The following is a 72,089-nucleotide window of genomic DNA, read 5'->3' as shown; positions in this document are numbered from 1 at the left end:
CTTAATGATATTTTTGAACTCATCAAAACTATTAGATTTTTCTCTCAGAAAAGTGACCCAGGTGAATCTAGAGTAATCACCAATGATTATTAAGAAATGTCTTTTACCTTCTAGAATTCTAACTTTAGTGAGACCTACAAGGTCCATGTGTAAAAGATCTAGGGGTTTTGAGGTGGCAAGAGTGGTTGTCTTTTTGTGGGTACTTCGAATTTGTTCACCAATTTGGCACTCCTTACAAACATCTCTTGTTTGTTTACCCAGCTTGGGTAATCCTCTGACTAAGCCTTTTGAGGCTTAATGAGACAAGTTCTTGTAATGAACATGACCAAGTCGTTGATGCCATAATTGGACTTCATCAACTTGAGCCACGTTGCTCACACAGGAGATGATGGTTTTTCTTGTGTTTTCGATAACATAACAATTATCATAAGTGCGCAGACTTCTCATACACACTCTCCTTCCAGTTTGGACTCTTGTGAGGATTAACTCATTGTCTTGATTCACTACTGTAGTGATATCGGACTTCTTAAGAACAACTTGAATAGTACTCAACCAATGATTATCAGAGATGGCGTAGATGATACCCGCATCTAGTAATTTCATCCCTTCACTCCGAACTACATCCTTCATGGCAGGATTTAGTCGTCTTTGAAGTTCTAAGGTAAGTTTAGCGAAATCCTCTAAACGATTGTGATGCATTACCACTGATGGACTAATTCCCTTAATGTCAATTATAGTCTAACCAATAGTTTCTTAATGTTCTCTAAGAGATTTTAACAACTTTTCTTCTTGGACTACACTAAGGTGGGAGGAAATGATCATGGAAAATTTTGATTCTTACTGTAGACACCTCAATTTGAACGGGCCACTTCTCGAAAGGGCCCAAAATATCGATTTTCCAAATAAATGGGCCAACGGGCCTTAAGGGCCCAATCATTGAAAATGAACATTTTTACCAAATCGAGGCCCCTAAGACCTCTCAATGGTTTAGGAGGCCACCAAAAGGACTCGGCCTACCTTACGACTTCCAACATTCACCGCTCCGCTTCCAAAATAAAAAACGTCAAATTTTCGATAAATTTCACCAACGGGCCTAAAAAGCCCGATTCGCCAACACGTGGCATTTTTGATCAAACTAAAATCTAAAAAAATTAAAAAATTAAAAATGTGAGACTTGGGATGCCTACCCCTCCTCTACTATCACCGCTCCGCCTCCGTAACCCAAAACCATTTCTAAAACCCAAGCCCAACACTACAAAGCCCACAAATCATTAACCATATCCAATTCATTATCCAACCCACAACCCTAACCCATAAACCACAACCCACATCAACCAATCACTCTTTTATCATCAAGAGATGACACATGTCATCACCCCATCTCACCTCCCTCACCCAACCACCTACCCATTAATTTGCTTTAAATCCCATCTACCCCACATCAACCCATCACCTTTTCTCTCAAATCAAACACATCTACCCACACCCCTAACCTATACCTCCCCTAATCTACTCTCATCATTCCCTACAAAACCTACATCTACAACCTAAACCTACACCATCCTCTCAAGTCAAACACTCAACCTCTCCCATCAACCTATCCCAACCCTTCATTTCCACCCACCTTAACACATGGCATCATCTCCCTCACCCTCCCAAAATATCATCAACCACCCATTTAAATCCTCCATGCTCTTAAATCAAATCACAACCACCATCTTAAATTCACCTCACCAAACACTCCACCCAAATGGGTTGGGTAGGATCCAAACCATTTGGGTCAAAACTCACCCATTTAACCCCCCTTACCTATATACCCTCCAATCTCTCTAAATTACACCCACTTCTCTCTCAAACTCATAACCATTCTACCCATTTTCTTCACTTCACCCCATTATATCCCTAAAATAACTCCTAAACATCTATAAATACCCTCCTCCTCTTCCCAAAAATGGCCCCCAACTTCTCATTACAAAACTTCTCCCCAACACTCTCTCTACTAACAACCATCATCAATTCTCACCAAGTTTACCAACTCTTTCACACAAATCTTCTACAAGTCTCACTAAAAACAAAGAAATCCCTACTCTCTCTAATCATCTCTTCCATTCTCATACTCTCATATTATACTAAGGACTCAAGAAGACTCAAGCAAGAAGAAGAAAAGAAGAACAAGATACAAGGTGGGTTTGAAGCACACCCCCCTCTCTTTCTCTAACCTTCTACTCTTTCCCTCTTCTAACCACCCCCTTCTTCTATTTTATTACCCCTTTTGATGATTGGGCCCCAAGGCTAAGGTTCATAAGGGTCATTTCCATTAATGAAATGACCCTATGATCAAGCCGAAAATGAATCCCTACTTAGGGAACATATGCACCCACGTGGCACATTTTTTCACCTTCTTTTAAAATAAAAAATGATCGAGTTATTTGAGGTTACCGCCACGTGGCGGGGAGGAAAGGGTGCCTAACACCTTCCCTTTTCTCCAACCGAGCCGCTTACCCAAATCTCGAGGTTTGACTACCCCTTATCCATTGTGAGTCACTAAAATGCCAAAAATCTCATCTTTTGGAAAATGTACCCCGGGTGACCATTCACACCCACTTCCAACTTGAATGGTGGCGACTCCAAATCATTGTAGATGTAGTCATCATAATGACGAAATCACGCGTCTACACTTACCAAAAAATAGAAGTCTTTAAAAGTACTTTGAATTCTAATTTGGGAAGGAACAAGAGAGAAAGTATAAATAAGAAGACTTTCGACTTTTGTGTGCCAACACATAGAGTGTATGGAACAAATTCCAATAAAGTGATGACTTCACTTATGGACTCGTTTATGTCAAAATCTTTATCAAAATGTGCCAACCATCTTTCTAAGGGATCAGAATACCCTAAATCTTGACACGTTCGATTAACTAGCACATTTATCATGTCCACTTCCTCCACATCATCATCAATATCATTTTCTTAGAAATTTTAGCAAATATTCAATTTGACTTTCATATCCCTAATACCAAAGTCATAATTCCATTTTTACAACAAATGACTATGTCAAAAGTTGCAAAAAATAGACATCTTAAGATTATAGGAACATAACTATACGAATTGATGACTAGCTCTGTATCTAAGAAGACATAGTAAACCCAGAAATAAAAATATTTGACTTTCACTATCACATCCTCAACTATACCCTTGGGGACCTTAATAGACCTATCAGCTAAACTCAATATGATATCGATGGGTTTCAAAATCCCCAAACCTAGTTGTTTATAAACCAAGTAAGGTAAAATGTTCACACTCACCCTTAAAGTCTTAGAGACATTCTTCAACCACTTGATTTCCAATATGAATGGAAATTGTTGGATATCCAAGATCTTTTAATTTCAATGCAACCATTTGCTAGATGAGAAACGAAACTTGGGCTACTATGATAGATTCCCGAAGAAATGGTATTTTCATAGTAGCATTTAAGAATATGATATTGATATGCACATTTTGAAAAAATTTGAGGACACCCTCAAATTGCTTACTCTTCTTATTGTCTCCAAGGTGATGGGGAGATGGAGCTTTTGGAATTGGTGGAATGATGGAAAGTTTTTCCAAATCTTTCTCCTTCTCTTTATGAGATTATACGATTTCTTCTACTTGAACTTTGTCCTTCTTTGAGACAATATCTTCATCGTCAATATGTTAGACCTTGTTGTCCACCTTCTTTCTTGACTTCAAGGTATGGATAACTTGGATGGAGTCTTGTGGAAATCCAAAATAGCTTCCTACCTCGTATTGACCCTTCGATCCATTGGAAACCATAGGTTGACCTCTTAGGAAAAGTTTGATTAGGAAATTGACATTTCTCTCTTCCTCCAAATTAAAGAGCTAACAGACCTAACTGAACTTCCATCTTAATTATGGACTGAGCAGTGACTTGATTAATCTAGGTTTGGTTTTAATTGGTTTGTTATTGAGTTTGAATAAGTTATTGCTGCTTCATCAACTCTGCTATCATAAATTCTAAGGATGACTATTGTTGGCCAAGTAGATTATAACAATCATAAAAGAACGTATTAGACCTAGATAGGTTGTCTATCTCTAGACAACTACTAACTAATTATAAATTGCACAATTAACCTTCCACTCGGTTCCATAAAATCAAGTTCAGATCATTTGGATCTCCATATCGGAGGTACGCACAATGCATAAGCAAGGGCACTTTTAAATCATCTTCCTTTCTTGAACAAACTAAGTCTATCCCCTCAAAGAGAAAGATCTTACTAGATGCCAAAGATGATAAAAAAACACAATCGGCACAACATGAAGTAGATTTCTCCTATTAAGTTCGTAGACCCTATAGTCAAGTCTAATTGATTTTAATTAATTTGATTGGATGACTAGTGAATTTGATTATCCTAATTAGAGTAAGGAATTGGTAATGACCTCCAATTCTTATCTTATGATGTCATGTCTAGGAAAGGGATGCTCTTTACTAACTTAATTAACTAATTCAAATGTGTGCAAAATGAAAAATAACAAACAAAGGCAAGGAGTAACCCACTAGCAATGAGAGATGTGGGTGGATCGAAATTACCTCCCGTACTAGATGGGGTGAAGACAAGTTGAGTTGACTTAGGCTACCAACTCCGATTTTGTTGTGCGAACCTAAGGAGCCATGACAGTATCGTCTAACTGTCGTCCTTTCTTAATCTATTACAATCCAAGCCCTCTTGGATAATTAATTAACTAATAAAATTTTTACAAAATTCCTAATACAAATGGATTTAAAATAGAAAAATAAATATCAAGGTAGAATGATTCATGGATCTAATGAATTAAACTTCAGATTTTTGTCCAAAAATTTTTCCAACCTAAAAAGTCGGAATTTTAGAAACTGAACAAAATAGAAAACTAAAAACAAAAACTAAACCTATTGTTATAATCCAGAGATAACCTAAGAAGTGTGTTAAAACCATAACACATAGATCTTTGAATTCAATATGACACAGTAAATAATGACTGCATTACATTGAAATCTAAGGATCTGTGTCTGAAATTTTCATATAGGTCTTAAATAATCTTTCTGGATTGTAATGAAGACACTGGTTTTGATTTTTTTGAAACTTTTTTGTATTGACAGAAAATAGAAACAGAAAAAAAAAAAGAAGAATTATAAAAATAACTTCAAACCAAACTTAGAACAACTACACATTTCCTTAGCAATAGCGCCAAAATTCTGATGTGTCGTTCCTTCAGAAATTGATATATGTTTATAACTTCCCTTGACTTGTAGGACAAGTAAGGGATCGAACCCAAGAAAAAGGGGTTGTTACCAAGTTAAGCAGAATGAAGTTAATCTAAGTAATTATTTTAAACTCTATTTTTGTGTTTTGTATAACAAAAATGCAAGGAAGAGAGGAATGTCATTAATAATTAGAGTAACTTAGGGCTAGCAATTAAAACCACATCAAAGTTTTATCCTTCCTTTAACTCAACTCCAAGTTTTATCCTTCCTTTAACTCAACTCCAAGTTTTATCCTTCCTTTAACTCAACTCCAAGGGCTTGGTGTGAACTCCTTGGGTTGGAAGATATAACATGAAGCTTGAATAACACAAAAGTTAGGACTACTTCACTCACTAATTTGTACAGTCATTACTACCAATTATCTAGATTAAGTATGTTTTATCTTGATCTTATCTAAGCATAAAACATCTAAGTTTTTAAGAGTTTGATTAATAGTAAAATAGGTTTTTTTTTACTTGACTTCAGGTACATCTATCGCTTTTGAAAACTCTTGGTTTTAAAAAAGTCCTAGATCTTCGACATAGGCCAGAAATAGTAACTTTGATGATGTATTTTTTTATTTTAGGTTTTGAAAGATTGTCTTTGTTGAATAATTCATAACAAATCAATGTTTGATAACTTTAAACTTTGATGATTATGGTGCTTTTGCCAAATGTGGAAAATACAAGTATCAACTAATTCTTAACATCTTTAGAGTCATCCCCAACATTGAGAATTTTGACTAAGCTATCTTCATCATATTTGTTAGAACATTGAGGGCTTTAAGATTTTTGTCGTTCATAATTTATACTCTTGCGAGTCAGGAGTTGTTTTTTTTTTCTCATTTTTGCCCCTGACGTCAGTTACGATTTCACCAGATCCGATTTTCACATTTTTGTGTATCGATGCCCTTTTTGGATTTTTATTAGGCCAATAGTTTTGATCTTTCCATAGACTGATTTTTTTTACTCACAACACTTTTATGGGTTTTCACTATGCCATTTCAATCTATGCTCACTTTATAGATTTTCACTTCGAATACGTTATCGGTTTCCCTATGCCCCTCGTGGCATGGTAACTCAAGTTGAACTGCGAGATCGAACATTCTACTCTTCTAATGGTATTTTTTTCTTGAGTAACAGATCTGGCCTCCCCTCTTGAGTGTTTCCAATGATTTTTCATAGTGCGATTACTCAAGTTGAGTTTCAAAATCAATGACTCTACACTTCAAGTTATTTTTTTTCAAATATTCGACCTGACATCCCCTTTCGGGTCCTCCAACGGCTTGAAATCCGAATTGAGTAGCATCATCAAATATACTTTAACCTTATTTCCCAATACATACTTCTACCATTACTAAGTTACCTTAAATCATTCCCTGATTTGAGGGACTTTAAGTAGGACAAAACGTAGGCTTAGGCTAGGGTTGTGAAAGGATAAAGAAATATTGAATATGAATTTATTGAGGGATAGAATGGATATGGGATTTTTCTATTTTTGTTAAAAATGTATGATCTACGTCTCCTCCTAGCGTTTCATGAACTTATTTAAGCAGGAGATTTGGGTCGAGTTTAAGACCAAACGTTTGAGATTTTTTTGTATTTCTAGCCGTTCACAATTTTTACTTATGCGGGATATGAGTTATTTATTCCCTTTTTTTGTTTTTGATTGCCATCCACAATTTATACTGATGCGGGCCAGGAGTATATTTTGGTTTTTTTTTTTAATGTTGGACTTTTTTTTTGTAACGATGACTTTCCTTGATCCTAGGTTAAAAAATGAACATGATGGCTCCAAAAAGGGTTAATTAAGGGTGGATAATTGTTCAGGTAGAAAGATGGTGTCTCTTCATTCAAGGTGTGACTTTAGGCATAGTATTTCTTGACGGTGTTAGCATTGATCGATTGTTGAAAGACTTCCCTATCAATTTCTATGAGGATTAGAGCTCCTCTGAATAATACCTTTTGAACGACGAATGACCCCTCATAATTTGGATGAAACTTTCCTCTTATATCTTCTTATATTGGTAGTATCTACTTCAAAACTGAGACTCTTGGTACAAATTCTCAAGGTCGAACCATCACAACCAATCACCAAGATCATCATAAGGGGACACATGTCATCACCTCAACCCACTTTCCTAATTCATCTACCAACCCCATCACCTTTCTCTAAAAAACTAACCTACCCACATCTCACTTATACCTATTGTAGATACTCAAATTTGACGGGCCCTTCAAAATGCCCTAAAATCCATAAAAATTTGAAAGGGCCCCAAAGCCCAAACCTTCAAGAATCTAGGTTATTTTCTCTTTTTCTTTCAATAAATGGCCTAAGGCCCTTCCCACGTGGCCCATTGACCAAAAACTCCTCACCCTTCCTCTACACTTCTCAACCCAACCCAACCATAGTCCAATTCCACTCAACCCATTATTATGCACACTCAACCCATTACCATACTTATTCAACCCACCACCCAAACAACATACCCAAGCCCAAAGATCACAACCCATCATTTAAGATCATCAAGATGGGACACATGTAATCACCTCAACTTACCTCCCTCATCCAACTACTTACCCCATCAGCTTTCTCTAAAAAAATCATCTACCCACATCTCAATCCATCACCCTTCTCTAACCTACCCTCATCATCTCTACAAAACCATTTTCATAAGTCAAACCCACACCCTTTTCTCCGATCAATTCATCTAAACACTCCATCTCCGCACCCTTTGGACAAATGTCACCACCTCTTTTATCCTCCCAAAATCTAACCACCTAGTCCCTTACACAACTCATTCTTTTAACCAAAACATACTCCATTCAACTCACCAAATACTCATCCAACAAACCACTCTCTTACACCCCCCCATTCTTTTAACCAAATACCACTCATTTCACCCTACCAAACACTCAACGCAAATAGGTTGAAGGATCCATCCCATTTGGGTCACAAAGAACCCATTTGCCTACTTCCACAAGTTCCTTTCCACCATTTTCAATTAACATACATCCCCTCTCCCAAATCTCAAACCATTATACTCCTTTTCATTAATCTACCCAATTCTACCCTTAAAAATAACTCTCAAAATCCTATAAAATCTTCTCATTCTCAACATAATGCCCCCTACAAGAAAAAGCTTAAACACCCCATGCAAAAAATATAAAATACTATTTTTCAATACTATACTCACTACTCACTCTTAATTCTCCCAACTTATCAATTCAACTCTATTCACTCTCAAGAAAATCAAGAAAAATCAAAGAAGACTCATCTTTTGAAGGTCAAAGAAAGTCAAGACAAGAACAAAGTGTGTTTTTGGATAAAAAGAAATAAATAATCCCTTTTCTCTCCCCTCCACTTCTCCTCTTCTACTTCTCCCATTCTTTTTACACGTGTGCACACACCGCAAATGTTGGAACCATAGAAGGGCCCTTTTATCAATAAGGAGGCCCACAACGGTTTGAACCAAAATCAAAATCCCTTACATTCGAGTGCATAAATCAAAATTTTTTATTTTTATTTTCTTTTTAAAATAGATCAAATCCGAGGTTACCACTAATGGTGGAGGGAATAGGATGCCTAACACCATCCCTACTCCCTAATATGGACCCCCTTACCTAGATCCAAGGTGGATCAATGGACCCTATCCATACGAAAGTCACTAAATGTCAAAACAATACTTTTTTCAAAAAATTACAACCCGGGTAACCATTCACACCATTTTACAAAAAAAATGGTGGTGACTCCAAAATCCAAAGTAGGAGAAATATTAAAAAATGAAAATCTCGTGTCCACAACTTGGCGACTCCATTGAGGAGTACACTAGTTGACCCGACCCTTTTTTTTATTCGATCATTGTTTCAAAATCAAAATTTTTATTTCCATTTATTTATTTATTTTATTTATCTACTAACGTTTGTTATGTTTTCTTTTTATTTTTCACTGTTATAGGAGAATGCATGTAATGTTTATTTACTTTATATATTTTTTATTTTTGGACGAATTACGTGTAAGGATGGATATATTTTTTTCCGCAAAAAATGCACATGCATGTGTGCTTTATAGTTCAATGCACAAATCACCCCCTTATTAAAATCTTAGCCCCGGATGTTGGTACTCTCAAGCCCTCGAGCTCATTATTTTGGGTGACGGGGAGGAGAACATCCACCCCATTCACCAACCTAAGATGTAAACACTTTAGTGTACATCGAGGTTTGAAGAATGGGTATCCGAGAAACCATTTATGAACCCGCATGCATCGAAGAACGATTACTAGACTTAAGACACTAAGGTTTTCAAAATCAAATGTGTATCCATCCCATGCTCATATGTGATGTAATTGTTAAAGCCCATGAAGGCAAGTTGTATAGATTTAGGCTATTTTTCTTTTATATTTCTTTGTATGTTCCCTTTGATAAATGGGGAACTCTGTTTTTTTCTTTATGTTTTGCATCATAAAAAAATGGTCCAAGCCAAAAAACAGAGGCAATGTCCCCCAAAATCTAGAAATTTGAGGACCAAAATAGGGTAGGGCCCAAAATAGAGATCAGGAGCAATTCTGAATAGTTAGAAAAGGTTCTAGTATGTGCTTCATGCACAGATATAAAAAATATGACTTAGTCTGTGCTTGATGTTTGGACTTGAGAATTTTTCTTAGGTCCGTACATACAGCACAAACTAGTGTGAAGACACCCAAAAAATTTTTTTATCGAAAATTAAGGTTTTGATCTGTATTCAAAGTACGAATTGGTATAAAAATACCCTGGTCCGTGCATTAAATACAAACTTAAAAAAAATTTGCTTATTTCGTCTGTTACATCAGTCTTAACAACTTTTCTCTTGGGTTTTATTTTATTTTTGTTAATTTTAAGACCTAAAATTGTTTAAATAGATCGTTTTTTTGTTTAGGGCCCACCACTCATCACCTATCGATCAAAGTTGATATCGTCCAACGTAACACACTATCGACCTCGGTCACATTCAAACTCACTATCATCCATTATCGTATCCAACTCAAACCAAGTCCACGACCCATATTCATTTCGAACTGGGTCTACGACCTATATCCAATCTAGATTGGGTTTACGACCTGTATCTAACTCAAGTTGGGTCCACGACCAATATCCAATCCAAATTGGGTCCATGACTCGTATCCAACTCAAATCAAATTCATGACCCATATCAATTTCAAATGGATCTACGACCCATACCCAATATAGATTGGGTCCACGACCCGTATCCAACTCAAACCAAGTCTACGACCCATATTCGATCTAGATTGGGTCTACGACCTGTATTCAACTCAAATTGGGTCCACAACCCATATCCATTTCGAACTAAGTCCACGACTTATATCTAATCCAGATTGGGTCCACGACCCATTTCCATCTCAAATCGGATCCATGACCTGTATCTAACTCAAATAGGGTCAACAACCCATATCTATTTCGAATCGAGTCCACGATTCAAATCCGACCCAAACTAGGTCCATGATCTAAACTCGACCCAAATCAGGTTCGCGATCTACATTTGACTCAAATCGAGTTCTTCCTCCGATTTTAACCATGTCCATGGTCTATAGGTGATTCATAATGATCAATTATCGACCGATCAATCCAAATGAATCCAATTATTTTCCAATAATTTAGATTTGAAAAAGAAAAAAATTTTAAAATTTTAAAAAATTAATAATAAAAAAAGAATTTTAAAGCATCAATTGCAATTCTTGATCAAAGCCGGTGCCTAGGAACGATCTTACCCTGTTGATACGAAGGGAATCGATTACATCTATTCAAAAATATAAGGTGACTTAAGAGTGCCCTTACTAAAGTATTGTGTGCCACCTCTTCCCTAGGAATCTGATGGGCCGATCTTGATTTCAAATAACTAAATTGAGGTTAAGAAAAAAGTATTTTTCCAACTCGACTCATTTGCAGTAATATATTTTTACAAAATATTATACCAACTCCGTATTTATACCAATTCTATGTTGATGTGATCTTTTTTTTCAAATTTTACCAACTCCGTGTTGATGCTAGCTCTATGTTGATGTAATCTTTTTTTCAAATTATACCAATTCTGTGTTAATGCTAGCTTCGTATTGATGTAATCCTCTTTTTCAAAATGTTTATTAACTCTGTGTCGATGTCAACTCTATGGTAATGTAATTCTTTTTCAAATTTTGCCAACTCCGCGTTGATGTCAGTTCGGTGCTGATGTAATCTTTTTTTCAAATTTTACCAACTCCGTGTTAATATTAGCAATGTGATCTTTTTCAAAAAAATTTATAACTTCGTGTTGATGCTCACTCCATGCTGATGTAATTTTCTTTTTCAAAATGTTTTACCAACTTCGTGTTAATGCCAGCTTTGTGCTGATGTAATTATTTTTCAAATTTTTCCAACTCCACGTTGATGCCAGTTTTGTGTTGATGTAATCTTTTTTCAAATTATACCAGCTCCGTGCTGATGTAATCCTTTTTTTTTTTAATATTTTGCCAACTCTGTGTTGACAATAGTTTTATGTTGATGTAATCATCTTTTTCAAAATATTTTATCAACTCCATGTTGATGTTAGCTCCGTGCTGATGTAATCTTGTTTTCAAATTATACCAACTCCATGTTAATGCCAACTCTATGTTGATGTAATTCTTTTTCAAAATATAATTATACTAACTCTGTGTTGATGCCAGCTCCGTACTAATATAATCCTTTTTTCAAATTATACCAACTTCATGTTGATACCAGTCCCGTGCTGATGTAACATTGTTTAAAAAAAACATAATCCACCTCTGTGTTGATGCTAGTTCCGTGATGATGCCAAATCCGCATTGATGCTAATCCTATGCTGATGCCAACCCCGTGCTAATGTAACATTATTTTCAAAAAACATGTAATCCAACTTTGTGTCGATGCTAACTCCGTGCTGATGCCAGTTTCGTGCTGATGTAACATTATTTTAAAAAAATCCATAATCCGATCCCGTGTTAATGCCAACTCCACGCTGATGCTAACTCCATGCTAATGCCTGCCTTACGCTAATGTAACTTGCTCTTTCAAGAGCACGTAATCCAACTCTGTGTTGATGCCAACTCCACGTTGATGTCAGTCTCATGCTGATGTAACATTATCCGGTTCTATGCCGATGTCAACTCCACGTTGATGCTGACTCCCTATTGATGCCAGCTCCGTGCTAATGTAACCCACAATTTCAAAATACCCAATTCAGCTTTGTGCCAATGCCAACTCCATATTGATGCCAACTCTGCGTTGATGCCAGCTCCATGCTGATCCCACATTTGTGCTGATGAACCGCACTTTCAATTTTTTAACTAAAAGAAAAAAAAAATTTGGGTGCCATCCCTAATAATTACCGAACCTAATAAAACATTATGCATTTTTGTAAATAGTATACTACCACTTGGATTTTTGCATTTACAAGTGGCCAAGCAAAAGAAGTACAAACAACCATATGAGCCTATGTATTTCCTACGATTTTCAGTCAACATGAGTATTTTTGAAACATCACAATCTACAACAACTGAAGTTACAGATATCGATTCAAAGACTATTGAAAACCATGGAATGACAAAAAAAAAATGTTAAGTGTCGTGTTGGCCAATGCCAAATTCATACAAGCCCAGACAGCACCACACCAAGCATTGGAATCAAATCATGATCTCCCAAAGTAACTGCCACAAGGGCAACAAACCACTCTACCACCGACAATGCCAGGATATTAAGGACCCCCACTCTGCATTCCATGGAATCGACCACCTCCTATGGTCATTCAAGATGACCAGTATGATTACAAGGTTACAGAGGCCAAGAACATGACAGATGAGAAGATGGCCCAACAAATTGAGTATCTCCAAGAAGAAATGAAGAGGATCAAAGGCATCAACACCTTGGATGGGATTTGATTTAAAGACCTTTGTTTTTATCCCAATGCACAACTGCCAACCAAATTTAAATGCCCAGAATTCGAAAAGTATAATGGGATAGGGTGTCCTCTGTCACATCCAAAGTTATATTGCGGGTCAATGTGCCAATACGGCGAGGATGACAGATTACTGGTATAGTTGTTTCAAATGAGCTTGATTGGGCCAACCCTTAAATGGTTCTCGGGACTAGACCATACACTCATCAAAAATTGGTAAGACCTGGCCGAGATGTTTTGGTACAACTATCGATTCAATACGGACGTGGGGTTGGATCGGAATGATATGGCAAAAATGACATGAAAACCTAGAGATACAATGAAGGAGTATACTCAAAAATGGCAATAGTCAACTTCACAAGTAAGGCCAACAATGACTGAAAAAGAAATGAACACCGTGTTTATCTCAACAGTAAGGCACACATTTACACTCACTTGGTAGAACACATTACAAGCACATTTTCAAACTTAGTGCAAGTGACAAATAAGGTCGAGGATGGGATCTGAACCGGCTTAATCTTTGATTTTACAAACTTTGAGGCATGAGCATGTTGATCTACTCAAACTAAGTCAAAAGGTAAAAAAATATATGCATTTCCTTCTTAAGAATATTTAACAGACATTCGTCCTTAGGAAGAGTACTAATTTAGAATGCCCATCTTTAAAAAAAACACACAAAAATCCAAAATTTTCAAAAAAACAAAAAAAAAGGGTTGCATTTCTTCTTGGGAATATTTATCGGACTTTCGTCCTTAGAAAGGGTATTAATTTAGAAGGTCTATTTTATAAAAAAAAAAATTATTACAAAAAAAATATTATTTTTTAAAAAATCAAAATATTTCAAAAACGTATCTCAATTATTAGCTTCAAGACTACAAAGAATTTGGAATTAATGAACGACATGAAAGTCAAGTCAAATTTTGAAAAGTCAAACTCAATTTGATTAGAAGATTAAAGATGACCCCAAAAACCTAAAGATTATCGTCATACTCTTTTCAACCCATTTTGAATACTCCTAGCCTGCAAGAGTATAAACTGTGAATGGCAAAATAATAAAAAAAATTTATTTCAACTGGGCACTCCCCATATTTCTTAGCTTCACGACGATCAAAAATCCCATTTAGCTACCAAAAGCCTTCATTTCAAAAGCATCAAGTCCGATTCAACCAACCACTTCTACTTTAATGTTCAATCTCAAATAGAAGTCACAACTTGAAAAGAAAATCATGTCAACGATGTACTATTTTTTTTCTCCTTGGAAATTTTCCTTATAAGACTTATTGAAGAAAAAAATGAAGAATATATGTGTCAAATCAGGGGCAAGCCTAAACGAACGATCCTAAGGATCCCTGGGAAAAATATTGAAAATAATCAACAAATGAATAACAACATCAAAAAAATACCGAAAAAAAAGAGCAGGTCAACGAAAGTCCAACAAAATAGTTCGGACTGTGTAAAAGGAGAAAATTCTAGTCCAATTACAAAGGATTAGCCACCGTCAAGGATACGAATATACAAAAGTTCTATCTCTTGAGTCGACAAACATTAAGTGACACCAAAATATGTTCTTTAAAAATCAAATCTCGAAATGATGAAAGGCCTTCCTTCTACTACCCTAACGTATCTATCGCTAGTTAACCCACTCGAGCTTTCATTATCCTTTAATTACCTAGAACCGAGGCATGCAACCCCACACTGGGGCAATTTTGAAAAAAAAAAGAGGATATCATTTTAAAAAAATGATCTCGTTCAAAGTGACTTGGATCAAACTTAATGAAGTATAGTTAAAAACATCAATCATCCCAAAATCCATCAATTCCAAGATTTCAAATGAGCTCTGCACCACGAACCGGGGAATTAATAAGGAAAATCCTATTAGACCCCATGCTTGGATAGCCATTTTCCATCAATCATCTAATTTCATCAAATTCAAGATTTCAAACAAGCCCTATGTCACGAAATCAAAGAATTCAATTAGGTTAAACCCTGTCAGACCCCGTGCTTAAGCAGTCACCTTGTAAATCTACCATCCTATTTGATGTTTTCAAACGTGCGTAAATGAGTTCTTTCTAATTCACGCAAAAATGAGATGTAGTTTCATTTTCACGAGAAAAAAAAAAGAATAAAAGGCAAGCCTCTTGTTCAACCTATCTATTATATCGAGCCTATATCATTTCTTTATGAACCTCAACCTTATCCATGTTACATCCTAAAATTAAGTCATCTCTAATCGAGAAATGATTTGGAAAGAACACTTTTACAACAAATGTTTGTTGGCGATGAAATAATAATTATTCCTGAGAAATTTACAAGAAGTGTATTGTAATTTGAAAAAGGCACAGTGAAAACCTACAAAGGTGTTGGGAGTAAGAAAAAAAATCGAATCATGGCAAGATCAAATACTATAGGCACTATGAAAACCTGAAAGGGCATCGATGCACAGAAAATTATGGAGTCGGACTTGGTGAAAATTGTAATGGGCACCATGGGCATGAATGGCAAAAAAAATATTACCTATATCCCTCAATCATTCCATCTTGAAAATGTTTGAAGTCTGAGTAATCATCGATTTATCAATATCTCGAACAGATTCTGAAATCTACCATTAATAACTAATCATCGTACAATCCTTTATTTCATCATCAAATACCATACAGTCATTTTCTATCCTTTTGTCAATATTCGATGGTGGGGTTAACTCTAAAAGATTTTAAAAAGAATTAAGGAAAACTACTATCTATTTGACAAACATACGCTAGTCAGTATTCAACAATGTCGAATTCTTAATCTAGTCATTTTACTCATACTAAAAAGATAGTTTTTAAAAATTAAAAATAAATAAATAAAACAAAGAGTTTTCTACATGCATCATGCCAAACTAGTATTTTGGGCCTATAACGAAAAGTTCAATTTATTTCTTAACAACAAGGTATCGAATTACTCAAGGCCAATAATTATCAAAATATTTTCTTAACATATTGCTCCTTTGCAATAGCCTAAACTGCATTATGCTCCTTTACAAGAACCTAAACTGCATTACACTCCTTAGTAAAAGTCTAAAACTACTTACTACTCCTTTGTAATAGCATAAACTACATGGTATTCCTCAATAAAAGCCTAAACTGTATGATGCTCCCCGGTTTAAAATACATGTTGTTCCTTAGTAAGAGTTTAAACTACATGTTGCTCCTTATCATATGAGTAAAAACTACACGATATTTTAATTCTTTTAAAAAATGAAACAAAAAAAGAAAATTGAGTTAGAAAATTTTTTATCTCTTTTCGATTTCATAGGTTCGTCATTTAAAGTAAAAGACGTTAAATCATTCTCGTCGAAACATACTTAGATTGCAAATCTCATATCCACTTTTCATAATCTGTTCAATCTCTATCAGACTCTTAGCTTGAGAAACTGTCTTATTTATAGCAGATTCCATCCCTGTCAGACTCAAAGCATGGGAGGATTATGTTTCTTTTTTTTCCAACCATTACAATCAAAGAGTGTTACAGTGAATTTGAAAGACTATTCTATATAGACCTATTAAAAGATCATCACAAACCCCTTAGTTCTTCCAAATTTTTTTTTATTATTTGAACATATTTCATTAAAACAAACACAAAAAACAAAACATAAAAAACATTTTTGCAAAAGCCAAATTCAAATTGCCCAAGACTCATTAGAAACCCCCTATTTTAAAGTTTTTTCACCAAACTATCACAAATTCGAGACCTCACATGAGCTCCGTACCACGAAGTTGAGGAATTTAAAAGGCTCACCCTGTTAGACCCCGTGCTTGGGTAGCCACTTCTTGTCATCAAATTCGTCAAACTAAATCGATGTTTTTAAATCTTGTTTGAGAAAAATCCTCGAGCCCGTACAAATAAGAGTTTCATTTATTCTTTGCACATAATTCCTACATAAAAGGGCAAGTGTAGACATCCAAATTTGACAAGCCCTCCATGTAAAACGCCCCAAAATCCATAAAACATGGAATGGGCCCTAAAGCCCAAACCTTCAAGAATCTAAGCTATTTTCTTTCTTTCTTACAATAAATGGCCTAAGGCCCTTCCCACGTGGCCCATGGATCAAAAACTCCTCACCCTTCCTCTACACTTCTCAACCATAACCTAATTCCACTCAACCCATTACTACCCACTCAACCCACTACCTGAGCTCATTAGATTTAAAATTCATTACCATACCTATTCAACCCACCACCCAAACAACATACCCAAGCCCAATTCTCAACCCTTAAAAATAACTCCCAAAATCCTATAAAATAACTCTTTTTCATTAGTCTACCCAATTATACCCCTAAAAATAACTCTCAAAATGCTATAAAATCCCTCTCATTCTCAACACAATCTCCCCTACAAAAAAAAAAGCTTAAATCTCCCATGCAAAAAATACAAAAAAACTCTATCTCAATACTCTACTCACTACTCACTCTCAATTCTCCCAACTTATCAATTCAACCATAAACTCACTCTCAAGAAAATCAAGAAAAATCAAAGAAGACTCATCTTTTGAAGGTCAAAAAAGTCAAGACAAGAATAAGGTAAGTCTTGGGACAAAAGAAACAAATAATCCCCTTTCTCTCCACTTCACTTTCCCTTTTTTACTTCTCTCATTCTCCCTACACGTGTGCACACACCATAGAAGGACTCTTTTATCAATAAGGAGGCCCACAACAGTTTGAACCAAAATCAAAGTCCCTCATACTTAAGGGAACAAATTAGATTTTTTGATTTTTTTTTTCAAAATAGACTAAATTCAAGGTTACCACTAATGGAGGAGGGAGTAGAGTGTCTAACACCTTCCTTACTTCCTAATATGGACTCTCTTACCTAGATCCAAGGTGAATCAATGGACCCTATCCATACGAGAGTCATTAAATGCAAAAATAATACGTTTTTCAAAAAATTGCAACCCGGGTGACCATTCACACCTTTTTATAAAAAGAATGGTGGCGATTCCAAAACCCAAAGTGGAAGAGATATTCGAAAATAAAAAATTTGTGCCCACATCTATGTCATAACCTACCCCCATCAATCTTTTCAAATCCCTCATCACAAGCCACCCCCGCACCACTTTTCCCTAATTAATTCACCTAACACACACCCCCAACACCTTTTGGACACATGTCACCATATTTTCCACCCTCCCAAAAAATAAACAACCACTCTTTTATACACCTCATTCTTCTAAGTAAAACCCATCCCATTCAACTAACCTAACACTCAACCGAAATAAATTGAAAGATTCAACCATTTGAATCATAAATAACCCATTTACACCTCCTTTCACAAATATTTTTCCACCACCTTCAATTTACACACACCCCTCTCACAAACCTCATACCATTATATATCTTTTCACTCTTTCATCCTATTTTACCCCTAAAAGTTATATCCAAAATCTTATTAAACTCTTTCCTTCTCAACACAATCCCCAAAGAAAAAAAAGCGTGAACCTTTCACCCCCAAGATTTGAACTCTCTTACTAAGTCCCAACTCCCTCAATTCTCAACTCTCCCCATCTCTTACAATCATCATACTCATATTTACCAAGTCCTAAAAGTTTCACACCTTTAACATATTAAGGCTCATCCAGTGGAGATCAGGAAAAAAGATCAAAAAAAAAAAAACAAGGTATGGACAAAGAGAAAAAAAATTATTCCCCCTTTTCTCCCCTCCAACATTCTTTTTTTTTAATTCTCTCTTATCTTTCTTTTATTTTTATTTTCATCTTTTTACTAGAACAATCCTAAAATGTAATGGATACTCTCCCCTACCTCTGATAGATTAGGCTCTAGCTCGATCGAAAGGGTAGGAGTTGAAAAATCCTTTTCAAAATATTAAAAAAAAAAAAAAAAACCCCTACACTAGTATACACATTAAAAAAAAGGTTTTGAGACTAAGGCTTTGGGCCTTTTCCCTATGAAAATGGGCCCTTAATTAAAAAATCTACATTTTTAAGGATTTACCAAAGATATGGACTTTAGAAAGGCCCCTTCCTCAAAAGGAAATCCTTAATGGTTCAAATCAAAATTAAAGTTTCTTACACTCGAGGACACAAATTGGACCTTACCTAGATCTAGGATGGAGCAATGGACCTTATCCATACAAGAGTTACTATTAAACGATTTTTTACAAAATCACTTTCTAAGTGCCTATTCACACCCTTTTTCAAAAAATAATGGTGATTCCAAACCCAAGTAGGAGAGATCTTCGGATTTGAAAATCCCATGCCTACACTAACAGTCTAAACTATGTTTTTCAATACTTTTAAACTCAATAGTAACATCTATTTGACCAAAAAAGTTCTTATAAAATTTTAAATTTTATCTACTTTGAATGTTCTAATTTTTTGATTATAATCGAAGTAAGATTCCTCAAATTGTATATTTTATTTGTAAAATTCTCCTTCTAGTAAATCCTTATTTTAGATCGACAATGTTCGCTTTATTTTTAATATTTTTATTTTAAATTTAATAGGAAAAAAGGTCAACATAATTGACTTAATTTCTCAATATACGTCATAAAATTTCATGGCGTTACAACCTCCCTTTTTTACAAAATTTTATTCTTAAAATTTAAATATGCACCTCAATCATGATCAATTGTGAACTTCAATTTTATTTTTCTTTAGCTATTTCTTTTTATTATTTATTATTTAGATCTTTTTTTAAATCAATTTGTTCTTAAATTTGATAAACCTTAAATATTGATTAACTTTAACCTAAATCCGAAAACATTATAATTATTTTTGCAATTAAACTTACTTCTTCAATATAGCACTGATTTTATCATGTCTTTTATCTATAGTCATTTATTATCTTTTAAATTGTCTCATTTCACATTCAAAACATTTTAATTTTTTTATAATTTTTTAAATATTTGTGGTATTTTTTATTTTGTGCTACTTTACTACACCATTATTGTAAAATCCCGATTTTTTAATTCGTGTATCGAAAAAAATAATAAATAATAGAAGTTTGAGAAAATCTTAAAAGTGAGATTTATGGTAAAACTTTAGGATTTTGTTCTGATCATTTTTAATGAAATCTAATCTCACCATTGGATTTAAAATAGTTGAAAAATATATGTTAACCTATAAGCACGCTCAAATACGAGTCTGAATAGAAAAGTTAAAAAATCTTCGATTTTCGAGTTAGACCAGGTTAAAATAATAACTTTTTGGTAGAGTAAGAATTTTTAAAATTTGATTACACCATTGGGTTCATAACAAAAAATTATAGAAAATAGATTATTTACTTATCATTTTTTGAGCATAAAAAGTCGAATTATCGTCAAAAATGAAAACGACGTCAATTTTAAGATCCCATCGGACCGAAAAAGTAAATTTTTGTTAGAGATATAATTTATAAATTTTGACCATACCATTAGATCCAAAACAAAAAATTATACAAAATAAAATATTCATTCATCACTTTTGGAGTCCGGACGATCAAGTTATCGTCAAACGAAATAATATAAAAAATATCAATTTCGTCCCAAAACTTATATAAATAATTTTTAAAATGAAATCACTATTCATCATCTCTTATATGCGTCCAAAACTAGCCAAAGGTTTTAAAATGAAAATTTAGTTTTTTTTCCAAATTTCAACCTCAAATTTATCGCGAACGGGTCGTCGTTGATTTTCGATGCAATGGGGAAAAACATCCACAGCATTGACCTCTATAAAATCTACTTAATTTTTTTTCGTTTTCTCTTCTCTTTTATCCTGTTTCGTCGAAAATCAGTTGTATGTGATATGGGGGTTTCGATTTTTAAATCTTGAAATTTCATATATTTTGAAGTCAAACCGTCATCCACCGTAGAAGGGAGAAAGGACGACGACATCTAGATCTTCGAAACTACTAGGCCAGATTTAAAAATCAGTCGTCTCGACGTCCGACCCGCATCAATTTCTATATCGATTGTCTTAATTTCTACGTACGTACTTTAATCCTATCGCATAGAGATTAGTAAAGACTCTTAATTTCTATTGGTAACCGTAGATTATAAAAATTGCATTTAGAATTTTTATCAAAAATTTGTAATGGTTTAAAAAAATGTAGAATTCTTTTCTTTATTTTAAATTCACGCTTGGACCTTCATTGTTTATGTGTTTTAATTGTATTTGATAACAAATTATACGTGGGTAAGATATTTGATCGGGTTATTTTTGTTAGTTGGATTTTGTGTACTACTCAGACCCCGTTTTGATATAAATTTTGTAAAGTTTCAATTTAAATGATAAAAATAAATTTCAAAGTGTAAAAAAAGATTTGATATCGAAAAATAAATATTTGAGTGAATGAATTCAGAAATGAATTATGTGTTTGAAAACGTAAAGAGTGCAAGAATAAAAAAAATGGGAAAAAGGGACGAAATGGTAAAATATAAGAATTACACCCGAGGGGTGATGTCTGGTTTTACATTGTAATATTGTGTGTAGGTTGGTGAACGGATATCCAGGGATAATGATATTAGTTGCATGTTTATTTACTTTATGTAGCGCGATGCGTAGTTTATGTTTTTATTCTGTTATTTATTTTAGGCCGCGTGACCACAGTTGCATGGTAGGAAACTGAATATCCATTCTCAACTCTGAAATGTTAATTTCTTATTTATTTTCAAAGAAAATTTCTTATTTATTTTCAAAGAAAATTTCTTATTTATTTTGAAAGAAAAGAAAAGTATATATATATAGAGCTATTTTGTGAACTGTTAAAGAGCTTACGAATACCTGAAAGGATAGTCTATTATATCATTCAGAGTGATTTACTATCTTGGGATGTACGATAGGGACATCCAAACTCATACGTGGTATGGGATGCGTATGAGAGTGGAGTCACAATTGGAATTCGGATTTATTCCTCTCTATCTTTATCAATGAATTTGTAATATAAAAGTAGTCGTATACAAATGGGATTGTATATTTGGGAATCACATGCACTCTTGATAGGCATAGACTAAGATGATTTGTCAGTGATCACTAACAATCTATAGTAATTGAACGTTCTGACACATCGAAAAGAGACCCATTACTTGCGGTCACATCAAACGGTCAACTTGAGCTAGAAAAATGGTCCTACAAGTGGTAAACAATGACCAGCCACAAAATCAAGAACTAAAACTTTATTATGAAACATCATGTCTTGATTATGAGCGATTTAGTCATGAATCTCAACTCTTTAATTCCACTACCCCACCATTGTGTATTATGTATATGTTGCCTTATTTTGATATATAAAATGAAATGCATGTTTAATGTTTTCATTTGATCAATTATATTTGTATAAAAAGAAAATATTATAGTGAGTACTGCTGATGAATGTAATATGAGTTTTAAAATGTTTAATTGCTCATCCATACTTATATGTATCAGTTAATCATAGTTTTTTCTATAAAACTTTGCATATGTTAAAATGATTTAGTATATTTAATCGTCCATGTTAGGAGAGATTATTGGTAAAAATTATTTGCTTTCCTACTGGATAACTATTGTTACTCATCATTTCCTTATCCATTTTTTAGTTTCAGATCCGAAGTTTGGCGAGGCAAGTGTAGAACACGAGTGAGGACTGTCTGGTAGGTCAGATAGATTATCAGAATCTGTTACCTGGTGAGTATTGGGGTTATACCCCCTAGTGGTGTTAGTTCGTTCAGGTAGTATTATGGGTCTTGTACCGAGCATTAGGACTTTTGTTAAAGTGAGGAATGTTTGTATAATCTTGTATTTTATTTATCTTTCTGCACTCTGATCTATCGTATGTTATTAGATGTATTTAGAATTTTGTTATTATTATATTTTGTATGTATATACAGGATATTATGGATTTTATTTATCAGGTGGAACAGGTTGAACGCCTTGGAATGCTAACATAAACAAAAGAGACCATGCCAAAATTTCGAGGTGTCACTTAGTGCCTCGAGATCTGACATGGGGTTTTGTGTTAGTATTTCGGGGGGTGTCACAATTCCCTATCTCTTATGAGGTCTTTGCATATATTAAACTAACCCTTAAAATGTTATTTTCTTTAATAAAATCATTATCTAATCCGTCATGTAAAATTACCTCAATCTTTTTTTATTTTTTTTAAATATTTTATTTATTTCTAAGCTAAATCATTCATAACTTAATCTTCTCATTTTCTGAACTTGATCCCAACACATATAATCTAGCTCCACATCCACAATAAACTATCTGTGGTGATATTGGGTTTATCTTATTATTATTATTATTATTATCATTATCATTTGCTTCTCAACCAATTTAAAATATTGTTCTTAAGTCATTAATATATTTATTATCTATTCTTAACTATGTCTAATCTTTTTTTAACATTGTTAATCAATATAAAATTTTAAATCATTGATTCTCTAGTTTCAGTCATTCATTTTTCATCTGCTAGAATAATTTTAGACGTTATCTTTTTATATGTCCCAATTTCCATCATTGATAATATATAATAGACCATCATTTTAGTTTATTCTTTTGAACTATCTATTCTTTTTCTCCAATTGATCTTCCCTATATTTCCCATTTGCAATAATATTTTCTCCTACTATTGATATTCTTGTCTACTTCTTGCTATCACAGTAATGACTTTCAAAACTTTATCCATTCTCTTTTCGATCAAGTATCTAAAGTAGCACCTATTCGTATGAAATATCTTTTTCTAACTTTAAAGATTGCTAGCCAATCACATGTGACGAATCTAATTCATATTTTTTTAACATTGAATACTTTGATTTATGAGCTTCATTAAGTATTTATGTTCTCAATTCATTATCTGTGGAACCCACAATTTGTTCTAAAATTTAATATAACTCTCCGAATCTATCTTACAAACCTTATCTTCTGCATTCTTGATTCTTAGGTAATATTCACTCATATCTACATCTGTATTAGGAGAATTTTTAATATTTTGCTTCAATGTCAATTGTAGTATCATATTTGTCGAATAACCGCTTAACTCACTTTCACTGACTGGACTATAAAAAATAAAATCTGTAACAATTTTCCACACCTCCCATTATTATTAATTAGAGTCCTTTCTTATGAGCTAGAACTATTTTCTTAAATAAGGTAGCACTCATTTCTTATGACTAAGTGTCGACCTCTACATTTGCTTTACCAATATTGTAATGTAATGAGAAATCATAAATTTTAAACTATTTCGACCAACGATTTTGTCTTATATTCAAATCCTTTTGAGAGAATAGGTATTTAAGATTTTTATGATTGGAGTATATTGCAAGCTCCTGGGTATTCTTATCTAGGCTACTTTATCTTCTAATAAGCTCATATTACATTGAATTTCATAAGCAGAGGTTCTAATTGGTGAATCTTGCTTTGAATGATTGAGTTATCTGTCAAACCTCCTATAAATACGACACTGTACCCATCAACGTGAATACTAAAGTCATTCTCACTGACACTCACGTAGAAAACTTGAGTGCGTTCCAGCACACATAGGCTAGAACAACCTAACGTGCTTCGGTCTTAACTACACTATCGATAAGTAGTTTGAAAAGTTGTAGCGTGCTAGTTGCATGTGTAGGCTCCATGTCTCCATATTTTCAAAGCAAAAACAAGTGATGTTAATTCTAGATTATGAATTGGGTAATTCCTTTCATTATATTTCAATTTTCTATAAGCATAAACATAAGTTATATCACTTGATAGCTTTCTTCTCATTCTATCTATACTCTATACAGTTGATCCTAACTCCCAACATGAAAAAATTTGTATCTAGAATTCTATAACTAAATATGAGTATATTCCAATGATTAAGTAAATCTTGACATCGTAGATATTTTGTTTTTTAGTATTGGATCTTAATTCACGTCCAAAACACGTTTAAATTTCAATCGAAGGTAACGTATACAAACCCACTCATATTTTGTTTCTATTACTCTTACAAGAATGAATGAATATCAGGTAAGACTATGATATATAATAATATAATATATTATAATATATAAAATGAATACACCTTGGTATCTAAACTGTTAACATATTTATAACTTATAATATAATATTATATAATAATATATAATATAATATAATATAATATAATAATATATAATATAATATAATATAATAATATTTATATTTATATTAATTACACCTCACCCCTTAAATACTTGAATAATTTCAAATCAATCCCTCATATATACAAATAATTATACTTAAATCAAATTTTATAATAAAAATTTATTTTAATATTTTAGTAAAAAATAATAATTAAATAATATTCTTTTTCTCAGTAATGTCCATTACATTAGATCGATTTGAGTTGTATATCTTGGATTTTCGAAATTCCTCACTAGTTTTACTTTATTGACCAAAATACCCATTAATCCCTAAGTCCTAAGTTCTCTTGATAAAATTAATATTTTCATAACTTATCTTATTAAATTCGGATTTAAGCTTGTTGATAGTCTAAACTACATTTTTCGATGTTTTTGAACTCAATGGTAATGTCCATTTGACCAAAATAGCTTCTCATAAAATTTTGAGTTTTATCTACTTTGATTAAGTATTCTAATTTTTTGATTATAATCATGATAAGATTCTTCAAATTATATATTTTATTTGTCAAATTCTTTTTATTTTGAATCGATAATATTACGATTTATTTTTATTTTAAACTTAATAAGAAAGCAAATCAACATAATTGACTTAATTCCTTGATATACGTAATAAATTTTTATGGCATTACAATTTGGTTGGGATAGAACTCTTGACTGACTCTAACTATTCGTAGTGGTATATAAGTGTCGATGTCATTCTAGGATGCATGGACTATGACATTACACTCATTGAGAACATGCCTAAGGTTCTGACTCCAAATTCTTCGAAATCAATGAAGGTTTATTATGTAGAGTAGGAAAAGGCCAACATGATGGCCATAATGATTATACGTGCATCCATTTCAAAGTCTCTATGTGGGCGTATTGAAATCACCAAGATAGTTCAAGAGCTATTGGCTGTCATCTATAAATAATTTGTTGCTAACAAGATGTCCCTTTAATATAATTATTTGGTCAAGTTGATAGTCTTGAAGTAAAATGGTTCCGAGAGCACTAGGGAGCACATTCTGAGGATATCACAATTGGTTATCGACCTTCATGAGACTGACATTACTTTCGATGATGCTATGTTAGTGCATATGGTAATTTTGTCTCTACACAAGTCTTTTGAGACTTTCAGAGTTAACTATAGTGCACAAGAAACCAAGTGAGATCTCTATCAGCTAATCACTTTATGTGTGACTGAGGAGAAGCACCTTAAGGGTTCAAGGACAAAGTCAACTCACTTAACAGTATCTTTTGAGAGTAAGAAGCCATTCAAGAAATTCGGGTTCAAGAAAAAGGGTAAGAAAATTCAGAATTCAAAGGGGAAATGAAAGCGTGGAAAGTCTGAGAATGTTAATTGTTGGTTCTACAAAAAGAAAGGGCACGTGAAGAAGGATTAGCTAAAGAAAAACAAAGGTATTTTCATAGGTCTTGCATGTTCTGAGTCTATTCTCATACATGTTCCAAAAAATTCTTGGCGGATTGAGTCAGGTGCATCTATGCACATTACCCATTCCTTGCAAGGGTTTATCAATTGAAGAAGACCCAACCCTGAGGATGGACTATTCCTTGGGAACTCATAGGTGATGGAGGTCGAGGCCATTAGAAGTTGCTGCCTAACTGTAGACTTTGGTTCTATTTTATTGCTAGAGGACATTTTTTACATCCCATTTTTTAGACGAAATCTTATTTTTATTTATAGACTGGATGCACTTATTTTTGGATTTATGTCTTGACACTCTTGTTTGTTTATTTATTCTAGTTTGGATGTTATTGATCTTGGTGTGTTACTAGATGGGTTATATCAGATATATTTGGATAGTTTTTCTGCATTTTCTTTGATGAGTGTGCATTATGGTTCCACAGTCTTTAAGCATCCTTGTTCAATAGAGAACTCTTTGATGCTCTGACAAAGAAGATTGGGGTCATGTTTCTAGGAAGGTAGAGTTGATGGTAAAAGAGAATGTTGCATTCTTTAGATTTTTTTGATTTCTCCACTTGTGTGGAATGCATCAGGGTAAGATGCTCAAGCAGTGGAAGCTAAATGCCACTATAGCCTCTACGTTGTTAGATCTTATTTATACAGACATATGTGTTTTTCCAATCCCTTTTCACGGCGGTCAACAGTATTTCATTAGCTTGATAGACTATTTCTCTAGATATATTTATGTGTATTTGATTCATTAAAAATCAAAATCCCTAAATGTCTTCAAGGTATATCAATTAGAGGTTGATAAACAACTAGATCAAAAAATCAAGGTAGTTCGATCAAACAGAGGTGGAGAGTTTTATCAGAAAATGGACCGAGATGGTATTAACCATGGACCCTTTGTAGAGATGGTTTCTAAACAACATATATTTTAAAGAAAAAAAAAAAATAATCAATAAGAAATATTTCATACAATAAGTCATTAATCTTTGTCTCAACTCCTAAGCAGTAACTTGTTAGTTTTAAAGACATTAACAGTTGGCATTTCATTGTATTGGTATAAAAATCGATTGAGTACATATAATGAAGTTAATACATAACTATTTATTTTATAAGGGATTGATTCTTGTTTTGGTTCAATTCTATATCAGTCCTTAACCAAGAACTAAATTGAACAAGTCAATCTTGCATTTTCCTAACCCAAGACTGAACCTAAACTTGTTCCAAACCGAATCAAACTAAACTGGGAATCAAACCAACCCAAACCTACCAGTTTTTTTTTGATTTTTGGTTTGAATAAGACCATGTTGCACCCCTTGTGAAATCTAGAGAAACACTGATTTTGCACGATAAGCTGGAGGTTGTTGATTGGGCTTGGAATGGCCGAGGAAATTGAATAAATATGGGCCAAACCTCAACGTTAACAGATAGAATTTGAACAACTTTAAGTTGGAATACTTTGTTTAGTTCGAATATCTGAGTCGGACTCAAGCATTCGAGTGTCTTGCAACAATCCAAGGGTGCCTAATAGTTCTAGACTTCGAAGAATGCCTCTCAAAGGTCTCCTCGATGAGTTTAACCCAAAAAGAGCACCTCTCAATAGTGGCAACCCCAAGGGCTACTCCGAAGCTGATGATGCCTTAAATTATACCTCAACCTTTATTTGATATATAATATGGACCCATCCATCTTGAAAATATTGTGAAAAAAAACTGTCATTCTAATATGTTTACCTTTTTGAATTTTTGATTAACGCGTATTGTGTATTTGGGCATCGGTGTGATATGTTATCTTCATTATTGTTAGTGAACACTTTGCCAGAAAATATAATTATGCTCTATTTCAAGATTTAGGTCATGGGAGTATACTTTTACTTTTAGCCCAAGCCCACAACTTCAAAGCAAAGCGCAAGCCACTAGTATGGGCTCATCTGCCCTTGGGTACAACAAAAAAAAAAAAAAACACGTTAGTGACATTTTACGAACTCTCCTCTCTCTCTCTCTCTCTCTCTCTCCCCCGGTCCCCTCGAGCCGCTCGAACGAAGAAGTTTAAGAGGTATCACAGAGTTTTTGTTTTGAAACGAAATTTAATGGTTTTTTCGATTTGATCTCTGATAAAGACATCCGATTCTCTGTTCATAGGTTTTTATTCTTAATTGTAATCTTGGCGTCAACATTGGTCTTCTCTGTAATTCTCTTCAATTTGACAAATTTTTAGGGTTTCTTCCAGATCTAAGATTACCCTTTTTAATCGAGACACTCTACAATAAGGATTTCGTAGGAAAAAAAAGGTTAAAACATTATCGATCGTAATCTCATTTCATCTGAATATTTTTTTTCTATCCAGTTCGATCCACTCACTTTGCTCTTACTTCTTAAGTTTTTTTTCTTTAAATTTTAGGTCTTTTTTGTGAGATACGATGGCTATGATCGATGAGCCGCTGTATCCGATCGCGATTTTGATAGATGAGCTGAAAAACGAGGACATTCAGCTGCGATTAAACTCAATTCGTAGACTTTCGACGATTGCTCGTGCCCTTGGAGAGGAGAGAACACGGAAGGAATTGATTCCGTTTCTGAGTGAGAACAATGACGATGATGACGAAGTGCTTCTTGCAATGGCCGAAGAATTGGGGGTTTTTATTCCCTATGTTGGTGGAGTTGAGTATGCACATCTTTTGCTCCCACCTTTAGAAACTCTTTGCACTGTTGAGGAAACTTGTGTGAGGGACAAAGCTGTGGAGTCATTGTGTCGAATTGGTGCTCAGATGAAGGAGAACGATTTGGTTGATTGGTTTATTCCTCTTGTCAAGGTAATATGTTTGTTTGTTTTTTCTTTTTGAGATTTGATTTGATCAGCAATTTGTTTTCCTTGGCATTTTCGTGGTTGAAATTGAATTAAGGTTGAAGAAAACAATTCTTTAGTATAATTGATGTGTTCTGCGATCTTATCATTTTTGTTTTTTTGTTTTGTTTGTGGATAAGTATAACAATTTTATTGATAAGAAAAGAGAGGGAAAAAAAAGGAGGCTGAGATAGCCACTGAAAAGAAGAAGAAGGAAAAAAACACAAACAAGCCCGAAGGCATAAAAGAAAGGCGTCCCTAAGCACAGATACCGAGGATGCCAGATGGCGTCATATGAGTACAGGCCCCTAGGAGGCAGCTCCGATAGCCGACGGGGCACAGCGATGTGGGCCTCTATTGCCCAAGGTATGGGGGTGTAGGCATTGAGGAAGAGGGGAATTGTGAGGTGTAGGTTTGATGGCCATGAGATGAAGAACATGCCAACATCAGGGACAACAGGGGGTGGCACTTGGGGATTGGAGCTCTCTGAGGAGTGCCAACCAGGCTGACACCTCTCCTGATGAAGGTGTCAGCAGGTCTGACGTCTCTTCCATTTGTCGATCCTTAGGGGAACCTGCCACAGCCACAGGGGGTGTCAGCTCTGCTGACATCCCTTTTGTCAACCTTAAAGGAAGATCTGCTATCTAGGGTTGACCTCTCTGACAGAGAAGGTCAACCCTAGACAACAACTTGGCCTACCTACCCCTGATGTCTGAGCTGGCATCCGTCGAGCAGGCAAGCAAAGAGAGGGAGGGACCCCCTATTTATACCAGGGCTATCCCCTTGATGGGACAAGGATCAAAGGGTTCTAGAGTCGGCATTGTTGTAGAAACTGGCACAGGATCCCTCTCTTTCTCTCTCTCCCTTACCACCACTTGGCCTCCTCCCCTTCTTAGCAGACAGGATAAACAAAACATCCCAAGACCTAATTACCATGCTTGGATCTATAATATATAGTCCTTGGAGCTCTTTTTCTTGAATCTAGCTACACATACTAAGTCCTTATTCGCGGCAAGTTCCGCAAGTAAACATTTGGCGACTCCACTAGGGAGGGGAAATACCAAAATGATGCGTCCCAGAAAACGAAGCTATCTGTAGCAAAACATGACCAATACAAAGAGAGATCGGGCCCATGATGATGCCATAGCAGACATTGCTAATGCCACGACTCATGAGCAACTCGAGCCTACGCTGGAAGTGCCCCCAACGACACTGTGGCCACTGGGGGAACTGCTACGAGGGATAACAAGAGCCAAAGTGGAGATACTCCAATTCCTGAGGAGATTGCCACAAGCATTGTACACTCCGCAACAGCCCACTGTCTTGGATGAAGCGGGAGATGTAAGAGGTGCGTCCATGTCGACAGCGGCACACGAAACAAAAGCACCCGTGTCACCCAAGGGCCAAACAGCATGGGTCGACGCCCCAAGTAATCCCACTGGAGCAACCTCAAGGATTTGTGATGATTTCAGAATTAACATAGTTGCTAGAGTGGGAAAGGGCGCTGAAGGAAGAAAAGTACCCCTATGAGTACGATCTTCCGTACCCAAGCTTCCTTCAACAGAAATCGTACCCTAGGGGGTATGCGACACCAGTGTTCCCCATGTACGACGGAAAGGGCAATTCAAGGGAACATGTTTCTCGGTTCTTGGAAGCACTCGGAGGCTACGCCATTGACGATGATCTGCGACTATGGGAATTTTCAAAATCCCTGACTGGGAAAACATACAATTGGTACAATCACTTACCGGCCGGATCGGTCCAAAAGTGGAGACAATAAGCAGATGCCTTTAATCGAATTTTTTTTTATTGTGTGCGAACAAGTGGTAGTAACGAACCTAGGACGGATGCGCCAAGAGAAAGAGCACTTGAATGTCTTTGTAACGAGATTTCGTGAGGGCGCTATGGACTATCACGAATAGATTGACGAAACCAAATTGGTTGAGATGTGCATTATGGGAATGTTGCTCCTTTATCGAGCCCTCCTCGAGAATCTAAAACTAGCCAGTTTTTTCAAACTCCACTAGGCAGCCAAAAAATTGTGGTCGGTCCCGGCGCCTTCGGAAAAAACGTTTGCACTCAAAACCTGGAAACCCATGGATTGGTAAGGATGGAGAAATGATTTGGGCATCAGGTCTGTACGTCGGATAGGCAGTGAAAGAGAACTCCCGCACGGGACTGTAATTTCTTGAAGAACTAGAACAATAGATGTCACGTCCCGAAATCCCAACACGAATCCCTATGATTCATCGGTTAGAATCTCGAGGTGTGAGGTAATCAATCACACAATCTGACAGAACATTCATAAATAATAATACTTATGAAAAGAAAATATACGCAGCGGAATAAACATTTAACTAACATCTATACGAGAGTCTAGAGTAAACAGAAGAAATTGACAAACACTGATATAAGTCAAGATCTTTAATCTCATAATTCATCAGGTTACAAAAATTTCTAAACTACTATGTTTCTTATCTACAACCAAAAACCGCTAAGATCCTCTACTAGTCCTTAAAGACATGGCGGCGGCAAGACATCAATCTGATCCTCCTCAAGGACCTCCTCAAAAGACTCCTCAAAGAACGGTTCTTCAAAAGTTGAATAATCTGAAAGGGGAAGGATAGGGTGAGTAACAGGGGAATGTTACTCAGCAGGATGAACGCCGTTCTAACAACGAGTCATACATGCACGAGTAATCAGTTGAACAGTTAAATAATGTAAGTTTTTCATAATGTAACATACGATAAATGTCTAAGCATATTCAATAAACAGTTAAATAATTTCAACCTATCATTTCTATCATTTAAAGTAGCATATGCATCTTTTAAATGAAAACATCTATCAATCATTACAAAATAAGAAAAAGATACATAATAAAAACACGGCGGTGTAATCGATAAGAGAGCAGAGGAACACGCCGATATAACCGCCTCGGCTATGGCAATACGATATTCCAAACTTAACCTCCGATGTGGAATCCCATCGTTATAAACTGATTTTGTGGCCGGTCTAGCATACCACGGTTGGATGACCATTTATCCGGCTCAGACTGGCCGTTGACCAAGAACCCAATACTGAGTTCAACTAACGGTGAGGTCGACCGTTTGACGACTACAGACTAAAAGTGATCACTAACTAGCCTAGGAGACCCCTCGCGTTGAAGCCTATCAAGAGGCAATGCATGTGAACCCCGCCTATCTCTACACTATACAGAGACCGCCTTTACACACAACGTTCCCCAGAAAATAAGTAGGAGAAATTCCCGGATTTCATAAGTTGTAATATGCTCTAAGGTATCCCATACTACCGAAGAGCATATGACATCTAGTGTTATCCTAGATTGACTCGCCGCTTCCGGATACATAGCAACGCGTCACTCTTTATGGGTTTTCTACAAATCTTTACTGGTAAACAAAGTAATTTATTTTGTATATAATATATCATTTATTTTAATCGAAAATACAAACAAAATCTGGTAGTGCCCTCCAGTGACAGTTATCTGTCATATCCATCCATCAACCATCTCATCCCTCTATCTATCTATCACGTTTTACGTGGCATGGCCACTACGTAAAACTGGAGGCACTGTCCCATCAATCAGTCGAGAACATACGTTCTCTCTATCCATCCATCAATTAAATCGATCAATCTATCATCTAATTTCCTACATATCTATTAAAGTAATTCGAAATCCATAAAGCATCAACCAATTCCATTCGATGGTTTTGGTTGAGTCGAGAGACTCGAAAACAAAGATAAAACCATAAGCTGAAAATCTATGAAAATTTAACTAAGTGTTGAAAAATAATTTTTTTCAAAGTCGAAATTGAAAACGAACTATTTATTTATTTATTAAAGAACTTAAAGTAATACTTAATTAGTTTTAATGAAATAAATGTAGGAAATGGGTATACATACTATATGGAAGCAACACAAAACAAATTAGAACCAAACTCAACATTCGGATACTTTTCCGAATTGCTGATTTTTCGTCGAAACTCGACCAAACTCGATCCAAATATCATATTAACTATAAAATGCTTATATTACATCAAATGAACTAAAACCAATCATAACTAAGCATGTAAACATGATTCAAATCGTTCAAATATGTATAAACTTAATGAAATAATCGATTTATCAACAATCATATGGATTTTCTATGAAATTATCGCATAACTAGAAGGTAGAAGGGAAGGCAACCTACATCAAGCTATTTTCAACGGTTGAACGAACTTTAAAATCGCCTCCGACCAATCTCCAAAATTTTCTTCCGGCGAAAATCGGATTTCTTTGCGTCCACGCGTAACCCTCGGCGAGAGGAACAACTTTCCTTCTTGCGCCTAAGCTCGGATCGTTCTCGTTTGGCGTAGATCTGAGTTTCAAATATTGAAGGAAAATGGTTGAGATTTGTTTAGAGAGGAGAATAAGAAAAATCTGATTTTTCTAATAGAATTTAGATATTTATATCACTTAAGTTGGGACATACTTGTCATTTTGGGAATTGTTTTTCCCAAATGCCGAATTGGACAAACTTATACTCTATTTCGGGTGATTTTTCGACACGAATCTAATGATATGATCGGTTTCCTCAAATTACGTCTCTAAGGTGTCATTTACCTATTGTAAAATATCTAACGCGAAACTCGAGGATTTGATAACTTTTAAATCAATGCACGGATCTAAAATTCTTTCCTCGAGATACATTTTAGGATTTTCAGGTCATTACAATAGAGACTATAACAGGAAGTGGTACCTAATTTCCCCTACAACGTGGAAGAGGTGGAGCAGATAATGGAAGCGTGGATTAGGGACGGCGCGGTCAGAATGCCACTTGTAAGGCGAGAGCCAACATCAATGGAATAGGCTAACCCTTGGTACTGCAAGTTCCACCGCTAGTTAGGACACCCACCAGAAATTGCCACCTGTTGAGGAAAATTTTTGTCGAGAGATGCGAGACTGGCAAACTTTAGTTCAGCACCGACGAACTCACCCGCGTCAATCCACTGCCAGACCACGCCCACAAGGTATTGATGGTCACACACGACGTTAGAGAGAAGACAATTGAGGAGGTCGATCCGATTGTTACAAAGCTCCAGGGATCCGCCTTATTCAAATAATTTTTGGACCATCTAAAACTTTCGGATGAAAAGCGATACGAGACCTCAGTAACATTAGCCGCCATCTCAACAGGGAACGAGCTGACAAAATGGTAGAATATGGACATCGTTTTCAACGAAAATAAAATATTAATGGTATTAGACTACCTGCAACCCCTTTATATCACTGTATTCATCAACGGGACACGCTTGAAGAGGGCCTTTGTGGACACTGGAGCGTCATTGAATCTAATGTCTTTGAAAGTCCTCGATCTGATCCGACATCTCAAGGCAAAAGACAACATGCTTCATTAGCGAAATATTGAGCTTCAACGGACAAAGTTTCGGCGCCATTGGCTATGTGCATCTAAGGATGGAGGTAGGGCTGGTCCAAACAACGGTACGCTTGCACGTGATTGACGTTGAAACGTCATACCACGTATTGTTAGGACGCTCATGGCTCCACAAGGTATGAACAATAAGTTCAATGTTTCACTAGTGCGTAAAGACAGTGGTCAGAGGGGAGGTGATAACGCTATCGGTGTTGGAAACGCTATTCACACTAGAAGAAGCCCACTTCGCGGAAGTTATTTTTTTTGAAGAGGATAGAGGGCCACGACTATGCTCGACACCCCTGCTTGCGTGGGGAGCAACGTCAAAGACTCATGACAGGGAAATGAAGAGGGGGCGCTACGACGCTAGGACCAACAAAGTCGACAGAACGGTCCTGCCTAATGGAAAAGTTGTCTATCGTTTATGACGGTCGATTCAAGGACTTGGCGGTGCCCTTTATTGACCAGAACGGGTTCTTGTTGCCAGAGAAGAGCGAGAGGAAGCTTTTCCACCATGCGAGACGAAGTGAAGAATGTAGTCAGAAGAGTAGAAGAGCACTGTATCGGTCCCCTAGGGTCCGGGCGCACAGTGCACATTGATAAGGATTTTCTTGGAAATCATGAGGAACTGTTGGCTTTGCTAAAGGAATTTCAAGATCTGTTTGCCTAGACATACTTTGATATGCTAGGATTAGAGAGAAATGTGATACAACAGCACTTGAAGGTGGTAGAAGGGAGTTGACCGATCAAGCATACTCCCTACTCCCTAGCATTTTAGGCATGATGTCAAGCAACAGATCACAGACGAAGTGCAGAAGTTATTTTAAGCCGGGTTCATTAAACCCATACATCACCCTATTTGGCTAGCAAAGGTGGTACTGGTAAAGAAAAAGAATGGACAGATACATTATTGTGTTGAGTTTAGACACTTGAATCGAGCATGCCCAAAAGATGATTTTCCTTTGTCAAATATAGACATGATGGTAGATGTAGTTGCCGGAAATGGTGTGTTTTCGTTTATGGATGGATACAGTGGGTATTACTAGATAAGAATGGCACTTGATGATGCAGAGAAACCACATTTTGGACACCCATCGGGAATTTCCACTACACAGTCATGCCTTTCGGCCTAGAAAACACGGGGGTGACATACCAACGTGTCATGACCACGATCTTCCACGACATGATGCACAAGGAGATGGAGGATTACGTGGATGATATCGTCGTTAAGGACAAGAAGGCGAAAGTACCCATGCTACCACGCTAAGAAGGGTCTTCTAGAGGTGTTGACAACACCAGCTAAAAATGAACCCTTTGAAATGTATTGTTGGCGTCACAACAGGAAAGTTTTTGGGATTTGTGGTCAACAAAGGCGAGATCAAACTTGACTCAGAGCGGGCACAAGCAATCTTAGGGATGGCACCGCCAAAGGACCTGAAAAACTTAAAAAGTTTTTTGGGAAGAGTCATATATAAGAAGATTCATGCTTGGATTGTGCACTACCAACTGGAGGAGAAAGACGACCAACAGTCTTAGGCGCTCCAGACCAAGTTACGGAAGGCTTGGAGAAATCATGCAGCCCCTCCGAAGAAGGGTTCGCATTGGCGTCAGAGCTCTCTGTGGGTTGAGCCTTGCTAAGACAGGCACCCCCCACCTTCATGCCCCTGTGGAGGGCAACAATATCCTCCACCAAGATCCCAGAAAAGTCAAGGTCGAGGTTTGCCAAGTCGTCTGGAGGGACACACAACCTATCGCCTGAAGCGCTCGAATACTCGGTAAAGTCTCTTATGTTGGTAAAGTGATGACATGCAGAAGGAATCTTGTCAAGCAAAGGGTCATCTTGAGCGCCTAGTGTAACGACCTGCAAAAGGGGCCGAGGTTAATAGTGCCATGAGATAGGTGTAGCGCGTTGAGAGAGAAACCCACCACTGTGGAGGTGTTAGTGCCCCGCAACGTCGATAAGACCTCATCAAATGGAGTGTTTTTGAGAGGCTCCCCTTCTACGAAAGGCACATTTGAGCTCGCTTTCAAGCTTGAAGAGGTCTTTGAGGTCCCCTCATTAGAGGACAACTCTTCCTGAAACACGAAACACAGCTAAATAAGCACTTTTCAGTTTTAAGAAGCGAAAGGTGAGCAACCAGATGGAGATGGTTCCTTAGGAAGTGTCGGGGGGGGGGCGGAGAGCTAGTGTTGCATAAGGCATCGACGCCTTTGTCTTTGTCAGAATGAAAGGAAGTGTTGGCAATGACGCCCCCCGCTGAAGTAACAACAGCCGGAGTAATGGGAGAGCTCGCCCCAACATCTGCTGAAGGGGCCTCGCCGCTAGGACTTGCCACAAGATGAGAAGGCCCCCCCAGTGATACCTTCTACGGTTGAGGGAGTGGGAAGCGTACCTGTCCATAGAGAGATCATAAAGATGCTGAATGCTAAGGAAAGTTGTAGGCGGAATCTAGAGACATTACCTGTGGATAGAGAAAAGCGAGAGGAATGCCATCGTCGTCGGGTGCAATGAGTTCTGCAACCACGTGCACCACCCTCGATGGGTAGGTTGCTGCAAGGAAAGCTACAATTTCGACTACATTTTCTGAAAACACGCTCTATGTGACAAAGGGATGGATTTTAGCCATCGAATAACCACTCTCGGCCAAATCGGCAAGGAGACGGGCCAGGTCATAAGGGCTAGTATACGACGAGGATGAAACACTCCTACGATGTAAGGGCACCCTACCAAGACTCCTTTTCTTGTTGTCACCAGGTCGAAAGGACGTCTTGTGCTTAGTAGACAAAGGAGTTGGGATTTGCGGGTCGGAAGGCTACTTGCGGACTGAACTTTATTTTTTTGTGTGCCCACTTGACTCATGGCGCACTTGAACTTGACTCGAGGTTGTAGCCGGCGAGACGGGACCTTGCCATTCCAAGCCTTTAAGTGGGGGTTGGTGTTTAAATCATCCTCAGGTACATGCAGCACCTCAGCCTTGGTGGTAGCGAATAAGTTCGAGATGAAACTCATAGACGCGTGCCAGAAAGTATGGCCCAACAGCGTGCGATAGCACTCCTTCCCGATATGAGGAAAGTGCAGCTGAGTATCACCGACGCGAAGGTCAGACAATATATAATCCGCCACAAATAGGGCCATGGCCCCTACAGGAGAAGGGGGCCTTCCTATGGGGAGAAGAAGGCTCTGGTCAAATCCAAACTGGTTGGTGAAGCGGTTAGGGTTGTAAGAGGATGAGCTAACAATGCCATCCAAGAAGCTGGGAAGGAAGGATGATGTGACCGTCAGAACAAAGTGAGCCTCTGCTATGCTCTAACTCTCCTTGTTCGAAAGATCACTGTATGTCTCCGCCGCAGCATGGGCGACCTGGTTTTGTTTTATGCCCACGGGAATTGTGATATATAGGCGTGGAAGGAAATGAGGGTGTTGGTTGAGAGAAACGGGAGGAAACACGAGGGAACGAACGCTCGTTCCACTGCCAAGATCGCGGATGATCAAACAACGTTTCCCTAATAGCCTTACTACCCGTCCAGAGCTCTTCACCGACGCTTATAGTCGAAGCAAATACATTCAGCGATGGTGCCACAACTGGAAAATGCTCCCACAACCACATTTGCAGGAAAGAAGTATTGACAGAAGTTTGGATCAAACGACGCTCGACTGAAATCTTACAGTCTGCAATGTAGAAGTCAAGCGCCTAGTACACATTGGCCAAGAACATAGGCGTTAAAGCAAAGCTTTTCTGCAAGGAAATCTTGACTGCCAAGGGAAATAAAAACTCTTGCACCTTCTCCAAAGGCATATACTCGAAGACATGGTGTGAAAGCTGGAAGGCGATAAACGCTGCTAGGCTGCAATCTGACGAGCTTCCCTTACCAGCATGGGACCCATTGGTTTCATAGCATCTAAAATTAATACTGATGGCTCCCTTTCTCAGTTTGGTGGAGGTATTGGTTTCACAAGCCGAAATCATCTTGTCTCCTTGATTTTTGCTGCTTGTGATAGAAGATAAATATTTGATATTGTCTTTCTGGAGCTCATAACAATTGAAGAAGCTTTAAAATTTTCTCTTCTTAGTGGTATGGTCATCTCCTAATTAGTGCAGGTTCCTTATATGTAATTAATTGCATTAGAGGAGGTGGAGATTGCTTGGAAATATGAACGAATTGTTTTTAATATTAGGAGGTTGAGTAGCATCTTTCCTCATTTTGATTTCGGATTTTATTGGTGTGAAACAAACTGGACAGTTGACCTTTTTGCATGACGCAATCCATTTTCTCTTGCATTTTCTATTATCTTAGATGAGAATAGTATTCCACCGGATCTTGCGAAAATCTTAAGTGATCATGTAACTTGCAATTACATGCATGTAATTAAGCTTTTTATTGTCAAGGGGGGGGGGGGGGTTCGATCAACCCCAACTTGCCTATAAAAAAAGACATAATAAAGTTACCAAACTACTTCTAAACATTTATACTAAGACCATGGGCTAATAAAAAAAAAAAAAAACATAAAAGTAAGTGATGTAGGACGATGAGGGGAGATAAGAAAATTTGGTTTAGGATTGGGTAAACCCAAAAGTAAAATAAAAACAATGATTGTAGGTATGATCACAATCCCAATGACAATGGTTAAATATTTGTAGAGTGGGAAATGATTAAGAGTTACAGATTTGGAAAAGAGATTAATGAAGTAAGGGTTAAAGAAAATGGGGAAAGGATTAAGGGTTGAGTTTTGTAAGTTTCAAGATTCAAGAAAAGGAGTTTCAAGAATAAAAAAAATCAAGAACAAGAAACTAAAAGAAAATCAAAAGAATAGAAAAGAAAAATAAAGACTAGAAGAAAAGAATGTTATATTGGACTTACTCCAAAATAGCCTCACACCACACCCATTGTTGGGAAGATCAAGCTCAAGCTTTCTTTTTATTCATCATATTCTTCATATTAATTGAAAAAAATTACAGCAAGAAACAAGTATTTATTATGTTCTTTAAACCCTAAATCTAATCTCAACCATCCAACTAAAATAAGGAGATCTAATGGTCGTAAATAAAACTTAAATATTATCACATTAATTTTCAGCCTATGAAAACTCATTATAAGGTTATCAAATTGCCCCCTAACACTTATACTAACATCATAGGCTAATAACACATCAAAATAAATCCAAAAAACATAAAATTAAAGCCCTAAAATAGAAAACTAAAATCTACTCTTCAATATTTGATGTCCCCATCAATAAGCCCAAGAAACTACATGTTCATAAATTGAGCGCAACAAAGATGGATGTGGTGAGGCCGAAAAAGAAAGAAAAGAACTATAAATGAATTCATTCATGAAAATGTAGTAGTAGCCTCAATAAGTATTAAGATAAGGAAAGGTCAATTGAGATGGTTTGGTCATGTCTAACGATACCTTTAACAACTTCACTTCGAAGGAATGTGCCAGTTGAAAATTCTAAAGAGAGAGAGGAAGACATAAAAGGACATGAACTTTGGCAGTGGCAGCAGATATGAAGACATTTGAAATATCAAAAGACATGGCTTTAGAAAAATATTGAATGGAGGTACAATATTTCTTCAAGAGACCCCAATTTTTTGGATAAGGCTTGACCGATTTATGATGCAATTCCTAGGGGAAGAGTACAACCCTAGATACAAATGTACCAGATGGTGTGTATAGGCATGATGTGCATAAGGGCACCATCCCCATGGTTAGATGGTCTGGACATCAGCTCTTTGTGTCGCAAGGAGAAACTTGCCTTCCAAGTGAAGGGTCTGGAATGCCACTTAAAAAAACCTGTTCCCAGATTTCAATGAAAAATTAGCCATAGTGTTGTTTTGTTCCATGACCTTAGAGCCTTTTATCCATCAGCCTTGTGATTGTGCTTGTACTGCAAACCGACTTGTCATACACTCAATGATGGGTTGGTTTCTTCCTTTTATTTTTTATTTTTTAAGGTTTGAGTAACATTGAAAGAGCATGATAAGGGGATCTGTAGTTGTTTAAAAATTTATGTACTTGTTTCTTAGGTCCCCCAAAACCCATCTTTATTTCTCCATGATTTCTTTTCTTTTCAGTCATTCCCCTAATTCAGTGTATCAAATCATTTTTCTTGTTTACGTTGCTGTGAACTGTGATATTCTCACTATCATTTCTTTTCACAGTATGATTTCCCATCTCCAGAAACACTTATCAACAAAAAAAATAAAAAATAAAAAAATTCAGAGATTGGCAGCCTGTGATTGGTTTACAGCTCAATCCAGCTTAATTTCTACATGATTTCCTTGCTTTTTCAGTTATTCTTCTAATTCTGCATTTTGTATCAAGTCATTTTTCTTGTTTATGTTGCTGTGATATTCTTACAATCAGATATTCACATTTTGATTTCCCTCTCCAGAGACTTGCAGCCGGTGAGTGGTTTACAGCTCGAGTTTCCTCGTGTGGACTATTCCACATTGCTTACCCAAGTGCCCCAGAGATTCCGAAGACAGAGTTGCGGTCTATATACAGTCAGTTGTGTCAAGATGACATGCCTATGGTGAGGAGATCTGCTGCATCGAACTTGGGAAAGTTTGCTGCTACTGTCGAGTCTACTCATCTAAAGACTGACATCATGTCCATATTCGAAGATCTGACTCAGGATGGTATACGGATTCTTACTAAATATATGGATCATGGATGCAACTATTGTTAAATAGTTCTTTATGTGATTGTGTTAATACTTTCTGTATTCTCACTACTGTAAAGTTGTTCCATTGACAGAAAGTGTAAATTTATACGAGTTTTTGTTAACTAGTTCTTTGCTTGTGCTGGCTAACATTTTCTTTTTCTGCACAAATGTAAAACCATGTGACATATTATGCTGGCCGACAATTCTTTCTCTATGGGTACGTAGCCTATGTTATTTATACTAGAGTTTGCCCGTGCCTACTGGCACGAAACCTCTTTGGGGTTAAGTGGTTGGAATAGGAAAGAAAATAAGATTGGAGGGGTACTATTAAAAAAGGGGGAGAAGAGGAATGACAATAAAGTTGAAGGGGTATTCTTGGAATAGGAGTATAGAAGAGGAAATGGAATAACGTTCGTGGGGTATTCTTGAAAAGGGGAGAGAAAAAGTGCAATAAAGTGTACCATTGTGTTTTATTATATAGATGGTTTTTCTTCTGCTTTTGCTTGTCTAGTTTTACTGTCATACTGTTTAATTTCTTCATACTCGTTCAAGCAGCTAAGTAATGTGGTTGCCTCAAAATGTGCTCCATTTCAGATCAAGATTCCGTTAGATTGTTGGCTGTTGAGGGTTGCGCAGCTCTTGGAAAATTGTTGGAACCACAGGACTGCGTTGCACACATCCTGCCTGTCATTGTTAGTTTTTCTCAGGTAAACCCTGCAAATGCAAGTGATAATTATGCTTTGGTGTGCCTGCTAATGCAGTTTTTATTGTTCTTCTCCTTGTGTTAATTGCTAGCATATTTGCTACCTAATGAGGCCTTAGTATGTGTAGTGAAGTTGTGGATCTTGCATGTATGCTTATTTTTGTCAGTTTATAATGTTTGCTAGGCTGCCTTCTCTGCATTTTCTTGGTATAATCATGGACAGAGCACATAGTCACCAAGTCAGAATATGGGTTTAAAATGGCAAGGGAAAACTTTGAAAAAAGGGGGAAAGAAACGAGACCAAAATGGGAAAAAACGATATCTATAAAAAATGTATATTAAAAATTATAAAAAATGTATTGTAAATACATTAGCTATTTATTCTAAGTTTCCAATATATTTTTGAGAAAAAACAGTATTGAATATCTATGCATGACAACATGTTTCCACACCTAATTGTACATTTTATGATGCTAAAAAAAGTCTAACCATCAAAATATCTTTTGAGCAAAATAACACACTTTTTGAGTAAATTAAGCATTGGCCTACAAAAAAGTGGGTTGTATTTTTTTAAATGTGATTAAATTGTAAGAATCTTTTTTTGTTGTTGTTGTTGTTGTTGTTGTTGTTATTGAAAAAGTCAATTTTTTTTTTTTCAATCGTTAGAGGTACGAAACGCGTTTTAAAGGAGACTTAAAAAAAAAAAAGGTTTTTTGTGACTATTTTGAGCATAGCCTTTCCTTCAATAATAGAACTAGGCATGGCATGTGATGTGGAATTACAACTCTTGTGGATTTTCCAAAGTTAGGTTTTTCTCCCAGTTGCTAGGAATTTTTTTCTTGCTTTAAGAGCATGTATGTTTATTGTTTGAAGGACTATAATAAACGAAAAGGGGTAGTTTATAGCCCAGGAGAGACCAAGATGTAAATGGGTAGTTTATTTGGCCTTGTAACCACCTTTTAGCCTTGTTGTGGAATCATAGTTCGACTTCGATAAAACTTGTATAAACCTGGAGAGTCAAGAAGCTGCAAAGCATGCTTTTTTATGGCCCAGCTTGTTCCGCAAATGCAAATATTTGCAGCAAATCTAGTTTTATCTACTTGGCGTTCAAATGCAAATCACTGAAAACAATTGCAACTTAGGCCCACCGTTTAAATGCAAATCGGCGCTGAAATTTTCAGCCAAAAATAACTGCAAAAGGTATGATAACTTTTGTTGTCTTCTTGTCCAATTTGAAGCCGCCAAGCGCAGCAAAGTCACTGAAGCTCAAATGGCTGCTAATGCAAATATTTGCATTTTGCAATTTATGCCATACCAAGCAGGCTATATATTATTCTCTGAGTGATGTGGATGTATTACTAATTCTATGCCAGGCATTCGTATTTAAGGATAATCATATATGACTATTAATTTTAATTATGCCATTGAGAATCACTTTTTTTGGGTTACTTATATTCTGAGGGTGTTAGAGTGATGATTGAAACTTGAATCTGATTTGCAATGTTGCTGCTGTGTCCTATTTTGTATCTGCCTTTGCCCCCCTGGATAGGATAAGTCTTGGCGTGTCCGTTACATGGTTGCGAATCAGCTGTATGAACTCTGTGAAGCTGTGGGGCCTGAACCTACCAGGTACTTCATTGTGAACCATCTCACATAATTTCTTCTCTATAGCTTCCTTATCTGCTGTCATATGAATTAGATTTGATTAACATATAAATAACGTTTATGACCTTGAACTGTTCATTTTTTCCAACCATTTTAATTTTTTTGAGGAAATCCATTATTCATATTGCATTATTTATCCGTGATGTCTGTATTGTGGTGCATTAGAACTAGTGCTTGTTTATGGGTTTCTGTGAAAGCTTTGATTGATGATGATTGTGATATTGTATTAAAGGGTGGACTTGGTTCCTGCATATGTCCGTCTGCTTCGAGATAATGAGGCTGAAGTACGCATAGCAGCTGCAGGAAAAGTAACAAAATTTTGCCGTATCTTGAATCCCCAACTTTCTATTCAGCATATCCTTCCTTGTGTGAAGGTACATTTGCTTTGGAACATTCTGTCTCTGTCTCTCTCTCTCTCTCCTTTCTCTGTTCCATGATTATTGTAGTATGTGGAGTAAAGATTACATACTCACGTGCGCTGGTTCTATTTTGTTACATTGTCCCAAGACTTGGTAACAAATTAATATTACCTTTTGCAGGAATTGTCATCAGATTCTTCCCAGCACGTTCGCTCTGCTTTGGCTTCAGTGATAATGGGAATGGCACCAGTCTTGGGAAAGGTAAGAATGGCATGCAAGGGACACTTAACTACTCTTTAATAAAAAGAAGACTAAGATATCCAAAACCATCCTTTTCTTTTTACGGACAGAAAAAGGTGAAAATGCTTATGCAGAGAGATTATGATTTTTTTCTGGTGTCCTAAATTAAACAAGTTCAGTGTGTGAAGGCTCAAGTATATTGTATATGCATTGTTAGTTAAATTGTATTTCTGCTCAAGATTGTTTAACCGAAGTTCCCAATTTTCTCTCTCTTGTTGGTATGGTATTTTGGCAGCTGTAGTGGTGGTATAGTACAATCTCACTAATCATTTCATGTGAGATTATGTTATTGTTAGTTTACTTAACCTACCTCAGAACAGTTCCTGTCATTCTAGCACTAGACATTTTTTAATTTTAGCACCTAACAGACATTATGTCAAAAAATTTCTTCTCGTGTTATAAATTATAGTTGGTTTTTTTTCAATTCTCTATTTCCCAGAAGTCATGTTTTCAAGTTTGATGTGCATTAGGAAGTCCTTTACATATAATATCTTACTATTTGCTATGCATGTGTGAATACCTGCTTGATTGTTGTTATGAATATGATTTAGGCATTAATCACCCGTCCTCTTTTTCCAGGAGTTGTGTTTTCATATAGGCTATATAAGCAGCCTACTCCGTTGCTCTTTATCAACTCATAGTTGTTTTTTTTTTTTTCTGTTTATTTGACCTTGTTGCATCATTTAGCATTTGATAGAAGTTCATGTTGGGAAATTTTGTATACTTCCTATTTTGTTTGATGCTCTTGGCTTTATTCTCCTTAACATTTGAGTTTTCCCTGTATCAATTTATTTTTCTGTCAATTTGCTATACAATTCCTTTTTATTTAAGCCTATGGTTTGAGATTGAAGGCATATAAACTGTTGTTAACTTATTAATTATAAAGGTATAATGACAACTGGTAATATAAAGTTCCATATCATCATCATTATAGAAGCCTTATATAAACTTTGAAGTAAATGTTTTCATCTCTTTACTTGCATTTCCCGGATTTGCAGTTTAAATTTGTTTACATTGGCTGTGCTATTTTTGCTCTTATTTTATATAGTGTGGAGATTTTACTCTGCATGCTATAGCTTTCCTTACTTGTAATGCACTTGTCGGCTAATGCAGGATGCAACAATTGAGCAGCTTCTTCCCATTTTTCTTTCCCTTCTAAAAGATGAATTCCCTGATGTCCGGCTCAATATAATTAGCAAGCTTGATCAAGTGAACCAGGTTTGTTGGGAGCTGAATCTGAGTCTATGATGTTTTTAGTTACTCCAGTTGGTAATACACATCTGATATTTTTTTGTTCTTTTACTTTGGGTTATGCATTTTAGGTTCACATTACTTCGAATCTTTGTTCTTATTCAGTATATTGATATTAGCTCTATTAGAATTTAGCCTCCCTATGATTCTATGGTTCTCTCTAGTAATCTTCTTGATGACTCACAAATTGTGCTTTGCTCATCAAAACTTAAACTAGGTTTGATATCCGTGACGATGTTCCTTATCCGTTCATGTGATGAAAATGTTATACTGTTAGGAGTGATACTCTTTTTTGAACTGTCACTTAAATATTAACAAATAACATAAATGCTCTTATTTACCATATTGAGGTTAAATAGAAATCACTAATCCAAAAAAGAAAAAGAAAAAAAGAAAATGATGAATCTCCTAAAATATTCATTAATGTAACGACTTACTTATAAAATGTTTTCAAAAAGCATATGTTGTGTACATATGCGGGACAAAATCATGTGTTTTTTTTATAAATAGAAGAAATAAGAAAAAATGGAAGTATGGGAACACATTATTGCAATTATACCCAATTTTCTCCATGGTAACATATAGTTTCCGTTAACAACAACGTTGGTGGGCGCACCCTCTAATTGGTTTTCTGACTTCGTGTGTGGTATGCATTTCTCCTTGTTAACATTTTTTCTTTTAAAGTCAAAATCATCACATTAGAATCTTTTTCTCATCCACTGATTTCTGCAAAATATATATCAATGCTTTTGATAAAAATCCTGTAAAGTCTATATGATGAATATCTTGTTCATTATTCTTGAATCTCTTCTAATGCATCTCATGGCCATCATGACCATTGCAATGTATTCAGCCTCATCACTGGATCTGATTACAATTGACTGTTTCTTTCGTTTCCAAATAGTCAAGATACCACCAACAAATGTCTCGTACATTGGGTGAGGAGGAAAATCCTATCCTGCTTCTCAGAAATTTCCGTACATATTTCAAATCTGAGGTACAGGATATTTCAGATTGTAATCCAACTTTCAAGAGCTTCACTTGGCTGCTCCTCTTTGTCTAGATCCTTTTTTTTTCCTACTGGTTTAACTGGAGCACAATCACTTGCTTGACGTACAGTGCTGAATTATTGATATGTATCTGTTGTTGCAGTCCCAACTGAAATGTTTTACTTTTTGCCGACTCTTTTCCTCAATGCACCTAACATTATGGTGCTTGTGTATATCATTTTCGTGTATTTTATAGTACTCAGTTACAAGTTCCTTTAAATTCCTGTTCCTGATTCCAATGAGTCTGTCAACACATTGGATAGAATATTGTGCGATTTATTGTGGCAAAAATTGGGTAAAGAGGAGAATCATCTTATGGAAATGACTATGTGCTTCCCAAAGAAACTGGTGTATATTATAATATTTTTTTTGGATGGGGAGGTGGAATTTTCGGGAGGTCAGAAGTATTTGGAGAAGGGTGTTGGTGAGTAAATTTGGTTGTAATTATGGAGGTTGGGATGGTAATGAGGTTTGGCTCTATTATGGCTTCAGTGCATGGCAAGGCATGTTAAAGGTTTGATTGAAGTTCATAAAGGGTATTCACTTCAAGGTTGGGAGAGACGATGAAGTCCTCTTTTGCAAAGTTACATGGTGTGGTGCCTTTTTCTTAAAATTGACTTTCCTCAACATGTTTCTGTTTTCAAACAAGAAAGAATGTGCAGTTAAGGATTTCCAGATGGGATAGGGAGGCGTTGTAATTGACTTTGGATTTTCCATAGAACCTGACTGAGTTGGACTTGACCTAGCCTTTTAGTGCTCCTAGGAGAAGCATCCCTTCTTTTTTAATGAATCGTAAGACTTGAAAAGATCACAGAGAAATGAAAATGAGTTAGAAAAGACCTACCATACAGCTGAAAAGAAAAAAGAAGAAAGCAATAGACAGCAACCCACCCTCACTCTCACCTTCTGTACTCTCATTTCGTATTAGATCCCATTTGAATAATAGATCCTCGAAGAAAACACCATTATAATCTTAGACCCTGCACCATAAGAACACAAGATTATGGAGCATTGATTCAAAGGTTGCCTTTCCAACTTTATTATTATTTCTTTTAATATTTAATGTCTATTCTTCAGATATCCACTTATTCATTCCAAGCATGATTCATTTGGGGACTGTTCATTACGTCATATCTCGAAAGAAGCTTGTTGTAGATTATTGCTCCATTCACAAAAAGAGCGGAGAATGTATGGATCATTTCCACTTCCATAGTAATGTATGGAAGCTGTTTGGCAATTGATGGGTCAGGGCATGGAGTGATTCGGGCATCTTTTGTTGTTGAAGGTTCCTTACATTTCCCTAGAGGTCAGGTCATTTGGTCTGTGCTCCCTTTTGTATTTTTCTGGGGTATTTGGAAAGAAGCAGCCATATCTTCGATATTTAAGAGGAAGTTGTTTTGATTTTGAATATGTTTTTTAAAGATCAAACATCTTTTTTCTCGTGGTCTGTAATATAAAGGTTTATTTTCTAAGGATTTTGTCTTTAGGTGGGGGGGCATAGCTTTTGAATCCTCCTGTGTTTTTTCTTTGTTACATAGGCCTATATAGGAGCTAGCCTTCTAGGCCGTATTTGTTTTTGGATTCCTCCCTTTAATAATTTTATATTCGTCAAAAGTATTATTTAGTTATTTTAATTTTTACATACCATGAGTTGTTAAAGTTAGATTCCAGCAACTGGCTGGACACAAATTTTGTGTCAAATTTAATTACACATAGTTACCTTTTGAAGTTGTGTGCTGGTGACAATACAAGAAACTACACTGGTTTACTCATAGAATAGATTACTGTCTGTTGTATAAGAACTAGTCTCTAATTTTTTAATGGAAAGATACCAGTTGGTCAGACTCATTCGTATTTTGCACTCCTGACACACAAGAAGGCTCGTCTTTTTTTCTTTTGGTAACTATATTTGAAATGCAGTTTCCTCTTTGAGATTTCATCTGTGGATGGTCTAATTTTTCTCCTTCAATGTGTTTGGGTGCTGAGATGTTTTGCATGGCTTGAATTACCACTTCCAACGGCTGGACTGCCCTGGAACAGTGTTTGTCTCGTAAATAAGTTGCTTCTTTAAATCACCACCGACACTGAATTACTTGAATGCATAGATTAGTATTTGTTTTTTTTTTTAGATGAACTTTTTTACATTTCTGTCTTTTCCTTTCTTCAGTTACATTGATATGATGGTCTTGCAGGTGATTGGAATTGATCTCTTGTCCCAATCATTGTTACCAGCTATTGTTGAGCTTGCTGAGGACAGACATTGGAGGGTTCGGCTTGCAATAATAGAATACATACCTTTATTGGCTAGTCAGTTGGGTGTGGGATTTTTTGATGATAAGCTTGGCGCTCTTTGCATGCAGTGGTTGGAAGACAAGGTTTGTCAAATTCTTCATTAATATACGTATTAAAATAGGAAGTATACCATATTCACACAATTCATCTGCACCATTCCTGATTTTGGTTCTGTTCTATTATCCTTCACAATTTAAAAAAAAAATAAAAACTTACAGCTCCCTTCTGTTCTCTTACTGATTTTGTCATCTGCTCTATGATCACCTTTTGATTGTGGTAGATAGTGAAAATTAAGTGGAAGTTATGAAACCATGTCATTATACTAATCAACACCACATACTTAGGTGACAATTATGAATTAGTGTGTGGATGGTGTGAATTATGAACACTCCCCCCCTCCCATGTAGGACGCCACGAGGATGGGGACTTGTCGATGTGGCATCACAGTGAAGGATTCTCCTTTACAATCCCAATCCTTTGCTGACATGGGAATTGAAAAAGTGGCAATACATGACGTTGGATGGTGCAAGTGTGGCAATCGGCACAGAGAGGACCATGCTAAAGCATGCATGCCAGGTGGAAAAAATCAGGTTGGAGGAACAGTGTCACGACCCGGACTTTGGGACCCACGATTCAGCCCATGATCCATGGTCCAACCATGACCCTAAACCCAGGGGTGAGATGAACTGTAATCTTGGGGTAAAACACTAAAATTTTAATGAGGGAGCTTTGAAAGAGAAGATGGAAATATCGATTAAAAAAAAAAAAAAAAAAAGAAGATTGAAATCTAGACCTCCTCATAAAAGAAAATTTCTCTAGGATTCGTCTCTTTGCATATTTGAAAAAGGGTTTTTTGTTTTGAAAAGAGTACTGAAATCCCATACTTTTCTACTTTTGCTTAGATCCCCATTCTGCACTGATCAGGGTGCAGATTGAGTCTCAAATCAGGTCAAATTTTTGGATAGCACACAATCCAGACTCGACACCCTGACTTCAAGCAGACCTGCAGACCTAAGAAAATAAAGAAAAATCCAAAAATCTGAGGATTGAGTCCTGAAGATCCACAACTTACTGAAATTTTGACTAAAAATATTTGGACATATAAGTTGTTCGAAATTTTGTAAAGATAGGGTGGTTTGAATGAAGTCTGAAATACACCCTGCTTTGCAAACAGTGGCAGTTTTTCTAACATTGAAATTTTGATCTGAGATTTTTCTTTTTTTTGGAAAACTTATGGGTCAGTTGCGGTACTAGTGGTTAAGAGCCATATATTGATTCCAAGTTTAAGGTGGGTATCCATCTCCAATTCTCTGCCTTAACAGAAATTTCTATTTTGTCACTCTGTGTTTTGAAATAGCATAAATAAATGAAAAAAAAAAAAAAAAAAACATATTCAAGCGAAACCAATTTCCAGAGGAGTATATTTGGATATATTTTCACAGAAAATACGAAAGGGCCAATGTTGTTTGAAAAGTTAGGTGAAAATGGTGCTTAAACGTGAACTGTATAGTATGTAACAACACAGATTTTTGTGAAACAGTCCACTTCAAAATTCTGTTAAAAATACCAAACAACAATATTTTCACCTAGGATTTTTCGTGACACTTCATGAATAAGTGCAAGAGATCCTAGTAAAATATCTAGATGAAAGAAAGACAAGAGACACCCTTTTTACTTCAAAAGATTAGATTTGTCCAAAAACTCCAAAATTCTTCACTAAAGCAAAAATGACACTTAGTCCTCTAATACGGTCACCTAGGGTTTTTCGTGACACGTCATGAATAAGTGCAAGAGATCCCAGAAAAATATCTAGGCGAAAGAAAAGACAAGAGACACCCTTTTTACTTCAAAAGATTAGATTTGTCCAAAAATTCCAAAATTCTTCACTAAAGCAAAAATGACACTTAGTCCTCTAATGCAGTCACAGTTACCCCACATACTTAGATAAATCTATCAATCAAATAAAAAAATAAAAAAAAATAAATACAAATAAAAAGAAATCATCATTCCACATGTTCAAAATCATATGGCAACATGTCACTTTATATTATTCCCAAAACCCCTTGCACCCCTAATTATAAAAGCAAATCAAACTTAAACAAGAAAAAATAGATCTAATCTCTGAAGACAATCCTAATGCCCATTATCTCCTCATTGTATCTGAATTTTTTAACAAAAAACGTCGATGAGTGGCGAAGCCTAATAGGAGGAAGGAACCCAAGATATATAGTCCAATAATAAGAAAAATAAACAAATATAAACCGAATAATTAACACATGCTATAGGTGCAATGAGAATCGACATAAAACAACTATGTCAACACGTGGAGAACATTAAAAACAATCATAGAATATTTTTGTTTCTTTCCTTAATTTTAACCATTTTATCCCCCGTCTAGCTAAACCTTAACTACCCTATTTCGAAGTCTTCCTTGAGGGCGTATGGGCTTTGCACCCAAGGGCCTATGCCCTACTTGCTATTACACCGCCATTTTCCCATAAACATATACTGCGTTGTCTTTTATTCAACTCAAAAATCATGTGAAGCAATCATCTCAATCATGGCATCCACACAATCATAATAACTTCTACACATGTAACATCATTGAATACTATAGTCATCATCATTCCTTTCAACATGGATCATAATTTAACTACGACACATACATCTATATATATATATCATTACTAAACTATATGATGGAAGTCATCCTACCTTGATCGGACCGTCGTTTCTCTCCGGTTGATTCTCGCGTTATTCACACTACCTTGATTTCTTGATCTTCTTCTACTTAGCCCAAATGACAATTACATGAGTTAAGCCAAAATAAGGAAACTAGGGAAAAAAAAGTTTGAAGGGAAAAAGAAAGAAAAGGCGAAGAATGCTATACTATGGGAGGGCCTCAACACCACCTACATCCTTTTCCTCTCCCCCCTTTTCTCCCCTTTTACTTGATTGATGATTGATCAAATTTTGGAAACCCTTAAACTTTCACTTTCGTTGATTTTTCAAAAGAAACTTTCTGAAGTGAGCTAGTAAGACGAGGAAACATTTTTAAAATTTTCCAAAAGACAAGGGATTTCTTCCTTTTTAGAGGTAGAATCTCAATAATAAAGGCAACCAATGTTATCTTAATGAGGTGGGGAGAATATACCCAAATGAGAAATTATTCTCCATTCCAATAAAGCTAGGTACCACACTCTTTCTCCGTATTTTTCTCTAAATTTTTTTTTTACCTCATATGTCCCCCCTCAAATCTTGCAGAGTGATATTTACACTCCTTTGCCCATCCTAAAATTCTTTGCTAGGTTCTCTAAAATACCCCTTACTATGGACCCAAAAACATGGATTAGCTCAAGAATATGGGTAGAGACCAATAAAATAAGGCCTAACTAAATAAGTAGGAAAAGGAAATTGGGTTTCTACAAACAGTCCCAATGCTATAGGCCATTGATGAACATGAGTAAAAACCAATAAAATAAGGCCTAACTAAATCAGTAGAAAAAGGAAATTGGATTTCTACAAACAGCCCCAATGCCAGACGCCGTCAATCGAATGTGCATGTTCTCCCATTTGAAAGCTACTAGTGAAGATCGTGGGAATGATGCTTACGACCATGAAAAGCACGAAGATGGTGCCAGTGAAAGGTTGCCATCTGGTGTTGGGTACAACATGAGATACGTGAGGATGGCACCACTGATGGACTGCCATCTGGCAGTGGGCACATGCCAACGGGTTCATCCTGAAATGTAATAAAGGGGAAGGGGAGCAGGAGAAAAAGGTATCTTCTCCAGGAATTGGGAGAGTATAGTTTGACCAAGAGAAAAAGTCCTCATCCACTGTAACATATTTACCAATGACAAAGGAAAGGTATTAGTAAATAGGGAGCCGAGTTGAAATTGTGTTCATTCGCATGTTGTAGGTTCTGGTGCCCTTGGTTAAATGTTTGTAATTATCCCCAATACAAGAAAAATATTACAAAATGGATATTGGGTTTGCAGTTGCTGGTTCACAAGTTGCTGCAAGTCTTAGTATTATGTCCCTGATGCACCTTGTGATGATATTTTGTCACAAGTTACCTAGTCAATGAAAGGATAACGCTTTCTTTGCTACCTTAAGAATTCTGTTTTATGTCTTTGTTAGTTGTTTGTTTGTTTCTTGTACTGATTACTTGTGTAATGAAAATGAAACATGTGTAGTCATGGAAGTATATATTCTTTTTGATATGTATATTTTTTCTATATTTTTTATCCCGGCCTACTGGGCATATTTATTGCAGGTTTACTCAATTCGTGATGCTGCAGCTAATAACTTGAAACGTCTTGCAGAGGAATTTGGTCCTGAATGGGCAATGCAGCACATAATTCCACAGGTTTAGTCAACCTGTCTTTTCCTCCATAAAATGTTTCTAGTTCTGTGTGGCCATCATGTTTTGTACATCATAGCTGGTTATTGTTTGTGATCATCATATGATTTTTCCCTAATAATTGTTCATATGAAATTTGTACTTAGAAAGTTCCGATCCGAAAGCACTTGGTTTATTATTTCATTAGCTGGACAAATCTGACAGTTCTTATTGAATTTTTTTTTCGGAACACTTGTTTATCTTTAATTTAGGTCAGCGACAACTTCGAGTCCTATCTTCTATTTCCAACGTGGATATTGTAGTTTGGATGAGCTCTGTCATGTGTAGGAAATTTTTTTAGAGTGATTAAAGTTGAGGCAATTAGATGACCTGATTATTGTGCATCAATAATTTTGCTTTAAACAACCTTGAGAAGGTAGAAATACTTGTTTAAGATCCTTGAAGGCTCAAACTCTAAAATCTCGGATAATTTCAGAGAATATTCAAATATAAGATAACAAACGGGGGCTTGAAAGAATGCAATTTTCTCATTTAAGAAGAATTGTAAAAGAAGACTAGTCAAGTCCCAAAAAGGGCTTGGTAGAGTATTTATAATAATTAGAGTGAATGGACATAAATGCCCTTGTAGGGAAAAACTTAGAAACATAACATAAAGACATAAAACTAAACATAACATAGTCCGATACTCCCCCTCAAGCTGCTGTAAATATATCAGCTAAGCCTAGCTTGATAAGATGAGAGTTGGTAACAGAAGGACCAATAGATTTTGTAAGTATGTCGGCAAGCTGATCTGAATAAGATACAAATACTGTTTAAAGAGCACTAGATCGAACTTTCTCTCAGAGAAAGTGAACATCAATCTCTATATTCTTGGTCTATCGTGAAGGACATAGTCAAAAGCAATCATTATAGCAGACTTGTTGTCGTAAAACAATGTAGAGGAACTAGAAAGGGAAATCCCAGCTCCGTCAGTAAAGATCAAAGTCAAATAAGCTCACCTGTACCAAGGGCCATAACTCGATACTTAGCTTCAATAGAAGAGTAAGAAACCACACTTTGTTTCTTACTTTTCCATGAGATCAGATTACTACCATGGAAAATACAAAAAGCAGAGGTAGATCTCCTATACATGATAGAATTAGCATAATCAGCGTCAGTGAAGCAAGACAAATGAAGTTGAGCAGTGGATGAATAAAAAAGGCCAAGATCTGGATGCGACTTCAAATAACGAAAAATACGATAAACAACATCAAGGTGAGAAGTGCGTGGAGCATGCATGAACTGATTGATCACACTGACCACAAAAGTCAAATTTGATCTAGAGTTATTTAGATAAATCAAACGGTTTACGAGTCTCTATAAGAAGGATCAAATAATAGTTCGTCAGATTCGGTATGATGACGATGATTCTGATCTGTAGGAGAGGAAGCAGGACGGCAATCAAGCATACTTGTGTCTTGAAGAAGATCCAATGTGTATTTGTACTGGGATAGCGAAATACCACGGTGAGAGCGAGCCACTTCTATCCTTAAGAAGTACTTAAGATGACCCAAGTACTAAACCTCAAAGGCATGCCCCAATATCGTCTTTACCATGTCAATCTACTGGGCATCATCTCCAGTCAGGATAATGTCATCCACATAAACCAGAACAATAATGCCATGACTATCCAAACCTCGACGAACAAAACATGTATGCTTGTGGAAAACTCCAAGTGGCATTTGGAAAACTCCCAAGATAAAATGACCTTAGAAAAATGCTGAAACCAGGCTCATGGAGACTGCTTCAGGCCATATAGAGATTTGAGAAAGTGAAATACTTTCTCAGAATACTCCCCCTGAAGATAAAATCTAGGAGGGGGATTTATATAGATAACTTCAGTCAAATCACTATTCATAAAGGTATTTTGCACATCGAGCTGGTGAAGAGTCCATGAATGACATATAGCTAAAGAGATAAAGAGGCGGACAATAAAAAGTTTAGCTACAGGGGCAAATGTAGCACTAAAATTCTTTTATGGAGTCTGTTTAAATCGCTTAGCTATTAGGCGGGTCTTGTATCGATCAACAATGCCATCCGCCAGATAATTGACAGTGAAAATCCATTTACAACCAACAATCCACTTCCCAGAGGGAAGGGGAGCAAGCTCCCAGGTATGACTCTTTGCAAAGCATCCATCTCAACAGTCCTGGTTGTAGTCCACTGAAAATCTTGTAAAATGTCTGAAACAGATCGAGGAATTCAAATAGAATTAGTGGCAGTAAAGTAGGCCTGATAAGGAGAATCCTTGATAGGAAACAAACTGGGCAATAGGATGACTAGTAATACACACACGCTTATCTTTGCGAAGTGCAATAGGTAAGTGAGTCAGAAACAAAAGGGACTGGGGCATGGGTAGGAGAAAATATACTTAAGTCCAAGGAAGAGGTTGGCAAGGTTGGAGAGGGGTGAGGGCGACGAGAGTAAATGTGAAGCGTTGGCAAAGATGGAGAGAAGATCGGAGAAGGCTGCTATAAGAGAAAAATCTTGCAAAGGAAAAGAGTCCTACGAAGATGTACAAAAGTAGTGAGCATTTAAAAAAGTGATACAAAGAGAATGTATGACATGATGACAAATGGGATCATAACACCGATACTCCTTTGACATAGATGAGTAACCCAAAAAAAACACATCGAATGGCTTTATCTTCTAATTTCGTGCGATGAGGGTCCTGTCCTAAACAAAACAAGTGTACCCAAAGACTCTAGGTGTAGTAGGAAAGAGGGTGCCATCAAGACGAAGAACATGGAGAGGCATCTGTCCCCTTAAGGTGCTACTCAGAACATTGTTAAGAAGAAAAGTTGCAGTGAGAATTGCCATATTCCAGTATAACTTAGGAACATGCATTCTAAGAAGATGGCAACGGACAATGTTCATAAGGTGGTGATTATTGTGTTCTGCTTCCCCATTCAGCTTAGGAGTGTAGGGACAAGTCAACTGGTTGAGTAATTCAAAATAAGACTTCATCAAATACATCCATAAATGTAACATAGTATCAAGGACTGGTAAATGCATTAACAGGGGAAGTCACCCCACACATTCGAATGAATTAAATCAAATATTGCATTAAGCCGATGCATACAAGGAATAAATGAAGTACGTGTGTGTTTAGAAAGCTCACACATAGAGCACTAAGACTTATGTCCACTAGAAGAATTTTTTAAAGTAGGAAATAAATAGCAATAGTGTTGAAAATTAGCATGTCTTAAGCGTGCATGTCACAAGTCTAAAGACAGAAGAAAAAATATGGCTCCCAGAGGATGGAAGCACAGAAGTAGGAGCAACAGTATTCAGAGATCTAAACAAGTACAACTTATCTTGCTAATACTAGTTGCCAAAAATCTTCCTTGAAGAAAGGTCTTGAAAAATACAGTGAGTAAGAATAAAGCTTATTGAACAATTTAGAGATTTGATAATACTACTCACAGACAAAAGGTTAAGAGATAGGTGAGGAACATGAAGTACGGAATCAAGACAAACACCAAATGCTAAATGGATGGTACCCTTACTATGTATAGATGTAAGGGACCCGTTCCCCCCTATGAGTAGCAGGAAAAGTAGAAGTACAATTACTAGACTCATCGGTTATGTGATCAGAGACACTAGAATCAATAACAATGTCAGGGGAGTAGGACTTGACTGGGTGACATGAAATGCAGAAGATGTACCTGACGGCGTGGTTATTGAGGCCACAATCGAAGATGATTGAGTATGAGCATGGATTTGGTCACGTACAATAGTGGCAATCTAGGTTTGAAGGAGCTGTATATCAATCGTACCCAAGGAAATAGGGGGATCAGTGGTAGGAACTGATGAGGAATCCACAGTGGCAACACGAGGAGCAGATTGCCCCAAAGGAGTGATTGTAGATCGCATCAAATGGAGATAAAGATGAAAGCATCGGGCCTTCTCATGGGTAGTCTTCCCATAATGGTTGCAAATGAGACCACTCCTTCGACCACGATCCCATCGCCCATGACTCCAAGATCTAGGAGCATGAGAGTTAGAAAAACCTGAATTAGCTACTAGAGCTATCTGATCTGTAGTTGGAGCAGAAAGAATACTACGAGTTTAATTCTGAGATGGGACTACACGACAATGACTCTCATCACTATCAATAGTCGCAAAAGTCTCAAATAAGGAGGGAAAATGAGACGTGTTAAGAATTTAGGTCTGTAGTGCTTTCAACTCGGAATGTAAACCCATAAGAAACTAATATGTCTGATGTTGAGAAATCCTCTTAACCACATACTCGACAGCTTCAACAGATAGCTCAGTCATAGACTCATAATGAGAAAGCTCCTCTCATTGAGACTAAAGAAATCCAAAATACTTAGCTACACTCTGAGTCCCCTGAGTAGCTTGGGCGATGTATTTGTAGAGCTCATAAATCCGCGAATCATTCCTAGCATGCGCACATGTTTGAATGAGAGCTGACCACAAAGATGAGATAGTCTCATGGTACATCAACATAATATAGATGCTCCTCCATAGAATTCAACAACAATCTGAGAATAGTACGATTATCAATCTCCTATTGTTCAAACTTGGAATCAGTAGTGGGTGGCTTGTTAACAGTGCCCAAAAGCCACCCAGATTTGCCTCTAACTGTCCAAATAGAGTTTTACAGATCGAGACCATGACTGAAAGTTTCGGTCATCCAATAGGGAATTAGTAATACGTTTCTCGATCAATAGAAGTATGTAAATGGTATATGATGAGAAATGATATTTTTTTTGTTACTGAATTTAGAAGTTTTGTTAAATAATTTTATATTGTGAGAATTAAAATGATTACTTCCCTTAATGAAATCTAAAATTGAAAGCATGATAGCAACAGGTTGGATGGAGTGCCTGGCTATTTCTGTTTGTCTTGGATTTCAGGTAATAGTGAGTCATATGGATGCTCCTTATGGCCTTGTTTGTCTCAGTATCTGGGCAGCCTACTTTATGACTATATTAATTGTTTTTGTGCAAATATACTAGCATGTTGTGATGTTCTTAACTAGGGACACTAGTGGACTGCTGGAGAACACAGATTCAGCAGTGAACTCATCCGAGTCCAGAACTCGCTTGTTGAAACCATAGTAACCATGTTCAGACTCGGCGGGGATCAGTTTGGTTTAATTCATGAAAGGTGTAAAGAATAAATTAGGAGATTACGAAAATGATGGTTTTAAGCAATCAAATTGGTGCGTAGAATTAGGGTTTTGAGGAACAGAAAATAGATACATTTGCAAGTCATTATCGAGGGATGGAAGCAGGGGCAGAGGTTAGGGCTGATTCTATTGATTAAAACTGAAAAAACAGACATTTTTGTTTTTATTTTTTTGATTTAATGATTCAGCAATTAGCTTGGAGAATCCCCGATTAGTTCCTCGAATCGTCTATGAATTTGGTGAATCCAACTAATTCTCTGAGTTAATCGTGGCAGCTCTTATTTGCGTAATTTTTTCAAAAATGGAATTGCTGATCTCTTAATCTCGCCAATTTTTTCCTCAGTTTTTCGAAAACATTTCTGGGACTTTTTTAATAGTGACCGAAATTTGGTTTGTATCTGTTGTGCGGTTCACTTTTTAGGTCCACCAGCATTTGCTTCATAAAAGAACAAAGAGTCAGCTGTGAGTTCAGATCTGGAGCAGGTTAACGCTGAAATTTCATTTTCGAATGGACCCCCCAGGGTTCCCTTCTCCACCTTCACTTGGCTGTATTATCCGACTCCCAAGCTGGGTGGCTATCAGATTGAAGATATGGAATTGTTTTGGGTGGTCCTGTTAATCATTATCTACGTATTTGTGATGGTGCTCTTGTATTCAAGGTGTTCTTATGGTTGAGGAGTGGCTTAAAACATGCTTGAGGCAATTTATTTATTTATTTTAGGACCAAGTTCAAGTGAAAATTGTGGATTGTGTTGTCTGGTGTCAGTACATACTTCTCCTGCTGTGTAGTAGTAGATGGAGTTTCTTAACTATGCCATGGATTGACTGTTTTGATGCCTTTGAACCTACTGATCACAAATTTGTTTTTTTTTTTGTCACTTTTATTTATTTATGTTTTTGAACTTTTCCCTGAACTAGTTGTCATGTATGCTTGTCAGGTTTTGAACATGATTAATAACCCACACTATCTGTACCGGATGACCATTTTACATGCAATTTCTCTACTTGCCCCTGTCATGGGTTCGGAAATCACATGTTCAAAATTGCTACCGGTGGTCATTAATGCATCAAAAGATAGGTAAATCTCTTGATTTCTTAATGTGGGATTAGCTAAAATAAAACTCTCTTTTATCATTCTTTTTTCGTTTTTTTTTTTTTTTGTTGCTTTGCTGTTGTTGGATTGTTGTGCTGAGAATCTTTTCACATTTCACAGGGTACCAAACATCAAATTCAACGTAGCAAAGGTGTTGCAGTCCCTCGTTCCGATAGTTGACCACTCTGTAAGTACTTATGAGGCATGTTTATTTTGTGGGATGCCAAACTGCTAAATTTGGCGTGCTTGGGGTGGTTATTTAATGATATGATGCAGGTGGTGGAGCAGACTATACGTCCGTGTTTGGTTGAGCTCAATGAGGACCCGGATGTGGATGTTAGGTTTTTTGCTAACCAAGCACTACAGGCAAGTGATCAAGTCATGATGTCTAGCTAGACAAACCTTTTCAGGAGCCACCCAAATAGAGTTACCCATCTGTGTTGAAGAATCATAATCATCATCCATTTGCCAGTGGTGCTAGATTTTCTGCTTTTTTGTTTTCCCCCTCATATTTTTAATGTTTTTGAGTGCTTTCATATTTTTGTATCCATTTGACTAACGTGTACGGACTTGTACTTTATCATTTGATACTAATTTTATATTAGATTCCACCAATCTCTGTTGCAATTTGTTAGAAATAGATGTTTGTTTGGTTTGAAATCTTTTTAGCAAATTTGGTGATTTTTAATACTTTTATAAAATGTATCATACGCTTTTGGTAAATTTTTTCAACACCGAGGGTATCCCTGTAGCCATTGGACCGGCCTGTATCTGGGCTTTGCCTAGTCCATAGATAATGGTCTTGTCCAAGAACTAGTCCTAGGGCACAGGCACGTGCACGTGCACGTACACGCCCGCACATCACACACACCAGGTAAGTGAGGGTGTGCTCTCGTGGTCCCTTGGGAATTAATGCTCATACTGGGTATCGAATGCATGACTTACCATCATTAATCAATTATTAATGAAAAATTTTCATATACCAAAGTGTCAAGAAGGATCTGCAAAGATAACCTTTATAGGTGCCCAAAGATCTTATGTGGAACCGATATTTTGTAAAGGCCAATTAGGATTTAAACAATGATTTTTGCACTCATATTTGAGTTGACTCTTTAATAATATGGGGTGCTCGAGAAAATTCATGGGTGCTTCGCTTAATGCTTATGACATGGGCTATTGTTAAATATTTCATATTTTATTTAGAAATAGAATAATAAAAACTTGGTCAAAGAAATTTCTGCACTTGTGTAGTATATTAGTCGGTTTTCTGGACATTTGAAAAAGAATAATGCAGTGATGCAGTGCGCGGCTGATGTGGCAAAGGAGGGCACAGAACCACAGATGCTTTTCCTTATCCTGAAGAAAAAGAGCTACTGACTTTTCGAAAAATGTTTGAGCAGTGTAAAACGTTGTATTTGGAGGGTAATTTTGAAAGAGTCGTGATAATCTGACTACCTCACGTGGCATACTCAATTGACTATCTGATGTGACAAGTTCAGGAATTGTAGATTTGTGCTCCTCCGGATACAGGGCTCCCTTGACATACACTTAAAAAAAAAAAAAAAAAAGGAAAGTATAGCCATGTATCGCGAGGAGTGCAGATCTAGGGTTCTCAAACTTGTCAGCTCAGGCTAGTTGATTGAGTTTGCCATGTGGGGGGTAGTCAGATTATCACGATTCATGTTGAAATAATTGGTTAGGGAATAAAGAGATTTGTTAACATTTGGTGAAGTTTGAGACTTTTGGTGCCTATAACTCACTATAGAAAATTGCTAGTCCTGTGGCAACATGATGATGATCTTTACAACAGAAAATTGTTAAAATCAACAAACCCTTACATATTGATCTTTACTCTACCATAACATAAAGATAGATCTATGGTACCTTTAAAATACCTCATAATACATTACACACCCTTCCAATTCTCCTTGCCTAGATTATTCATAAATCTACTCACAATTATCACTACTTCTTGCCTTCTTGAAAGCACAAATGACTTGTTAGAGGAATGCTCTTCAATACTCTTTCAATGTATTGTCCCTAAGATAACTGATTTTTTTTGTCCTTACTCTCTCTACTAACCCGCATACCAAGGATTTATTTTAATGCACCCAAATTCTTCATAGAGAATTCTTTAGAAAGTTGTTCCTCCGACTTTGTTATTTCAGTCATATTTGATCTTGCAATAAGTTTACTGCATATAAGAGAATAATGATGTAGGAATCATCAAACTTCTTGAAATAACAATAATAATCACCATTACACCTTGTATACCCACTACCAGACATAAAGTTATCAAACTTGATATACCACATTGTCTAGGTATATGTTTCAACTCATATGAACTCTTCTTTTAACTTACATACCAACTCTTCATTTCTTGGTGCCTCATATCCCTATGGGTGCTTCATGTAAATATTTTCATTCGAGTCTCCATGAAGAAAATCTATTTTCACATCTAGTTATTTTAGATGTAAGTCTTTTGTTGCAACAATACTAAAAATAGATTTGATGGTACACAACTTCACAATAGGAGAGAAAATCTCTATATAATCGATACTTGTCTTTTCTTGAAATCTCTTTAGAACAAATCTGACATTGTATCTCTTGGTCCTATCATGAACTTATTTTAGCTTGTAAATCCACTTATTATGCAAAATTTTCTTATCCTTGGGTAGCTCAACCAAATTTAAGGAGTCTATCTCATAATCCATTGCTTGCTCCCACTTCACTTTGGTCTCAACCTGCATAATTTCATCATAATATTTTTGTTCACCATTCTCTGTCAACAGTAAATAGTGTATAGAAAAATATATCGAGATAGAGTCTTTCCTTGTGTAATTTTGATAAATCTTTTAAGTTCAAGTGGAAGAACCTGGGTAAGAAGATCTTGAGTTTCTTCCCATCTATATTCATGTACTAGCCTAAACACATCCCTAGATGATGCATAATCAAATTCAACATGCTCATCAGACTTGGCATTTGTATGAGCTTCTCTTCTTTCTATATTACTCATATACATTGCACTTTCATTAAATATAACATCCTTACTTTTATCGACTTTTCGATTTTCTAGATCCTAATATTTATAGCCAAATTCATTAATGCTATACTCAATGAAAATATACTTCTTAGACTTAAGATCTAACCTGCTCCTTTAATTAGAGTCAATGTGGACATAAGAAGTGCAACCAATTTCTTTTTTAAATGGAATAAATTTACCTCTTTTCCTACCCAAGCTTCTTTTGGAAAATCAAAGTTCAAAGGAACTGAAGGTCCTCTATTGATTATCTTTATGCTCATGGTGCGCTCTACAATGGTTCGGTTCATGAGTTCTACGATACCATTTTGTTAAGGTTTTTCATGAATAACTGATCTCAATCTGTGCACATCAGTCTTCGAACTCATCATTGCAATATTGTCTACCATTGTCTGACCTTAGACACTTCAATTTCAACCTAATTAAGGCTATCAACTTCTTGAACACCAAATACATCAAACTTCTACTTCAAAAAATAAATCCAAACTTTCTTGCGTTATCATCAATGAAGGTGTAGACATCCCATTATTGCATCTGCCTAATTCGACAATTCGTCACCCGATTTTGGTGGATTCCTAATGATGAATATAAAGGAACTCGAAGGTTTGTGAGTACTGTTTGATTTCTTCTGTTTCTAGTTTCCTTTCATCCCCCTACTCGTCACGACTCGACATAGAAGTTTACGCACGCTTAGGATCGCTACATCTTACACCTGACTTAGCAAGCACGTACGCATAGGTTCATTACACAATTCGATAACTTAGAGACCTCGTTACGCTAGAAAAATATAACTTTAGAACTTAGAAATACTCACACAGTGATTGAAAGAAACCTTACGATAAAATTAAAAAAAAATCCGTAAAAAAATCATCAAAATGATGAAAACACCCTTCATAAATTTCAAATCTCCGAAAAGTCTCGAAAGTACCTCCATTGCACTCAGAATGTGATTTCGAATCTAGCGGGACCCAAATCAATGAAAACAGAGAGATTTATAAAAATTTGTAAAATATCATCAAAATGATGAAAATACCCCTCATATACCTCGGACCTCCGAAAATTCTCGAAAGTACCTCCATTGCACTCAGAATGTGATTCCGAATCTAATGAGACCCAAATCGATGAAAATAGAGAAGTTCGAGAAAAATCTATAAAAATCGTCAAAAGACTAAAATACCCCTCAATATCCAACTCTACAATTTAGAGATCCCGATCCCTAGGACAATGTAAATCGAAATCCAATCTAAACTAAAAATAAAATTCAAAATAAAAATTAAACAATTCAAATTAAAAAATCCAAATAATTAAAATTAAAATCAAACAATTAAAATTAAATCAAACAACTAAATTTCAAATTAAAAATAATAACAATAAAAAAATTTCGATCAACCAAAATAAAAATTTCAAGTAATCAACCATCAAAATTAAACTCAAATTCTATCAATAAATTTAAAATTTAAAATCGAATCCAATCTAAAATCAAATTAAAACTCAAATTAAAATCAAATTGAAAATCACCCAACCAATGAAAATGTAAAAATAAAATTAAAATCAAATTATCAACCAATCAAAAATTAAAATCAAATCAACCAACAACCAAATTTAATATCAAAATTCAAATTAAATTTTAATCGAAATTCAAAATTTAAAATCAAATACAAATTCAAATGTAATTTAAAATATTAAATTAAATTTCAAATTAAAATGTTGACTAAAATAAAAAAAAAATTTGCAACTCAACAGTAGTAGGCTACCATTAAGACGAGTAGCACTGGATCACTACCCCCCTTTCTTAAAAAAAAAATAAAAATAAAAAGGGAAGAAACAAAAACGTGGGCACACCCACTTCATCTTCTCCAACGAGAATGCCCTCATTCTCTCCATAACTCTTTCCATCACTCTCCTCTCCATCGCACCTCCTCTACCCCCATGTTCTCAGCTCCTCTTCTTCTCTAACACATCTCTCCCATCGATTGTCTCTCACACATTTAACTAAAATAAAAAAAAGTGGCCCCATGATCTTTCCCAACTGATTACGTTCTATTCTTCACGTTCATCTTCTTCTCCACTATAAAAACTTGTAAGAGGGCACTCATTAGGGGATTGGTCCTCACGTCTTCCACTCCTATTCCTTCTCTAAAAATCAGCAGCAAAAAAGAAAAAAACAGCAACTTTCATTAACGTCCCAACAGCCTTCTCCCTTCACAAAAAAAAAGAAAAAAAAAAAACCGGCAACTTTTCTTCACCATTAGTAGCCCCATTTACCATCATCTACACCTCCATTAGTAGCCCCATTTACCATCACCAACACCTCCATTAGCAGCCCCATTTTCAGCATCATCAACATCACCATTAGCAGCCCCATTTACCATCACTAACACTTCCATTAACAGCCCCATTTTCAGCATCATCAACATCACCATTAGCAGCCCCATTTACCATTATTTTCAGCATCATTATCATCACCATTAGCAGCTCCATTTACCATCATCAACACCTCAATTAGCAGCCCCATTTACCATCATCAACACCTCAATTAGCAGTCCCATTTACAGCATCATCAACATCACCATTAGCAGCCCCATTTACCATCACTAACACCTCCATTAGCCGCTCCATTTTCAGCATCATCAACATCACCATTAGCAGTCCCATTTACCATTATTTTCAGCATCATGATCACCCCCATTATCAGTCCCATTTACCTTTAGTTTCAACACCATTACAGTCTCCATTAACAGCCCCAACCATCCTCCATTAGCAGCCCCAATCTTGGTCCAAAATAACACCATCATCTCCCTCAATTGACATACATCTGCCCTTCAAATATTTTTTTTTTCTCTCTTCTTCCATCATTGAGCCTACAACACAGCCCTCATCATCGAAATCCCAACTCTCTCTCACGTTTTGCCCAGTTAAGTGTTCTCCATTGTTAGCAAGAACACATCTTTCTCTACACTCGTCTCTCCGATCTCTATAACAACGAGTGTTCACGAGTCTTCGAATCCCGCTTGAAGGAATCAATTCGCTATTCTTAGGTAATTCCATTTTTATTCTTTTTAATCATTATTATTATTATTATTATTATTTTCTAGACTTGCCTCCCTCTTGTTTTTTTTTTTTTTTATTATAAATTTTTTTTTTGTTTCTTCTTGATTTTGCTTTTTTTAATGTATTTAAGTTAATTCACTGTTTGTTAGGTATATGTGGCACTAATGGTAATCTTCAAGTTTTTTTTGAAATGTTAGTGAATCGATTCGCTCATTTTTTGTTGATAGATTGACCGAGCCAATTCGCTAATATCAAGTTGGTGGACCGGCTCATTGGTGTTAATATTATTGGGTTGATTCATCGATTTTTTTTTTTGGGTTAACTCATTACTATTGATCTACTCAATAAAAATTAATGGTGTACACGAAAGATAAAAACAAAAAATCGAGTTTTACAATAAAAATTGCAAGTCGACTCGCTGATTTTGGGGACATTGAGAATTTAATCAAAATTTTAAAAAATTAGGCACGTGGGTTAAATCACGATTTAATACACGTGGCGATTCCAAAAAAATTAGGATTCTTTTGGTTAACAAATTGCGAGTCGACTCGCTGATTTTGGGGACATTGAGAATTTGGAACGAATTTAAAAAAAAAAAAATAGGCATGTGGATTAAATCACCGATTTAATACACGTGGCGATTAAAAAAAATAGGATTCTTTTGATTAATTGCGAGTCGACTCGCTGATTTTGGGGACATTAAGAATTTGAATCGAATTTTTTTTATAAATTGGGCATGTGGGTTAAATCCCTGATTTAATACATGTAGCGATTTTAATAAATAATGAAAGATTATTTTAATTAACAAATTGCGAGTCGACTCGCTAATTTTGGGGACATTGAAAATTTGAATCGATTTTATTTTAAAATTAGATACATGTGTTAACTCACCGATTTAATGCACGTGGCAATTCAAAAAATCGAATTTCTTTTATAAAATGTCGTCAATGAGCCAATTCACTAATCTTATATACGCGGCATTGAAAATCGATTTCTTATTGTTCAAAATATGATCGAATTGATCCATTAATTTTTGGTGCCATGTATGCCTCATTAAATCATGTGATTATTTTAACCGTAGGATTTGTTTAGTAAATCCGATGCAATTTGATGATTGGACCTTAGTTTGACTTTTAGTCTTTGAATATTGATCGTAGGATATTTTTGGATCGTAGTAGAGACTGATCATCTTGATCAGGCGGGTTCGGTGTCTAACACCTTCCGAAATCCGTAACCTGACCCCTTACCCATCTCTCTGATCCACGGATCGACCCATATCCATTTGGAGTTAATTTTGGTTCCTAGACTTAAACTAGGTGACGACTCCCTATTCTTTTAAAAATCCCCGAGATACGTAGTACGGACCCCTAATCCGTTATTTAACGGACGGCTGTGGGGGTCGAGGAGATTTCAAAGACGACTCCAATGGAGATTTTAGGGTTAAACTTGACCCGATCCAAGACTATCCTTAGGTTGACTTTTTCCTCGAGTCAACCCAGTTGACTCAATGAGACTCTTATATTAGGCTAGATTTGGTCCTTTCTTTCATTGGCTTGTGATTAGATGTATTCAATTATTTATCTCTGTTGATTGGTTTGATGATTGGATGTATTTAATTTGAATTGGTTGGATATTTGCGAAAAAAGCCCCGGGCGCACTTTGTCCCTTTGCACACACTCACGAGCATGCATACGTATATTTGCATCATGTCATGTCCCTATAAACCTAGTAGCCGGATCTAAGCTAACCTGGTCTTCGGGACACGGGGGACGCCCGTGAACGCTACAACTTCAGTATAGTACCTTCGGGTATATCAAACTGGAACACCACGTACTGCTTGACTAGGTAAAACTGGAATAGTATATCGGTGTTTCGGGCTGAAGTGGCCTAAGCTTTGTCCTAACCTAGCCTCAATCATATAGAAAGCCTAGAACTTAGGTGCGGTCCTATTAGGCCACGACTCGAATCGATCATAAGTGCTTCCGAGTTGCTTTTCTCTAAACTAACCAAAAGGTAAGTGGGTGGACCGATCCACATCGCTCAAATGGAACCCACAATATCGGTCCAACCCAATAATTGTAATTGAAAAGTTGTGTTGGCCAAATCATTTTCCAACCCATTAGCCCAATTGGTAAGTTGATCTTTTGGATCATTATACGAGCCGATTGAGTTAATTTGTTTAATTAAATGTCAATGAGGTGATATATTATTTTTTTGAATCTATTGGATAGAATAGATCCGAATGTGGTAACTGAACTTTTTTTCTGACCAATTCTATTCAATGGATTAGACATTTCTTTAAATTAAAATGGTTGAATCACATTAAATATCGTACCAAAATATAGACGTGGATTAATGTGTTAGTAATGAGAGTTAGTTTCTTTTGATTAGATGGCTCATGATGATGTACAAGTGTTGATGAAAAGAGCTTTAGATGTGTTCACCACCGTCGAAAAGTACAATTTTGGTGCATATGGACTTCAAAGCATATTCTCTCTCAAGTCAGTAACTGTAAATTGGAACCTTTTATGTATTGTGGCCAATTTCTGGGACCCGAATTACCACGTATTCTGTTTTGGTTCAGTCACATTTTGTCAAACTCATGAAGATTATTGTAATATTATGGGGATAAGCACATTGGATCCGATGATTCGTCTTCCATCGAAATCCAAATTCACAAAAGAACTCTCGAAAGGGTTAGGAGTTAAGCCAAAAAAAGCAAGAAGATTCACAGATCACGGTTTACTGAACATGCGGAGACTCCTAGAAGTATACCAAACTCCTGAACAAGAAAATCCTGGGGATTTCGCTCCAGAACCTCACAGGAAGGCCATGGATTTTACTTTATGTTTGGGGGTATTGTCAACATATTTTCTGGTTTCATTTAGGATGAGTCATCAATTATCGGGCTTCTTCGTAGATATTGCCGAACAACTTAAAAACAAGGTTAACCCAGTCCCTACAATACTCGCCGAGACTTTTGAGGGATTATCAAATGAGAATGCACCAGGAGGGGCAGGATTTTGAGGAAGTCCACATTTGCTTTATCTGTGGTTATGTATCCGACTTCGCATCGCAGGGTTCCCGCAAATCAAGGAAAGTAAATGGAAAAAATTCACAAGAAAGAAAACATTGGTGGACTTTGCATCCATAGAAGACTGGAAGGACTGGCTCTCAAATTTGACTACACAAGATGTAAATTGGGATAGATTGGGATCAAGAATGGATGAAGGCACCGTACTTGCTTCAAAAGGGTCTGATCATGTAATGCTCACTGGTCTGCTGAATACATCTTTTTATTGCCCAAGGATGATACCAAGACAAATAGGATTCCCTTCATGGATCCCAATGCTTCCAAGAAATCGACATCCTATTAAAGAGCTGTCTGTGCACTTGGTAGAACACATAGCTACCGCTTGGGACCATCGGTTACTTATTGAATCAGAAGATCAACAAGCATTCAAGAAGTAGAAGAGAGAAGTAGAAGAGCATGTAGGGTCTTAGATTGAGTCATCTTTGCTTTAAGAGGAGAGTCTCCTCATTTCTTTTGTGTTCGCATTTGTCTCATTGGTACAATTTTTAATGAGAAGTCTTTTTTTATAAGGTCCTAATTAACAATAAATCACCTCATCAGACATAAGTTCGACCAGCACAACTCATCAATTATAATAATAAAAGCAAATGCTATCAAAAGGGACCAATTCTTAATTCACCTTTGATGGGGTTTCAGGATACTATTGCGCCCAAACTTAAGCGTCCGCCACCTGGTTGGAGTAGAGAGTCAGGTCGTTTGGAAAGAACATCAGCGCCAAGTGAACTATAAAAAATGACTTCTGAATCTGAACTCGCGGAAATTCATAAGATCCTGACAGTCTTTGCAATGGATATGAATAACATAAAAAGCAAGGTAGAAGTGCTAGAACAGATCTCTGAGTCAACAAGAGACCAGCCTGATGATCAAAGGGGCAAGGGACTGGAAGGTAGCACGGTCAAAAATCTGGATGAGGTTTATGAACTTGACGGAAATGAGGAGCATTATAATGAGAATCCAATGTTGGCCAACAGAATGACTCAGTTGGAAACAGCCGTGAAAAATATAAAAGGAATTGACGAAATCACAGTAGGAATAGAGGCTTTGAATCAAATTCCTAAGATCCGTCTGCCAGAAAAGTTTGTAATGCCGGAAATGGAAAAATTCAATGGAATAGGCTGCGCAAAAACACATTTCACGGTATATGTCACCAACATGCGCACAATGGGCCTCAGTGACGAACAGATGACATTATTGTTTCAGCGTACTCTATCAGGATCAGCATTACGATGGTTGATGTCCCAAGATTCAGCTGTAATTAGGACATGGGAAAATATGTCAAGGATGTTCTGGCACCAGTACAAGTACAACATTGAAATCGAAACTTCTCGAAGGGATTTGGAATCCACTAAGTAGAAGAATGGGGAAATATTTATCGATTTTATTAGTCGTTGGAGGGCTAAGGCTGCACAGATGTGGGATAGACCATCAGAAAAGGAACAAGTGGCAATCATCTTGAAAAACCTTTCGCAGGGGTATGCTCAGCATTTAGTTGCCCAGTATCTCCCCACATTCGAATCCCTGTTACAAGCTGGAAGCCAACTTGAGGATGCCTTTGCCTCTAGGATCCTTTCCAACTCTTCTGCCAAAAAATTCTTCACTAATTCCAAACCCAACATCAATCATGCCTATATAGCCAACACTTCCACCACCCCAGTTCAACCCCCAGCTCGAACAAATAATCAGGCAAATTCGGGTAGAGCCCCCCCTCGACAGTTCACAAATCTAAGGATAACCCTCACTGTAGCCTTTCAGAAACTATTGAAAAAGGGCTCCTCACCCCTCTCCAGCCTCGACCTCTGCCAAACCCCCTACCAACTTCACATAACCCTAACGTCTTTTTCGAATTCCATCAAAGCCCTCGTCATCATACTGATCGTTGCATCTCTCTCCGTCATGCCATCCAAAATCTCATTGATGATAAAAAAAGTCATCATTCCTACCCCAACACAGCCAAATGTCACTACCAATCCACTACCTGCCTATCAACCTCCGCCAACATTGAATATGGTCTCCAACACCCAACTATCATTCGACCCAGCTTCTCTCATCCATCCAATCTACGCCAAACCGCCCAGTTATCCTCTTGTTGGAATAGCTTTCACTGATGAAGTCTATGCTACAAGCCATGAACCATTTGATCTAACTGAAGATGAATCATACTGTCTATCTCTACCTCGTTATGATAGCCCATCATATACCAGCTACCTCTTGGCACAAATGATCTCGAAAAGCCCATTCTCTGTAACATATGAAGATCCTTACCTATTGGCCGAAGAAGACGAGCCATTTCCACTCTCTTGTGATGAAGTCAAGCACATGACACGGGGAGGGAAAGTCTTTAAGCCACCAGAACTCAGCGTTGACAATCCAGCGGCCTTGGCAAGGAAGGAAAAAGTAGACCCCATCCAAAAAATCATTGAAGATGATGATGTTGTGATCAAACAGTTAAAAAAGACAGGCGCCAACATTTCAATTTGGGGTTTGCTCATGGCCTCCACAGCTCATAGGGAAGTTGTTCTCAAAGCATTAAGCACAGCCCAAGTTTCCCTCGACACAACTCCGGATCAACTAGCCAGTATAGTAGGGGCAACCCATGCTGAAAATAGTCTGTCCTTCTCAGATTCAGATCTCCCAAAAGAAGAGCCAAGCCACACAAAGTCGTTACATATTACAATTGACTGCAATGGAATAAAAGTCCCTCTAGTCTTGGTAGATAATGGAAGTGCATGAAATGTCTACCTTCTGAAGACCGCGACTTGCCTCAAGTTCAAGACAGACGACTTCAAACCAACTAGCCAAGGCGTCAGAGCTTATGATAATACGAAAAGGGATGTACTAGGGACTTTTCAGCTACGAATATCCACGGGTATAGTAGACTTACCTGTGGAATTTCAAGTCTTGGATATTCAGTCATCCTTCAACCTATTACTAGGGA

The 72,089-nt window shown here is 36.5% G+C and overlaps 1 protein-coding gene across 2 annotated transcripts; it reads left to right on the top strand.

The window, feature by feature from the left end:
• The first annotated feature begins 28,657 nt into the window (after nt 1-28,657).
• LOC147406051 (uncharacterized) lies at nt 28,658-60,596 on the top strand. Of its 2 annotated transcripts, none has more exons than XM_086433970.1 (14): nt 28,658-28,804; nt 28,891-29,039; nt 29,150-29,561; nt 41,422-41,668; nt 42,289-42,401; nt 43,947-44,026; nt 44,295-44,436; nt 44,602-44,682; nt 45,835-45,939; nt 49,214-49,396; nt 53,593-53,685; nt 59,815-59,954; nt 60,090-60,156; nt 60,258-60,596. In XM_086433970.1, exons 3-14 carry the CDS (start codon nt 29,169-29,171, stop codon nt 60,363-60,365), a joined length of 1,752 nt encoding a protein of 583 aa, XP_086290096.1. In that variant the 5' UTR covers nt 28,658-28,804; nt 28,891-29,039; nt 29,150-29,168; the 3' UTR covers nt 60,366-60,596. The 2 variants fall into 2 exon arrangements, with proteins under 2 accessions (XP_086290096.1, XP_086290095.1); XM_086433969.1 differs by having other exon boundaries at nt 28,659-28,804; nt 60,246-60,596.
• Nucleotides 60,597-72,089: the final 11,493 nt, after the last annotated feature.

Source organism: Akebia trifoliata, chromosome 3 (genome assembly GCF_017979445.1).
Source record: "Akebia trifoliata isolate Shusen 1 chromosome 3, ASM1797944v1, whole genome shotgun sequence".
Lineage (NCBI taxonomy): Eukaryota > Viridiplantae > Streptophyta > Magnoliopsida > Ranunculales > Lardizabalaceae > Akebia > Akebia trifoliata.
This window is presented reverse-complemented; position numbering and strand designations above follow the sequence as displayed.

Bases quoted from the DNA above. Each gene is read 5' to 3' on its own strand.
- LOC147406051 (XM_086433969.1), top strand. From the start codon at position 29,169: ATGGCTATGATCGATGAGCCGCTGTATCCGATCGCGATTTTGATAGAT. The intron at 44,683-45,834 runs GTAAGAATGGCA...CGGCTAATGCAG, and splicing joins TGGCACCAGTCTTGGGAAAG to GATGCAACAATTGAGCAGCT. The intron at 53,686-59,814 runs GTTTAGTCAACC...TATGCTTGTCAG, and splicing joins TGCAGCACATAATTCCACAG to GTTTTGAACATGATTAATAA.